Source organism: Juglans regia, chromosome 13 (genome assembly GCF_001411555.2).
Source record: "Juglans regia cultivar Chandler chromosome 13, Walnut 2.0, whole genome shotgun sequence".
NCBI classification, from domain to species: domain Eukaryota; kingdom Viridiplantae; phylum Streptophyta; class Magnoliopsida; order Fagales; family Juglandaceae; genus Juglans; species Juglans regia.
The window spans coordinates 35,251,385-35,323,473 of NC_049913.1; the positions used below are offsets into that span (position 1 = coordinate 35,251,385).

Consider the following 72,089-nt stretch of genomic DNA (forward strand, 5'->3'; position numbering starts at 1 on the left):
AAATAGATAAGTGTTTATGTGGGGTAGATCATGTCTAAAAAAAAAAAGGAATTTGAGGAAATAAAAAAAATGAGAAATACTTTAGCTACAAAAAAGATTATATAAAAGTAAATCTACAAACTAACATGGCTTAATACAGTACATCAGATTGTAAAACTATTTTTATTATAAAGTAGATCTAACGAATCAGGTAAATACTCGTCAGTTTGTGGGTTTATTTTTATGTAATCTCTTTGTATCTGTAGCAGTTCTAAAAAAAAAAAGAATCAAAACTAATTGAGACCATTGGCTGCTTCATTAATTCCATAATTGATAGCTTAATTAATTGAACACCCGCGTTAACAAAGCCCAATCAGATTTAAACATGGCTAGCTAGTTAGTAATTATTAAGTAGTTTCGAAATAAATACGAATATGTAGTACTCTTATTCTATCAAAAAAATCATGGCATATTATTTAAAAAATAAAGTTTATATTATAAGTAATTTTAATCATGAGATTTTTTTTAATTTTTTTTTTAAATTAGAGATTTTGTGGTGGCCGCAGATAATGAGCAATGGGAAATACAAGAGTGTGCTGCACAGAACTACAGTTGACAAAGAGAAAACAAGAATTTCGTGGCCCGTATTCTTGGAACCTCCATCGGAGTTTGAGGTAGGGCCTCACCCCAAGCTCCTGAACGAAGACAATCCTCCTAAATACAAGACCAAGAAATACAGTGATTACGTTTACTGTAAGCTTAACAAGCTTCCCCAGTAGGAGTTTGTGTGTATATATAAATATATATATATATTAATCCACCAAGGAAGTAGAATAATCTCAAAACTTTTATATTATTAATTGAGAATTAATGCTATAAACTGTCCTTTTGTTATTCATATCTTTTATCATTCTTTTTTTTTTATATATAAGTATTCTTTTATCATATGTCTGACGTGATATTAAATGATTGTAAAATTATTTATTATTCAGTATTTATTGTTCAATCATTGGATGCCAAATAAGATTATGGTGACGAGATGATAGTTAAGAGAATGGTGGATAAAATTTTTCCTACTAATTAGTCTCTTTCAAATAATTTAAGTGATATTTAATTTTATCTGAATTAATTCCTTTAACTTGTAAGCTTTTAAATAAGTTTTCTTAGCAAAATTTCTTTATATATATACACATATATAGATGATCTATAGTTTCGATCGGCTTTGCAATTGAATCGATCTGAAAGGATTAAAGGTTTGGAATTGAGATGATTTATAAATAATAATGAGATTATTAATTATAATTAGATGAAATGAGATCTTATCTCTGTGTCTAAACGGGCCCTTAATCCTTACGTACGTTTCGCTTTTTCTGTCGTTTTGGTTTTTTCAATAAACGTTTTTTATTTCAAGTACGTACGCCAATTGTCGCCATGCAAACCATTCATATACGTACGAAATAAAATATCCACCGCAGATGAAAGAAATACTTTTTGCAATGGCCTTGTTCTCCGGGGAAAGCTCGTAATTCGTATAGCCCATTAATGTTAAAATCGAATTAATTAATTTTATGGTTAATTAATAGCGAGTTTGAAAACTCGGAATCAGGTAAGTAGAGATTTAATAAATCGGGTGATTTATGATAATTTTGAATCAGATATTTCAATATTAATAAAAAATATTAAAAATCAATGCAATTCGAGCATTTTATAATATGAATAAATGAGTATAAAATATATATTTATTGACTAGTTTCAATAAAAATGTTATATAAATCTAAATAGTTTTAATAAATATCTAATTTATGTATTTAATCTTAATAGTCTAGATTTTTTTACCTTATATACAAAAAATATAAAGATCATTAAGTTATAAACACATGGTAAATGTATTAATCTCCTTAATTTTTTATTCAACTAAAAAAAATAAAAAATTACATATTTTATCTTTTAATTTTTCAACAATTCTTATTGAAAACAATGATAAAAACATTAATATATGTTTAGTTCAATCATATTTTTATACAAAAAATTAAAAGCAAAACTCGGTGGTTAGACAACTTAAAAATAAATATAGTTTGAAATCGATTCAAATCAGTCGATAAACAATTTAAAATATTCACTAAAATTGGTTTAGTTTCTTACTGATTCAATTTGAATTAGCTGAATGGGACCTAAGCCAAATCGTTTTTCAGCCTTAAATATTAGTAGTGTTGGACTCACTATTTCCATTGTGAATTAATTTAGGCGTGACCAAAAGTAAGTAGTAAGTACTGGATAATGAGGGGATTAATGGGGGGATGTACTTTAACATCGTACCATTTGTTGGCCATCCTTAATTAAAAAGCCTTAATTTCTAATGTTAGGTACGTATCTCACTTATTCGTATAAATGCAATATTAACCGAGGGAAATAAATCATATTAATGTTAAGCCGCCGGCCTATAAAAATTATTCATTAATGACTACATGATTCGGTCGTCAGCCAAATTAAGAGCAATCTCAATAGATTACTTTGTTCTACCCTGTGCATTGCATTTCTTTTCTTGGTGGAATATGATTAACCATGTATTTAATTAGAATATGATTACTAATTAACATATAATTGGTAGAATGGTAAAATATGATTAAAATAAATGAATTAACAATATTATTTTATTTTTATATAAACAATAAATAGATTATCTAATGTGAATATTGGATGTGAATGGAATGTAAAGGCATTTTAATGTCACAAAAGCTAAAACTTGGGTTGGCTAATCCATTGAGATTGCTCTAAGTGTCATATCTCGATCTAAATGATCATCGAGTTAACTATTAATGGTCCTTGCAAAAGTAAAAAAAAAAAAAAAGACTCTAGCCTGTTTGGGATTGAGTTTGAAAGCTTAAAAAGTACTTTTAACTATTTAAAAACTGTTTTAAAAAAAATTATATGTTTCACAAATTTATAAAAAGTTATTTCAGTACCTTAAAAAGTTGAAAGTCTACTTTTTTAAAAAGTACCAAATTGAAACTTTTATAGAAAAGTTCCTGCAAATATCTATATATTTTTAAAAAAAATTAATGTAACTAACTTTAAAAGTACTTTAGATGCATGTTTATCAAATAGTAAATAACTTTTGAAATATAAAGCTTATTATTTAAGTTATAAACTATAAACCTTAAAGTTATAAGTTATATTTCTTATCACAATTCTAAATATGCTCTTAAAAAAGAAAAAGATCACTAGAAGAGGTCGACGTACAGCCAAAACCTAAAAAAGTAATGAAAAAAATGGAATTTCTATTGGGATTTTGTAAACAAAATAACACATATATCATGTAGATTATAAAACTTAACTTGCCTCTAAATTTTGTGTATTTATATATAATATATATGAGATCTTTCTATTTATTAGGAATTGGACAGTAATTTGTCTTAATTGGAAAACAAAAGTTTGTGCAATCACCTTCAAGAATCAAGGCATGACTAAAAATCAAGTTTTTTTTTTTTTTTTTTAAATTTATATATTTTACTGATTTATTTATAAAACGTTAAGCAACAAAAAATCTTGTCTAAAAAATTGTTATTGGACCGATTATTTTGTAGTTTTTCAAAATTTTCGTTTTCAAATTAAAAAATGAGAGTCTTCCTCAAAAGAAACAAATAATTCAAAACATCTGAACACAATAATTATGATAAAATAGAGAAAAACAAACAGAAGTTGAACTGATATCATTTCAAGAAAACAAAAACAGGTCAGCACAATTTTTTCCATTGCCCAGTGACTAGTGATGAGTACTCTCCCATCATAACTCAATCGAGGTTCAAGGTTCTCCGTATTGGCCAAAGAGGCTCAATGTGTGTGTGATATATATATACATACACTAGGCGGTAGCAACGTGCAAGTTTGTCTAGTTTTATGAAATGGTTATTTGTAAAAATAATATATATTTTATAAAAATTATTTATTTCACTTAATAATTTAAGGCATAGTGGAGAAAATAAAAACATTAGTTCAAAAACTCATTCAATCAAATACATGTTTATAACATCTATAATTTTAGCAAAGCTTCCTGGAATAAGTTTCATTTTGTGTCATCTTGTACAGGATCAATAAAGACGACATTGAAATTCATGTACTGTTGTTAGTTGAGTCGGTCAGTGTCAACATAAAGTTGAATCATCTATTTTTTTTATGAAGCTTGTGCTGCAATATTTTCTATATATGATAAATGTTCTCATAAAATAAAACAAATTTTGTAATGCAATATTTATAATGAAATTAGTATTCATGATATAAATAAAAGTCAATTTGAATATGAAAGTCATTTTACTTATAGATAATATAGTAAGTGTGTGAAAAATTTTAAGATAGACTTTTTTACTCACATCAATAAAGCAATGGAAAATAAGGAAACATATCTCGCCAGTATAATTCATAAGATCAACTACGGAACAACCGAATGCTTATTCTACAACTTCACCAAACATAACAGTAGACAGTCTTCCTGTACCATCGTCGAGTTCGACATATGCTCGAGAACTATAAATTTGATTGAAATATAATTTTAAGTTTGAGTCAATAAAGACTATACATTAAATCTGTTACATAACTTATAAAAAAAAATTTTGAAAGATACATACAGTGGTTGGGAAATGCTTTGGTTTTTGCAATAGTAACAAAGGAAATTATCATTGTAATCATACCCAATTACTTTTTTACAGCCAATACATGACATATAAAAAAATAATTGACGCATGTCAAGCACCATTATCTTTGCCTTTATCCAAGATTTTGTTTTCTACATTATATTAGAAACACAATTTTAGATGAAGTGATTGTATAAATATTTTAATTTGTTAGTAAGAATAGGATTTTATCTCCATTAGTTGCAAACTTTTTATCAACTCAACGATATCAAAATTCTTGATTATTTCTCGAATAGCAACAGAAGATATAGATGCAAATGGGTATTGCAAGGATTTTGCAATAATACTTTAATCAATAATCAAACAAATATCTGATTTCCATGAGAAGATCAGTCATAAAAGGCAGAGATCAGAGTAAATGAAGTTTTTTTCTATTGCATAAAACTTGGAAAAGCAAGACATGAATCCAATCCTCAAAGATTTATCTTTGAGGAAGCTAGAAGAGAACTTACAGAACCTTGAGAGCAAGGAAAAAGGCAGAGATCAGAGTTATAAAAATCTACATGAGAAGATCAACAAACTTGAAGCCCAGATTGAAATATAATTTTTCCCAATGAATAACTTAAGGCTTTCACAAGTTTGGGTAATAATCCTCACCTCCAGAACCATTTGGACTCACCCCAGGAGAGTAAACTCAAGAGTAATCCAGCATAATAGTGCATCAAGTAATCTAGCAGAACCATTATAATCTTTATGAATACGACAAACCCCTCAATAAGGCACCTTAGAAAAGCAAAAGGCAACAAACAAATTTGTAGAACTATCCGTTCATAATATCTAGTTTCTTTTCCGGTTTCATTACCTTCTCTCCCTTCTTCCAACTCTTATTTTATCTATTTTGAAGTTTCAAATGTATTGTAATAGAAGACATGATACAAATTTTCATTCAACGATGACTTTTATGTTGACTAACAAATTCACGAAGTAAAGATCAATCAAAGGTCATTTGTAGGTACTTTGTTTAGTGGCAGTCACTTAAAACAAACACAATCAGGAGACACAGATGAGGGCAACATATATTCTAGGGGAAGTTATTCCTTGCACCCCTGAATTACCACTACATTTTCAATTTGTACAATAAACTACTAACTAAATTACCAACTTTTGGAATTTGCACCTCCAACTAAGATTTGAATGGATTTCATGCCACATGTCCTATTTTTCATCAATCTTAATAGTTGAATCTTGATTCAGTTTACAAATCAACAGAATTTAGCAGTTTAGATGCAAATTGCCATTTTTGGGACTTTAGGATGCAAATTGAACAAACTATGGTAATTATATTCGTTACAATTTTCATTAATGTTCACTTCACCATTCATCTCATCTTATGAATGGAACGGAACAAGGATCCTTATGAATGCCAATCCTTATACATAGTTGAGATGAATAAATGATACAATAGTTGCTTTTCAACAAGTTTCCAAAGAGACAATACTGCATCTGTGAAAAATAGAAATAGCCAAGTACGTTTTACTTCAAACTAATTCAATGCCCTATAAAGTCGAGAAACTAAACCTATCCTCAATTATACAGTAAATCGTCAGTCACACAATACAACTACAATCAACTATACAAATCAAACATTTCCCAAATTATGTCATTTCTGGACAACTAAACAATAATTACTATCCAGAAAAATTCTTTTTTTTTTTTTTTACAATTGAAGATCAAGAAAAATTCTACTATTAAAACATCCATTGCCGCACCAAAACCCACTTCCCTAAGTTCCTTATTTCCATGAGTTACCTTCACTTTCCATATATTACGGATCAAAAACTAAAAAACCCCCATGAAAGACTTTCCTGAATAGTGATAAATATACAATATACATAAATGGAAAAAGTTAAAAGACGTCGAAGCTGCTATCTCACCTCGAATCGAATGTTCTTATAGAGGAGCTCTTCGACGTTGTTCCCAACAGTAGGTACGTAGTGCAGTGCCAGCCGCCTTTGATTTATCAGCATCCACGACAGCTCCACCTAAATCCACCACCAACCCCAGAACAAAAAATAAAACCACCTAAATACACAACTCAAACAAAAACCCAGATTTCAAACACACTCAAGAGCACATGCAAAAGCTAAAGCCTCGAAATTATTTTATCCAAAGACAGCGATGACACCAGGCCTTGCCTTCGACAACGAAACTAGCACATTTATCCGCATCGCAGGCATCAGTGGGCTTTGGCGAACCAGCGTTCAGCAGAACAAGGGATTGCAGCTCTAGGTTTCCAGTTTGGGATTGCTGATTTCCGTGAAGATGAAAAGAAAAAGAGAAGATGAAGAGACAATGAAGGAAAGGAGTTTGGTTTTGGAGAGTTGTTTGTGTACGTTTGTATTCATATTATGCAGAAAAATGGCCACAAATGGGGTCTTAACTAGGACTTAAACGAGAAACAAGAAATCTAATGGCAAAATAAGAAAAAATTATTGTTTACAGTTAGATAGACACTTATTATAATAGAGTAGATATATATTAAAGAAAAATTCTATTAAACAATCCTTTGGAGAGTTGTTTGTGTACATTTGTATTCATATTATGCAGAAAAATGGCCACAAACGGGGTCTTAACTGGGACTTAACGAGAAACAAGAAATCTAATGGTAAAATAAAATAAAAAAAAAATTATTGTTTAGAGTTAGATAAACACTTATTATAATATAGTAGATATATACTAAAGAAAAATTCTATTAAACAATTCTACACCTGCTTTTATTTTTTATATTTTTATTTTTTGAGTTATAGGTTCCACTTATAATATATATATATATATATATATATATATATCATGTAATTTTTCTCTTGAGTTTTTCAATTTCTTTAATTAATATGTGCTAGGTCAAGTACTGATGGCCAACTATATTTTAAAAGAAACAAAGAAACAAAGAAACCAAAGCCAAAATTCAACTAATGGCCACCCCTCAGATTTTAATTTCATTTAACTTCATTAATTAAAGAAGAAATTTTTAACGCCCAGACCCCGGATATCTAGGGAGTTAACTCTCGCATTTTGTGATTTTTTTTTTTTTTTTTTACCCGTTTTCATTTCTTTTCAAGCTTTAGGTATGCTTGAAAGTGACTAAAAATTGGTGATTTCACTAACTAACCTAGCACCTTGAGCATTATTGTTATCTTCATTGAATTTAGGATGCATCAAGTCTTAAGCTGATCTCCGGCCCTCAGTTTTGAGGTTTTTGCGTCTACTACTTACAATTAAATTCTCATCCATTTGGATTATCATTCTACAACATGATGTAAAAGAAAAAAAATCATATTTCATATTTCAATAAATTAATGAAACAAAATTAAAAAATATTAAAAATAAATTATGAAACAATGAGAATAATATACAGTACTATCTTATTTTTTTTATATATATCTTTGATCTTTTTGAACCTCCGATTTTCTTGTTAATTACATGTGAAATAAGAAATGAAACGAAAATAAGAGAGAATGAAATTCACAAGTATTTGTGTCGAGGAGATGAAAATCACTTTTTTTGGGTGAGTATTTTATTTTAATAACTTAATTTCTGTAATTTTTTTGGAGCAGAGAATATGTATTGAATTAACCAAAAATAAATAAATAGTGAATTATCAGAACTCATTTTCAAGAGATGAAAATACCGTTTAAAATTTTCCCACTAGGAGTATATATATAGTTGAAGGAACTAAAAAATCACAAAAATGAAAATTAAATTTTTAAATACACCACTATATATAGCCTATAGGTAATCCTTCTTTAATTAAAATAGGGTGAGTTAATGATTGACTTCTTAGATTTTGATCTTGTCACCGTGCTACTACTCTAGTGACTTAAATTAAGGATCAGTTTGGATTGAGAAATACTATTAATCTATCTTATATCATCTCATCATTATAGCTTTTATAAATTCTTATATAAAATACAATAAATAATTCATCTTTTTTAAATTTCAAGACAATAATAATATTTTATTCAATTTTTTTACTTTCATCTCTTCTCAACTCACTATTCAAACCTAACTTAAAGGTCTTGGATTTCTCGATTTCATAAATGCTCATCCTAGAAGTCGATCCTTTGTTAAAATTTTGACAAAACTCGCGTCACATATTTCATAAGCCATTTCAAAAAGCTGAAATTATTGACCCATTGACAAGTGATCGACTTATGAATAGCAATGCTCTTTCCTTAATAGTATGTTATATTGGAAAAAAACAAAAACAAAAAATAAAAGAAAAAGATAGGGATTTTAGGGTGGATTCGATACAATGACTAGGTGAGGGATCTATCTATTGCCTTCGTCGCGACCAAAGAGTGGATCCTTCACTTAGGGCGTTGCGGTAAGAGTTTTAACAAATATGTAAATAGTCTTAAAAACTCTTTAATATAAAAGTTAGGTTATTTGAGTATTACATATGAAAGCATTTTTAATCTTAAATAAGCTAAAACGTACGTTTGAGAAAATTATTATTTTGATGTTTTTCCTTAAACGTGTTTTTCTAGATAATGCAAAATGTAATTCGAATTTTAAAATGACTATCAATTGACAAAAATTACAATTTTTAAACTTTCAATAATATAGTTATAATATTTGAAAATTCAAATAATCTTCATTTATTTTTTTTTTAATTTGTTTAGAAACAAGTGTAATATATTTAGAAATGCTTTAAATATATGATTATCAAACAATAAATAATTTTATAATAATAAAATTTATTACTTAAATTATAAACTATAAATTATAAAATTATAAACTATATTTTTTACCGTAATCTCGAACATGCATTTAGTCAGGCTTAAGCATAACCTACACTACACCCCTTGCGCGGATTGAGGGACACACCTTCCGACGCCAAAGAGAGTGATTCTCCCCTCCGCTATAATCAATGTGGCATGGAAGCCCTCTACCGCTCAACCACTATCTATTGTTTTATTTTCTTCCTTATTTTTATATTTCATTTCAAAATTTGTTTTAATTTTTATAATTTTTTGTTAATGAAGATGCTGACATGGCTATTTTTGTATATGTATAAATTTGTTTTCTAGTTCAAGTCATTGGATGACTTTTGGGCCTTGTTTCCCAAGATTTTACCCCTTTTTTTAGCAATGCTATATACAATTTTAGAGAATGTCATTCTCACCCACTTTCTTAAAAAAATAAATAAATAAATAAATCTATCATAAAAAGTTAAATTTTGTATGTGATACATCTTATTTGATTACGCAATTCAGATGAGATAAAATAAGATATTTTATTGAAAATTAAATAAAATATTATTTTTATTTTAGAATTTAAAAAAATTAAATTATTTATAATATTTTGTGTAAGAGTTTAAAAAAATTATAATAATTATATAAGATGAGATAAGATAGTTTAGTTTTGTGTACCTAAACCAGCTCTAATTTACCCGGCTTTTTACAAAAGGAGAGAGTGACTTGCATACATTGTGATTGTACACCATTTCTTTTCTTTTCTTTTCTTTTCTTTTCTTTTCTTTTTTCCTGTGCGCATTTCTCATTATCTGGTAGCAAGTAAAACCATCATTTCTCATCTAGTCATTTTGGGTATTTATTATAATGAATCTTTCTGTTTTAAGGACTTTTTAAAATTAATCTGCATGAAAAGTTGAAAACTTTCATAGAGATTCCAACAGGGCAATTTACAAACTGGATCAGCTCGCCGGCTCCACTATTTCCAGCCCTGTCTCAGACTCTCAGGTCTTTTGTCCAGATAGATGTGTAAACTGTAAAGGCCTGCCAGCAAAGGCTACCCTTAACATTGCTATCCATACCCCTTTGTCCAAACGGGTACAGAGTATATCAATGTCCCCAAGCTGAATGACAAGCAAATGGTAATGAAGGCATATGCATATGCCCTCCAAGGCTTCTTGCTTTCTCTCATTGCATTGAACTCAGCAATGAAGGTAGAGACAGTACTCAGACATCCCAAGAATCCAAGTTGTATCCCCACTGCTACAGTATCAAAAGTCTGGCTACTTGCCTGCACCAGATATAAATCAAGATTTTAAAAACTTTCAGACTTGTTAATTGGACATGATTTGAGAAAATCTCCTTTCTGTCATGTCTAAATGCTCGCCATTTTGAAGGTTTCTGCATGTGAACGAGTGTTCTGTTCCAGATTGCAAAGAAGCTTACCGCTTTCTTCCCAATGGCAAGCGCTGCCATGATACAAGCTGCAGAAACATTGGCAATCAGAGTTCCAAATGGCATCCATTTCAACAACCCTGCCCTTCCTAATCCACGTCCATTGAGTCGGGCTAAGAACCACCTGATCCACACACCAGGAGGTCCAACAATGCAAGCCAACCACAGCTGAGCGCCACTGCTGCCACTGCTAAACTCTTCCCTCAAAAGGGCTCCACTTACACCCCATAACAAGGCTAGCATCAAAATCAGCACCACCATGACCGCCAAGTGACGCCTGCAGCTGTTCACTCTCCAGTTGCTGCTAGAGCTACGGGTATCATTTCCTGAACTTCCATTTTGCCTTGTTAGAAGCCACCTGAAACCCTTGGCTGTCTCCACCCCAAAAATAATGGAGTAGGCCGCAAGAAACAATCCTGCAAATAATCACAACATTATGAACGATCATCTTACTTTTTAAGTTCACAGAACCAGAGTGGGGACTGATCGTTGTTGGGTTTGAATAGACCCAAGCAAGGGACCTGCCTCAATTGAAATTCAAACTACACACTGCTATTATAACATTGTTCTTACAGTGCAGTTTTTACCTACAAGAAAACCAAGCACAACGAATACCCAGTGGCCATCAACACTAAGATCAAGCATTTTCTGATTCCAACCACTGAAAGTTGTCAGACTTCCCAAGTAACCAGTCGTCAATCCGATGGCTAGATAGTCTGACACGCTGCATATGTCTGCTTTGAAAATGACACCCCACCATCCCATCAAGAATGAACCAACCTAGACATGCAAAAAAATCTTGATTTGAATGAGAATATCTTCGGATCAAGTCTTTCTGATTTGAATGCAAAATATAATATGGGAGGACTTTCAAGTCTTAAGGAGCTGCTACAAAATTATATCATTTATCAAGGCAAAACATGAATTTGAAGTTCTAATTTCTAAATCTTTCCCGTCCTGTCATCTGACAGACCCCATTAGAGATGCCGGGATAGTTGCGATTGGGATACAAAATAAGTATTTTTTAAGGGCTAGGCAAAACTAACTTCGTTTAAACTCTCATAATTTCTCACCCAGTACTATAATTTGATTATGGAGTGTGACATATACAAAAGTCACTCCTTTAGAGGATGTTTGTTTAACCGCAATGGGTGAGAAAGTAGCTCCTCAAAGTTGCATCTAATACCTAGTGATTGATTTCCTGGGATTCTTTTCTCGGTAACTCAATTTTTAGTCAATGAAATAATATTGAAACGAGACACGTCTTGAATTTCAAATGTACAGCTGTCCACATGAACTTTTCTCTGGTGCATCCATAAGAGGTGCCTTCTGTGTGCATGCACGTCTCTCTGAGAGAGAGAGAGAGAGAGAGAGAGAGACCATATTAGATGGAAGGTCAAGGTACACGATGTTTTTGTCACTTGTCAAGCCAATAACTCCAGGGCCAAATAACTTTTGCAGTAAATACCTTGTCAAAATCTGCACAATGCATAATGTTCATATCAGAATCTTGTTGATTATATTTACTTACTGGAAATCTACAATTAATGAAACGTAAAAGTGGCAGTTCTGTCTAGTTCAGAGTATACAGAAATTCCAAGCAGCCCCAGGTAAAGAAACCTAAAATTTACAATGTACAATAATTTTCATCACAAAACAGAGCTAGTAGTCCAACTTATTAGACTTGAATTTGAAACCTCTCAAACTGTCTAACAAAATTAATATCTTACAACTGAAGTAAAGAATTCTTTAAAATGAAGAAAACTATTTAATTGCTTCCGTGAGTTTGGGCTGCTCAGAACTCTTATCCTCTGGTCTTCATCTGGTTGCATCAGACTTCAATAATTAACATTATTATTGACAACTATATTCTAAGGGGACAACTTTTTGAGGGATATTATAGCGTTTGCTCTTGATACATTATGTTTGAAGAAGTTAGTTTCTGAATATATCTCATCAGGCAACAGAGCCAAGCATCCGTATCAAAATTACTCTAGAAAGAATACCAAACAATAGGCTTGAAAAAAGAAACAAACACAAGGGCATCGTAACTCCAAAGCATATTGCATAAATCAAAAACCAAAACTAAAACGTGTACGTGCATACATATATGTACGTATCAGGTGAAAAGTAAAAGGAAATTCTCATTTCTGATAGATAAGTAGTGGCATATTACCCCAAGAATCCCAAAAACAGCTAAATGAATGAGACATAAAATATAATCCAACAGCTTTGGCAACTCTTTCTTATCGTCCTGCATATAGACAAATGAAACATGAATGTTGCTTGCTTGATCAGATCCTGGGAAAATAAACGTGGTTAAAGAATTAGTGATAAACAAATGACAAACTGTTTAATGAAGGCTCACTAGCGTTTTGTCTTTGGAGCACACTATTGCATCCGTGGAAAGGGGAGAGATGATTTCCTCTGGCAATGGCGAAACTGGGGAGATTGTATTCAAGGAAACAGGATCACGAACCAAATAACCATAAGGATCTAACAGAGTATCCCCAGAAGTGGAAGGAGCTACTCCATTCTGTAATGCATGATCAACAGAAAAACAGAGGCTGCTGCTCTGATCACTGTGCCTGTTGCTGTGAAGAGCCCGATCCCCAATATCTCCCACCTCCGAAACACTTTCATTTTCATTGTCATCGTCATCTATATTAGCATGTACAGCTGATGAAAAACTTATAGAACGCCTTCTTAACGAAGAAGTGGCACTGCTTGCACGACTATATGACTCACTTCTACTGTGTTCAAAGTCAGTAGTCCCATGATTCATGACTCTACCAACAGAACCACAAAGATTGATTCCTCCTCAAATAAATTCGAAAGCCACTGCAACAAATTTTGATGCTGATTCAAAGATCAAATTATTTGAAAGTAACAATAATCCAGCTGCTGCCGACAAATATTAAAACATCATTACTGCTAATTCCTGTAGGCAGTTCACAACTACAGTATGTGCACATACGAAAAAGTGATGCGACCAATTTGGTTCCTCCTACAAAAAGTAAAGTTTGAAAATATTTTTTTAAGAGTTGATAAACTCTTACCTTTTTGCATCTAAGTTTTGCTAGTGATGACATAAGAGAGACAAAGACAGAATAAATAATCACATACGGTTGTCCAAGCATTTCAATATGCTGGATATTATATGTTTACCTTCAAGAAATCCACTTAGATGAACATCTCAACACTTGTTGAGAACATGCACATGATGAATGACGTCTATGGTTTTAATTTTAAATAATTTGGAACACGTATATTGTCAGCTCATCCACCAAGTTGTTGAGCATGATTGCCATAAGTTTAAGACATTCGAATGTTCAAGCACTGGCCATTACATGTACCAACTAGGATGATTTTATAGTCCCTCGCAAGAGCAGGAGTCCCCAAATAATGGAAGGGTACCAGTAGTAGTTCTAGGAACATTGAATTGAACATAAAGCCTGAAAAGGTTCAAACCCAAACCAGTTGGTGTTTAAAAGTCTTCTCAAAACTTCATTATCAACACGCCATCACAGGTGAACCCCAGAGGAAATTAGACCAGGAAAGATTTGCGAAATGATAATGACAGAAGATAGATCATAGAAAAAATAGGACTTTTTTTATCACTAGGCTGGGAAATGTAAATAGAATTCTGGGTTTTAAGTACAGAACGCATAAGAACAAGTGATCCCACCTACTCTAGATCTTATGTGACAAAAGGTCAAGTTTAAAAACTTCACGCAAATGATATTACTTTGCATATGGGGTCGGCAAAATAGATTCTTTGCACATTTAATTTTCTAATGGTGTCACGTACTACCTCACCTCAATATAATCCACTCAACTCACGTAGGAATAGTGGAGCTGTAGGAGGTCGTCATCATGAAGAGTATTGACAGTATTTTTACTTTTTTTATAAGTCCCGTTCCGTCGTTAAACTCATCTGAATTTAACTTAACTCATCTGAAGTAAGCAAGCAGGCGTTGCCCAAGTAATTGACGGTATTACTTATTTCTTAACTCAGTGTTGCACATAAGATAATAGCTATTTTGCTCTCGCTAAACCAATGGTAGACTTATCTTAAATATGTAGAAAATAACTAGTATATTAAATACAACGGTCAGGATTGTAAATATGTAGAAAATAAGGTATGTCAACTGAGAATTTCTTTTAACTTCTTTCAATATTTATTTTCACTTGTATTCCACAAGTATTTACACCAAAAAAATCTTCAAATAATTTTCATCAAAACATCTTACCTTGTTTTATGTAATAAACAAAACTTAGGCAGTTTGAAAACAGAAATACTCTCAACTCATCTTATCTTATTATTATAATTTTTTTAAATTCTCAAACAAAATATAATAAACAATTTAAATTTTTTAAATTTCAAAATAATAATAATATCTAAAAAATAATATTTTATTCAACTCATCTAAAATCATTTCATCTCGCTATCCAAATCCGTACAAAAATAATTTTTCCAAATTAGAAAAAAAAAATAATAATAACTCCCACAAAAATTGTCTTCTCATCACTTTTCCAAAATCGGATAAAAATATATCTCAAAAACTCTTTTTTTTATAGGTAAAAATATATCTTTTTTTTTATAAGTAAGGTAAAAATATATCTCAAAAACTTTTCACCATCCAAACATATTTTAATTAAAAATCCAAAGTGAACCTTTTTGGAGTCTTTTCCGTTTGATAAAATATGAATCTAAAGCAATTGGATAAATAATTTAAAGAAACAACCTGAAAAGCTTAATTGTATTGATTAAAAAATAAAAAATTTTAAACATAAGGTTGATTGATATCTGTACATCCATTTAAAAATATATTATTTTATTTTTTTATCTATATAATGAGAATAATTTTTTATGTATTTATAAATAAAATAGAATAAAATAATAAAATAATATATTTTTAAATAAGTATACAAAATATGAAATTTATGAGTATCACTGCTCTTCAAAAAAATCATATTACACCGTGAAAAGCTGAGTAAAAACTTTTACAGTTTACTATAGTAATATATTTAATTTAATACGTGATTGCGAAGAAACAGAATAATTAATGAGAGACGGAGAGAGATGAAATACCAGGAAAGCCGCGAAGGCCGAATAGAGTCAAACACGAACAACCGATCAAAAAATCTCGAGTTTTTCATTCAACGCCCAGAGATGTTCCGGAAGAAGGTAATGGTGAAGATATTAGAGAGAACAATGAAAGAGAAGCGAATGTTTGAATCTCGGAGCTATGAAAATGAAATCGAAGCGCCCGTTGCTAGACGTCGGGCCCTTCTCGGAAAACCGGGTCCTTCGAAACAGCAGGCGGCGATGGGCTTTAGGCGATTGGACGTCAAGGTTATTTTGGAGAAAATGAAAATAAGAGAGAGAGAAGATGAGCTTGACAAAGATGGCGCCTTGGCTGCTACGGCGGTTTGAGGGTGCCGCTGCCAGCTATCAAATCGTAATGGTTTTTCGAAGACCGGCTCCTCACCTGTATCCTCCCGTTTCACTTAAAGAACTAATCTAGCGGCTAAAGCTCTGCCATGTCAGTGGGATGAGGTGTAAGCATTAATACGAAAATAGATTTGAATTTTTTTAATCTGGTATTTTTTACAATTTTTTTACGCAACACATTTATACAATTTATAATTTTTTTAATAATAATAATAATAATGGTACGAATTTTGAAAAATTTGGTATAATAAAAGGCTCATGTTTAGATACATAAATGATTTTATCTCATCTCAATTTATCTGATCATTATAATTTTTTCAAAATCTCATGTAAAATATAATAAAAAATTTAATTTTTTTAAATCTTAAAATAATAATAATATTAAAAAATAATATTTTATTCAACTTTCAATTTTCATTTAAAATTATCGCATCTTATCTCATTATCCAAATTATACCTGAGTGCTTTATTTTTTATTTTATTTTATTTTATTTTTATAATAAGACTAACTTTATTCATCTAAAAAAAACTACAAGGCATCATGCTCAATGATATGTGAAACCACTTCAGGGAATGAGTTCCACCACACCATTAAGTCATGAAGATGCCATGAATATTTAGCCAAACAATCAGCTGCAGCATTGGCCATACGACCTCTATGCTGTATTACAACTTTAGGAAACCTTAGTAACAGATTTCTAATCTCAAGAACTAGACTTCCCCAAATAGACATAGACTCCTCCCCTTTTGTAAGCTCTTGCACAACCAAAAGAGCATCACTTTCCACTTGAAGGTCATGAATTCCTAAAGGCAAACATAATTGTAGGCCCCTTAGTACTGCCAGCAATTCCACTTCCATATGATCAATAATCTCATGCTCGGGTTTAGTAGTTGTAAAAAGCACATTCCCAGTTTCATCTTGTAGTATCATCCCCACACTAGATCTACCTTGATCATGAAATAGAGCCCCATCAATATTTAGCTTTAGACTACCAACAGGTAGGTGGAGCCAGCCACAATGAGGTTTAGAACCCATCTGTTGTTCTGCTACTGCACACTCATATTCCTTTGCAACTAAAAGAGCATGATCTATTGCTTGTTCTAGACTTATCCGTTTATTTTCAAAAATTAATTGGTTTCTGCTATACCAAATACCCCAAGCACATAAGAATAGCTTTTCTAATTCCCCAGCTTTGTTCCTTCGAACTACTCTCTTCACAATATGTATAAAATCTGTTTGAACAACATTTTCTTTTAAGAAAGTTAGCTCAGAAAGCAGAACATCTTGAAGTCTAAAACAATACAGTATGACATGATTTATATCCTCTTCCTCCATGTAACACCATCCACACCTTGCATCTGTCAACACTTTCCTTACTTGTAAGTTTTTTAAAGTTGGCAAACCATTATGACAAACTCTCCATGCAAAAATCTTGACTCTATTTGGTACCTGCAATGACCAAATTCTTCTCCACATCTTCCTTTACTCCTCTCCATATGATACCTCCCCTAACTGTCTCTCTTCTTGAGATGCTAAAAGTAACATGTATGCACTTCGAACACTAAACAACCCATTCTTCTCAAGCTCCCATATTATAGTATCAGGTCTATTATTAGCAGGAAGTGGTAATTTGAAGACTTCATATGCTTTTACTGGGGGTAAAAATCTAGTAATCTTTTCCATTTCCCATCTCTTAGTGTTATCATCAATAAGCTCAGAAACTGTCCAATCCATTTGTGCTTGTGAGACAGATCCTGGGACTGGGATAAGTTGGTGATGAGGCAGCCAGCAATCTGTCCAAATGTTGATGGCCTTACCATCACCTACCCTCCATCGACATCCTTGTAAAAGTAAGCTTTTTGCCTCCCATATACCCCTCCATACATGGGAAGGTGTTACACCTATCTTAGCATATTTAAAACTTCTTGTTGGAAAATACTTGGCTTTAAAGATGTTATGCAGCAGTGAGTTTTCCTCTTTTAAAATCCTCCATCCCTGTTTGGCTAGAAGAGCCATGTTGAAATTGTGTAAGTCTTTAAAACCCATACCACCGTGGCCTTTTGACTTGCATAGTTTTCTCCAACTTACCCATCTAATTTTATTTTCTTCATTCCTTTGACCCCACTAGAACTTAGCAATCAAATTCTCTAGCTCAGAACACAAAGATATAGGAAGCTAAAGCAGCTCATAGAGTAAGTGGGAATAGATAGTGCAACAGCTTTAATAAGTACCTCTTTCCCTCCTTGTGATAAGAGTTTTTCTTTCCACCCTTTTAATTTCTGCCAAACATTTTCCGTTATCTCAGAAAAAGCATGGTTTTTTCTTCTACCAACCAAAGATGGAAGCCCCAAATATATGTCATAGTGTTGGTGTCTTCCAAATAAAAGGAAGACACGTGTCATGTATAAGGTTGTTAAGTAATGAAATTTTTTTCTTATTTTTCAAAAATTAAAAAATAAAATCATAGCACTTTAAAATTTAAAAAAAAAATTGGGTGAATAGGAAATCAAAAGCTAGCCGAATCTAAGCATCCTGTGGTGGCCGAGATGTTGGTGGTCCTATTCAGGTGACCCATGAGGGCGGAACAACGCGGGTATTATGAATATAAAGTTTAATTTCTAATGTAAATGCAAATTTATAAGATGTCTTACAAATATAAAGAAATGATATTTGCAGTCATAAAGTACACAAGCTCTATATTTTTCTTTTTAAAAAAATGTGTAAATATAGGATCTTTATTTTTTTAATAGTAAAAAAGAGTTCTTAACGCTTGCACAACCCATAATTATAACTAACAATACTCTTAATATAAACTTATGGACAATAATCAACGAAAAAGGCAAAAGTGTTGGAAATTGGCGACGTGTGGCTAATAAGGAGACAGAAATGTTTTAGCCACTAAAAGAATGTATAAAAGTAAATTTACAAACTAACGTGTTTGGATATGATACGTTAAATTGTAAAATTATTTTTATTGTAAAGTAAATCTAATATATCATATGAAGTGTTTGTGAAATACACAATAATATAATAAAAAATTATTACGAAATTAGCATTCAAACGAAATTAATTTGGACTTAGCCATGGAAATCTCGCTCTCCTTAAGAAAATTCAAGACTTTTATGATGTACAAAATCTCAAATTAACTGGTGCAGCAGAACTCTTCTTGACTTGACTCTTCCAGAATACAACAACTCAATTGATCGTCGTATAACCCAAATCAACTTTACACAAGTGATTAAACTTAAAGCTCCATTATTATAACACATTTCTTTTATTTGAAAAGATTCTTAAAAATGTCTACATACATTTTTATTATTATTATTGTCTAAAAGTATCACCCACAACCCGTACCAAAGAAAGAACTCACCTTATAAAGGAAGTTGCCTTTCTTTTCTAGCCTCAATTGAATTGAAGAACAAATGAAAAAAAAATAACCGTTTGTTTTTCCAAGAGATCCGACCACTAGTAATTCAAGAGAATTAATGCAGACTAAATCATGTTCAAACGATCAACTCATAGCATCTAATGACTTAAAAGTTTATAACCGTAGATTTTTCAAAAGGCTCGGCTTAAGCAATTGAATAACAAGACAAATATAATGAATAGTAAATGTGGATGCTTTTTATAACCGAAAGGCAATAAGTATCAAAGGCAGACAACGTCAATCTTAAAATGTTTTGAAATTCTTTTTCTATTACCCACTTGAATGCCAAAGATAACAGAAAGAAATCAACGGTTAAGACCTCTTAAAAGAAATGTTATTAATAAATATTATTTATTTAAAAATACCAATATGAAGTGATATCAACTTATGAATTTATTTTTATAGAATATTTTTATAAGTAAGGTTGCATATAATCGTGAAATGTACAAGCCTCGTATAGTTGTTTTGAAAAAGAGTGAAGTCTATTATTAAAAAATTAGTTTTTTTATATGAATCTCGTATTTATTTATTTTTTTAAGAGTAATACTACACAACCTCTCCAACCTCTACACACTATATTTTTTTAAAATTTTTTTTGAGTTTATTTTTTTTAAATTAATTTAATTTTTCTATTTATTATTCATATATTAAATATTTGATAAAAGAAAAAAATAATAAAAATTAAAAAATGTATAATATGTAAAAGTTATATGAATAATAAAAAATTATATAAATTTTTTTTAAAAAAAAATAATTACACGACGCTCGTATACTTTCTATCACTATCATTTTTTTATTTTTATAGTTTAGCGGTTCTGACGAGGCAAAGGGATAGCCCATGAAGATAGATACTCCGTGGATGGCATAGAAAAGAAAGGCCTTTGATTCCGCTCCAATTCTTTGATTTCCTCCGCTACTTTTTAGCCTTTTGGTTGGATATGAAAGGGCCATCTATCTACGTGGGTGGAGGAGGGACTGGGGAATCTTTTTTTAACTTGGTTTCATGTCATGCATTGCACGACATTGACCCCGTGAAAAAAGGCTGTTTTCTTAAATGTTTCAAGTTTCTCTTGTTCACATCAGGACCATTCATTCCACGTGTTAGTTTGAATTTAAAATTTAGTTAAAAATAATTTTAGATGAGTTGAATAAAATATTATTATAATATTATTTTGTAATATTATTATTATTTTAAAATTTAAAAAGTTGAAATTATTTATTAAATTTTGTGAAAAAATTTTAAAAAAATTATAATAATAAAATGAGATGAATTGAGTTGAATTGATATGACTTCAATCCAAACCGGCGCTAAGCTATCTTAAACCAAGCTATTTGCTGGACCTGATATTCCCCTGTTTGCATTATACTTTCTTTAGTGCAAGAGCATTTGTTTTCTTTTGATCTAACTTAATATTCAAAATACTATACCAGCACGTGTGTTTGTTTGAGAGTGAAAAACACAATTATTCTTTAAAATAATTTATGATCTTTAAGAGTGCGTTTGGATATTGAATTGAGTTGAGTTGAGTTGAGTTGAGATAATAAAATATTATTACAATATTATTATTTATTATTATTATTTTGAGATTTGAAAAAATTGAATTGTTTATTATATTTTATGTTTGGATTTGAAAAAGTTGTAATGATGAGTTGATATGAGTTTAGCTTCCAAACGAAGCCTACTAAAAAATCACAAACAAAATGCATATTTGGTCTTTTTGATTGATACCTATATAGCTTATTCTATATTGTAAGAGCATGGGCATTAACTTAGCCATATGTCTAAGTTATCTTAAATTTGTCTAAGATGTGGAAAAATTGGTTTATATGAGAATAGTCAAATATAAGTCATCTGAACTATGAGTTAGAGTAGTTGTCTATATATGTAAGTAAATAGTAACATTAGCCATCTAAATCTTTTACATTATTTTTTTTATGTTAAGTAACATTTTCACTTCACCTCTTTTCACAATTTCTAGGTTTTAGGATATAAGTATGAACATATATTTGATGCTTTATATTTGAGAATGAAATTAATTTAAGTTGTTGTACAAACTTTATTATGTTTTGATATATATATATATATATATATAGGTTGTTGGAATTATGAAAATGAAGATTAAACAAAAATATTTAACAAAACAAATAACAAAATATGCATTTAAAAAGTAGAAGGAAATTATTAAAAAAATATTATTATATAGAGTAAGATTTTTTTTTCTAATTAAGCATATTAAAGATATATAAAACAGTTACAGGATACAAAAGATAATAAAGTGAGAAGCATCGACATTCATCCCAAACCAATTAGTACAACACATGAAAAAGAAAAAAAAAAGATTTGGGGCCAAGGACTTGACCCCACCCATTTCCGACAAGGGGAAGCCGTCTAAAGCAGTTTTGATACAGTCTGATAAACGAATTATAATACTATGATCGGAAGCTATAGTGAATGGATCTATGCTACATCTCACTAGTCTGGACTAACTGAAGAAGACTTTCACTATATTTTTTCCACGATCTTTGATTAGGATGAGCAATAACATAAGAAGATAGAAGGCTGGAGAAACATCGTCAACAAGAGACCGCCAGGAACTGTAGTGGTGCGTGAGAACCATGCGCCACATTAGGAGACTGAACGTTGATCGGATCTAAGAGATCTGAGGTTGCTGACCCCAAAAAAGTCGCGCATGTTGGCGATGGTGTAACGGTGCATGAGATTCACGTTTTGGATCGCGCGTGAGGACCATGCTCCACTCTTTCGACGTTTTTCTTCTACCATTCAAAAGATCGACGGCTAGCGAGTCTTGTGGTGTAGCACGTGGCGGTCTTGGGTGGCTAGAAAGTAATAGATCGATACTTCTCTGTGCTATGGTCAGAAAATTTAGAAAAAATCAGAAAAAATACAGGAGAACAATATCTAGATTATATAGACGAGAGGAGGGTGACCACCTTTTTTTTTTTTTTTTACCTCTCTGGAGAGCGTTTTTACTGGAGAGAGAAAATTATAGAGAAGGCACGAGTGGACCAGTTCTTTTATTATATAGAGTAAGATGATTAAGATAATGTAAGGTTTAACTTTTGAATGGTATTCAAAAGTCAAAAAATGACATATTAGCTAAACCTTACCTAATAATTTAGCTAAATCAATACTAATGCTCTAATAATTCAAGTTTAGCCAATAGTTATTTCTAAACCATAGCTTTTGTTTTTTTTGTTTTTTTTTTAATATTTTGTAGATAACAAGTTAATTCATATTATGGTATAGTATATGAAGGTTCGAGCATTAGGAAACATCCTCAAAGGATTCTAAATTTTGAGAAATAAAGACAAGCTATGAGAATAGGTGTGGTTTCCCCAATGTTTTAGGTGTGCAACGAAAACTAAAGAAGAAAGTTTCAAGATTGGAAAACCGTGCATTTCTCTGATTTTAGAATAATATAAGATGTTAAATAAAAAATATTTTTGGCCAATCAAATCATGGTTCATTGCTTAGATGGAAATATGAAAAAAAAAAATGAAATGAGGCAAAATAACTTTTAGAAAGTGGGATGAGACACAAAATTTTCATCTCATATTATCTCATTATTACTACATTTTTAAATTTTCACACAAAATATAATAAATAATTCAATTTTTTCAAATCTTAATTCAACTTTTTCAAATCTCACAACAACAATAATATTAAAAAATAATATTTTAAACGTTCATCTAAAACAAAAAATTATCATCTCACTATCCAAACATTAATTTCTGGCATCGGTTTTCATTTTTTATTACATTTTTTTTCAATTAAAACAACTCAAACATAGACTTGATTTATTATTTGAATTAGAAAGACTTATAAATTGTTAAATAATTTATGGTGATAAACTTTAATTTACCTTTATTTTCTTAGGTGATGGCAATATATACAAAGATCATAATATTTGAGGAGTTGGATTTAGTTCCTTAAATAATGGATAAAAGAGATCTGTTTATTTTTTAATTTTTTCTTCGCGAATTGGGAAGCAGGGGCGACCAGCGTAGCAATCCTCTCTAGGTGTGACCATAGAAGCCCCTCTTTACCTTGAAATGTTCGATCTAAGCCACACATACTGCCCCAAGGGTGAGTTCGTCAGCATAACACCTCCAAAATATTTAACTAGTCCAAATCTCATTCCAAAGCCCAAAAGTCAACCTTTACTATCACAAGTGGTTTCAACTTATGTCCTGACTCGAATTCCTGACCGTGAAGCCATGAAATATTAGCTCGTACCAACTAAGCTACCACCTTAGTGGTAAGAGATCTGTATATTTATTTGTTTATCACAATTTATCTCGTACATTAATATATCTAACACAATATATTTAATAATGTTTTTATTGCATGGGAACACATTTTTACATGTGTTGGGCCGGATCACCCCTCCTTGGGCCTCAATGCATATATCTTACAAAGAAGTCCAAAGCAAATTGAGGAAGCCCGAGACAAACTGTAAAACGACCGGCCCACGTCTTAGCAAGCCCACCACGCCATCATACTGGTAATTGGCATAAGATTACCTTATAGTTTGGAAATTTTAAGTGGAGATCAATGTGAATTTCACTCTCAAAAAGAGAATTTAGAATATGATAAAACAAAGAACAAAAATACAAACCAAAACAAAGAAGCGGTTCATCCCAAAAAAGAAAAAAACAAGAGAAGATATTTATAATTTATTCCCTCAATTAATATTTATAATCTTTAGGTCTAATTTGACTTGCATGCTGATAAGCTTTCTCAAATTATAAACAAATTGTTAAAAACTGATAAATAACAAGATTCAATTTTGTTTTCAAGATAAATGAAAAGGAGAAATGTTTTAGCACAAAAAGATTTCACAAAAATAAATCAACAAACTTATATAACTTAATATGATACGTTAGATTGTATAACTAATTTTATTACAGAGTAAATTTAACATATCGTATGAAGACATGTTAGTTTGTAAGTTTACTTTTATAATATCTCTTTGTGACTGCAACACTTTTCGATGAAAAATAAATCACGTGACACAATATTAATTGAATGTGCAAAATTATATTTTTTTTTAGTGATTTTTAATTTGGAGTACAAAAGGCAAAACTAATGCAAATTTTTTATTCTGAAACCAAAGATACTTATAAGAAAATGGTACAGACAATTATTTTACGACTCCACGATATTTTTTTTAATTCAATTATACTAAATTGCAATAGTCAACAAAATTTATATATATATATATATCTACTTATATATAAAGTGCGAATTGCCTATGAACAGTATTTTCGTTTAATAATTTTGTTTCCAATTTTACCCCTACTTCTATTCCCAAATTTTGGTTTTGCCATTGAGATTCTTCCCATTTTGCCCCTGATTTCTCTCGCGCGAGAGGCCCTCCTCCCCTCTCCCTCGTCCGTTTCTTCATCTCTTGCAGTGCTCCGCCGCACGCCGTTGTGCTCGATACCGCCACTCTCATTCTCTTCCCCTCTGATCGGCGTCCATTCATTTCCAATCTCAGCCGCTCTCGTGCCGCCATTGACTGCCACCAGCGATTCCAAGCCGCGGCTCGTCCGATTCTTCGTACCCTCTAGTGCGCCGCCGCACGCTGGCGTGGCTAACACCGCCCCACCCATTCTCTTCCCCTCCGTCCGGCGTTCCTCCCCTTCCAATATCAGCCCCTATCGTGCCGCCGTTGACCGCCACGAGCGAATCCAAGCCGCGGCCCGTCCAATTCTTCGTCGCCTCCAGTGCGCCGCCGCACGCCGGCGTGGCTAACACCGCCCCACCAATTCTCTTCCCCTTCGTCCAGCGTTCCTCCCCTTCCAATATCAGCCCCTATCGTGCCGTCATTGACCGCCACGAGCGAATTCAAGGCCCAGCTCTTTTTTTTTTTTTAATTTTTTTTTATAAGAGCGGCTATGACTTTTATTGTGTTTTATTTCCTTTAATTTTGAATTATGTAAATATTGAATTCAATTGTTCTATTTCAGTATAAATTTAATTTTTTCCTTATTAATGATTTTTGTTTAATGATTTATTAAGAAATAAACTTAAATATATTTTTTTTATTTCTGGATAAACTGAATAGTTTATTAATTAACCAGAAATTAATTACATTATTTGAGGTAGATCTATAGTTTCTAATGTAGTATAGTTTATTTAATTTTTTTTAAAGGAAAATGATAGGGTTACTATTCTCCTACTACTCATCTACTACTCTTTTATATTTGATTTTTTTAAAAAAATTTTTATTTTACTTAATGGTTAAGGAAGTGATTATTAATAAAATTATATATTTTTTTAATTTTTTTGATTAAGGATGTTAAAAAAATACTTCAAAGAAAATGATAAAAAAAATAAAAAAACTTGAAATTAACTATAAGTAGTAATTGGGTAGTAATACGGTAGTAACCCTATCATTACCTTTTTTTAAAGGTAAAGGATGAGACTTTATAAAATATATGATTAAATTATTTAATACTTACCATTGTAGTTTTGAATTTTAAAACTGACACATTATATATTTATTTTGGAAATAACAAATATACAACATGCGCATCCAACTATAATTATTAAGAGTAATAATAATAGGTTGGTTAGTATAATTACAAATTTTCATAAGGAAATAAATTATAACTTCTTAATAATTTAAAAATATAATATGTCATTATTATTATTTTATTTAGCCAAGTGTGAAAATGTTAAATAAATTAATGTTTTTCATTGTTATTATTTCTTATAATGTTTCTGTTTTAATAATATTAAAAAGAGTTATGAAAACTTTTGAAGTTAATTAAGATGATGTGGTTTACATTCTTAAATTAAGAACTAAACTACCTTTAAACTAACGCAATAATTTAACATTATTTGTAGTGTTAAGTAATATGGTCTAGAATATGTTAATATATATTTGAACATTTTTAATTTTTTCCTTCTCTAAAAATTTATATAATGTTGGAGAGAGTTAGATGAGATGAAATTTTATAAAAAATAATTGAAATAGAGAAAGAGTTAAATAAAAAATATTATAAAATTAAAATATTATAAGACACTTAGATTATAATTTTATAATATTATTTTTGTTTTGAAATTTAAAAAGATAAATTATATTTTATTTGAAATTTGAAATTTTGAGAAAGTTGTAATGATTATTTTAAAAGTTTTGTATTTCAGTTATGTTTAAAAATGAGATGAGATAAGATATGAAAATTTTGGAATAAAATCTATTTTCAAATAGACTTTTATTTGAAAATAAGTAAAGAATGAACAATGTTCTTATCAATTTCTCTCTCTTTTTTTTTCTGTTTTTCTCATCAAATCCAGTTCTCTTATGTTTTTGCTCTTTTGCCGATTAGGTGAGTTTGGATACTGATGTTTTTTTTTTTTTTTTGATAGGTTAGATCTTAATTGAGATGAGATTAGTTGAAATGAAAATTAAAAGTTGAATAAAATATTGTTAGAATATTATTTTTTAATATTATAGAAACATTAGCCTTTTAAACAAGAGATTTTGGTAAGTTTAACCAAACAATATTTTATTTTTAGTAAAAGAAATAATCTTAATTTGCTTATGGATGTTACATTTCATTTAAGTGTATTCAATTCTTGAGTTTGCTGCTTAACAAGTTCTAAGATTCTCATTATATGTTATTTTATCTGAAACTCGTAAAAATATTATTGGATATAATCATTGATATTAGAGTTTATAATATGAGATAAAAAGGAAAATGATTTAGTCAAAAATCCTTACGCATATATTGCTTGTGATAATATAATGATTTGCTTTACACGATGATTCTATCTGAAATTGATCATATTTTACTATCTATTATACATCTCGTAGCATTTAATAGTGCTGCACGTATACTCTTACTAGTATATATATATATATATATATATATATATATATATGTATATATATTTATATATATAGTTGTGCACTAATTATTCCTTACCATTTATTTACCCACTGCCATAACATGTCTCTCCACTTTTTTCTTTGAATCTATCAACACCTTTGTGTCGAGTATTTTTATTTTTTAAGAAAAATGATAATTCAAACGTGGTATAATCATTTCAATAAAAATAAAAAAATATTAGATTTATATAAAAATAATAATTTTTTAATAATAAATTTTATTTTTTTTTAAAACGACTACACATTCTACGATTATATTTAATATTTTTTATCCTAGTGCTACATGAATCCACGTGGCCCTCCATGCTACCATGCTGGCTGTCCTTCAACTATTTGTCATTACAACTATTTGTGCTCATTGAATGTCAACGATGTCGTATTGTGCAACTCATACCATCCTTCGACTGGTCTACCTAATAAGCTCGTCTACAATAGATACTCCCTTGGAGCAAATAGCTAAAATTTATATAATTGATGGAAAAAATACTACATATTGAATTAGTCAAATCTAAAATAAGATAGATGAAAAATCATAATTGATTTATCAAATATTAAAATACTAATTTTTCACTCAAAGTAAACTTTAAAATATTAGTTTCTCATTCTAAGCAAAAATATTATTTGGTTTGTAATTAAGAAATTTAGATAGAAATTTAGATGAGTTTAATCAAATATTTTTTGTTATTAGCATAAAATAACTTTTGAAAATATAATTTTTTTTAATATTAATTTAATTAGAATATAAAAATTATTAATATTAAATTATTAGAATTATAAAATGTGATACAAATAAATTTAATAAAAATTATTAATTTAATAAAATTTTATTATTTTATAGAGAGTGAATGATTAATTCAATGTGGAGATTGAATTTAAATAAAATAGGAAAATGTAAAAAAGTGTGATATTGGCTAAATTTTAAAAATACATTTGACTAAACCAATGAAGATGCTCTAAGATACCATATTATGGAACGAAAATCTCCCTCTACCACTACAACTCATCTAGAATTGTTGTATTTCTATACATAATTGTTGGGACAATGTTAGGGATCGAGAATGGTGTTCTCGCATTGTATCGATAAATATAAATATATTTTTAATTTTTTAAAAAAATATCAATTCACTAATTATCATTTCTTTAATTATTAAGTTAAAAAAAAATCAGTCAAAATGGAGTACCATTCTTGATCCTCCTATCATTTTCCTAATTGTTGTCACTTGCAACCAAACTGCCAACTCAAACGACAAACCACTCTTTTTAATCCACGTAGCAATCCAATGGTCAAGAGAAAATGAGATTAAAATTGCTTCATCAGTTTAAACATTCTCTCACTCATCTTCTTTTTATATTTGTACGTATATTGTAACCCCAAAGCTCTTCAGTTTTGTAAAAGATATTTCTTCGTCGAGAAAGAGAATTATAAATAAATTAAAATTAGTTCAGTCCCTCTCCTTAAATATATATATATATATATATTACTGTTGGAGATTTGGATATAAATATTCATTGAATGATTATAAAAAAGAAAATTTTATATACTATAGTACTACCATCTCATTTTCATCCTACTGAGTATGATGTGACATATTTATCACCATTAAATGATAATTTATTACATGCTTATTTATCATCTAATGGTAATGAATGTATCACATACTACTTAGTATGATTAAAATAAGATGAAAGTGTAGTGTATAACATTACTTCTTTATCAACCTCATTCCTTATATTTTAAAATACCATAATAATATTACTTGCGTACTAAACAAATAAAGATAGCCGACTTTTCTAATTATTTCTTAGGATATTTGAAAATATAAAAAACTCTATGGATAAAATAACTTGATTTACACCTGCGAATGAATAGTTGACATGTATAGATTGTAGCAAACTAAACAAGAAAATCGCACGTAGAGAATCACATTAATGTCTTCATATGAAATACCCAGCCCCTCTCTCTCTCTCTCTCTCTCTCTTTCCCTCCCTCATTTGAAGTTTGAAAGACTCTCTCCTTCAAAGCCCCCCCTCTCCCTCTCCTCTGATTGTTGCCCCAAAAACAATCTGCCATTGCAAAACTTGAGTAGCATTACAAGGGGAAAAAAACAAATAGAAAGTAACAAATTCAAACTTTGAGCTATCATCATTGAATTTTTTAAATTAATTGAATTTTTTATGATGTGTAATGTATGAGAATGAAAAACAAAATTTTTTATCTAGATATCATCATTGTTGGATTTATGAAAGATGCAGCTATGTAATTAGTTTTTTTATTTTTTGAAAGAGCTATGTAATTAGTTTTGATTCTAAGAGACTGTTATGATAAATAATATAGAAAAATATTAGTACACGTGCTTGAGTTTGTCATCTCTTTTTAATCGTTTATATATTTATTTATTTTTATTTAATAATTAAGAAAGTGACTTTTAGTATACTATTATATTTTTTATTTTTTAAAAATATTTAAACATGTTTAAAAAATATAAAAAAATAAAAAGTCAAATTTGTGCTAGGTGGGCAGCATCACTCAGGATGAGTTTAGATAGACACTTCAGATAAAATGAGATATTTTGTTAAAAGTTAAATAAAATATTGTTAAAATATAATTTTTATTTAAAAATTTTAAAAAAATATAATAAAAAAATAAAATAAGATATTATGTGAATCCGAACCTACCCAGCAATGATATATGTCCTTTTACCCAAAAAATAAATAAAAACAAAACGAAACAAAGGTAGCCTGCAATAAATATGACGTGGCCCGAATGGATAAGCCAGCGAATAAAATTTTGTTCTATGTACCGTAGAAATACGATCCAAATTGCTAGCCTCAACTCAACCGTCCGATCCCTCGTTAATGGGTCCCCACCCCATTTATTCTATCGCAACTTTGACGCAACCGTAAAGCCGAGGCCAAAGTAAAACAAGAAGAGAAACAACCTTTCCTCCATGGCCAACTGCTGCTGACGAAGAATCTTCTGGAACGTTCGGGATCGTTTTAGCTTAGCAATGGCCGAGACCCAGAGATCCACGGGCACGGTAAAGTGGTTCAGCGCGCAAAAGGGGTTCGGGTTCATTGCTCCGGACGAAGGTGGTGAGGATCTCTTCGTCCACCAGACCTCGATCCGGTCCGACGGGTTCCGCACCCTCTTGGAGGGTCAGCCGGTCGAGTTTTCCATTGACTACGGCGAAGATGGCCGCACCAAGGCCGTGGATGTGACTGACCTCGCCAGATCTCGCCGCCCGGGCGTTGGTCGCGGAGGTGGCAGGGGAAGAGCCGGTAATTTCAGTAGATATGGTGGCGGAGGCTTCGCTAGTGGTGGTTACGGTAGGGGCGGTGGTCAGAGAGGTGGAAGGAGTAGCGGAGGCTATGGTCTTGCTACTGGTGTTGGCGGTGGTGGTGTTGAGTGTTACAATTGTGGGCGAATCGGTCATTTGGCTCGGGAATGTTATCAAGAAGGTAGTGGAGGGGGCTTTGGCGGTGGCGGTGGCGGTGGGAGCCGGAGATACGGGGGTGGCCACGGATACTCTGGTGGTGGCGGTGGTGGTGGTGGTGGTGGAGTGTGCTATAATTGTGGGGAGGAAGGGCATTTTGCGAGGGATTGCCCTAACATTTAGAATACTCGAACTTGGGTGTGCAAGGGGCTTATAGATTTTTCTGGGTTTGTTACAGATTTTATTTTATTTGATTTCATTTGTTGCTTGGAGATTGTTCTTATCTTCTTGGGGATGGAATGCTCGGTGAAGATGAATCAGAAGCGCTGTCTTCTTTTTTCTCACCAGTTGTTTCTCGTTGTTGGGTTTTTGGGTGTAAGCTTGATTACCAAATACCGATATTTCGTAATAGATTCTTCTTCTTCTTCTTCTTCTTCTTCTTCTTCATCGTTCTCATAACCTTCACAATTTGTTCAGTATGGGATTTGAATTTATGAAGTCGTATATTTGTTGATACTTCTGAATTCTGATTGCGAGCTCTTTTCCTTCCTATTATTTGTTTTTTTTTCTATTTCATTATTATTTTTTCTCTTTTATTGATGCCTTGAATGTTGAACAGCCATGGTCGTCCTCGTAGTTGTAGATTTTATGAATTTTGCTTTTAAGAGCCCAAAAAATTATTTTCGTACATTATGATAAACAGTTGAGTGAGTCCTACGTTATTCTCCAAAACATGATTGCAAAATTGAGTCAGCTCCACGTCGGCGGTGCCGCATGCCGGCATCTTTTGCCCATCCTGAGGTGGTGCCCGACCACCATGGCCGGCATGGGGAGAGGGCACGGGGAAGGAGAGAAAGAAAGAGAAAAACAAAATAGGGGAGGTGCCACATCAATGTTTGGAATTTTTTGTAGAATTTTTTTGTGTTTATAGTATTTTTGAAATTTTTATGAAGTTTTTGGACATCTAAGTTTTCTGGATCAATATGTGGATGGAATAGATGGTTCTAGCAATCTTTATCCCGAAAGGATTTCCTTCTTTTGGTGATAGTTGTTGAACATAATTTTCGTTGTTTTTTTGTTCTTTTTCTGGTCCATGGATGTGGGTTATCTACATGCTCTGTTCACTGCCTTCCAAAACTCACGTCCAACACATTTATTTGTATATTATACACGAAAGAAGGCTGGTCCTGGGCCATGGCAAACTGTTATTTTCCGATGTTATTAATTAATATGCGTAGGGGGAGCTGAGCTTGCGATCTCATACACCTTATCCTTGTTTGTGGCCGCTGAGAGGTTTAAGATTGCATCCCAACCTTTTGGCCTCTGATTTTTGTGAAAGGTCTTTAGAACTTGTTCTTGTATTTTTAGGAGTGGTTTGGATTTAGAAATAGGTTGAGATGGTTTGTGAATAGTAGAATAAAAATTTTTTTTTTTTTTATATTTTTTGTAAAAATTTAAAAAAATTATTTTAAAATTTGAAAAAGTTGAATTGTTTATTATATATATATATATTTTTTAAATAACTGTTTGTATCTTAATTGTCACTGTTCCTACCTTCTTGTTTTTGGGAAAATTTTGATGCAAGTTGTTGAGAAATAAATATAGACACATGAGAGTCGATTAATTTCATTTATGCTCATACGATCACTCACAATGGCTTATCTATTTTGCATTTTTATGTAAAATAACTATCAATATTTTAAAATAAGGTTTCCATTGGATTATGTAAAATCAATGCAAAATACATATGAGCTAGAGTGATTCTCTCTCTACATTTAACATGTGTTATTCATTTATGTAAATATTTTTTACTATTTCTTTCTTTTTCTTTATTCTTTTTTTATATTTCTCACATATATACTTTTATTTATAAAACATGAAAAAATTAGAATATTTTTAAAATACTTTATTTTATTACAAAAAATTATTATCATGATGAAAACTTTGCTAAACATAGAAAATGATAAAGAATTCACAAAAAAATGGATAATGGGTTTTTTTCTTTTTTCTCTTTTTTATTGGACTATTAATGTCATTTTAACAATGGGGAGATACTACAATTATAGTAATATATTAGAAATGTTAAAAGACCTAAAAATATTATAAACTTAATATTAATTAGAGAAAATATTTAAAAGTAATAAAAAAATAAAGAATATTTAAATGATACGGAGAAATAATAGATAAAGTGATATGATGTATTGTAAAAGTAGTTAGCTAAAATAGAAAAAATAGATTATGGTTAGTTATTTATATGAAAATTTAGATGAGCGAATGCTTTAGGTAATCCGACAAGTGCGATGGTTTAGTTTTAGTTAAACGGAGCATTAACTTATTTAATACAGTCATTGTATTTGCATGCTGGCCTGGGTAAAACCTGGGCCGATAACCACCCCAGGAACTCGAATAATTAGGTTTCGAACTAGGTCAAGAAAAAAAAGGCCAAATGAAAGTGCTAAATAATTGTTTGAATATTAAATAAGCAAAATTTATATAAACTCGGTTCAATTTGATTTAGACTTGTGAACAAAACTTGTATAATCTCAACTTGGCTCGTTTGGGCATGTTTAGGCTTCGTTTGAAAACTAAACTCATCTCAACTCATCATTATAATTTTTTTAAATCCCAACACAAAATATAATAAACAATTCAATTTTTTTAAATTCTTAAATAATAATAATAATAAACAATAATATTCTAACAATATTTTATCATCTCAACTCAACTCAACTCAATTCAAGTCAGTTCAATGTCCAAACGTATCCTTAAAGCTTGTAGTATGTGTTATAAATGTATAAGCTATATTTATTACATGTTAGTTGTATTTTATATACTTAATTATATATTATTAATTTATTTATAGTTTACCTTATTTAATATATTTATTATATCCCCAAAGCGTGTATAAGATACTTTATCTAATTCTTTTTATAGAAGATATTTATGTATTTAGTTATCTATACTCAATTGTGTATTTCATTACAAGTTATATGATATATCAAGCTATCTAGGGCATGTTTGGCAAACATGAAAGCATTTTAAAATTCACAATATTTCTTATAACTTCATTCTCAAATATCACTCAAACATAAAGTACTTCTCAATTTCAAATTTTTAATTTTTTCATCTAATTATTAACTAATAACTACTTAAACATAAAAACCAATATAACTTTTACAAATTTCAAAATAAAAAGAATATTAAAAAATTATATTCAAACAACTTTTTAACTTTATCTATTAATTTTCACAAACTCCAATATAATATTTATTTTAAAATATATTCTTATTCGACATTTTCTCTCTCATTTTTCAAAACTCAGTAAGACATATTCACTCAAACCATTTTATTAATATTTACAAAATTTTAAGATATTCTAAGCATCCAAACACACCCGTGATGTTAATTTTTTTTAATTTATAAGTATAAATTGACTTATTTTATAAAAATTTATATCATAAGAATTTTTTAATTAAAACTATTTGGTTGAATAGATAAATGGTTAAATTTTTTTGTAAAATTAATTCTTTTTTATATTAATCAAAAGATTAGAGTAAAAAAACAAAGTTCGAATTCGAGCAACTCAAATTCGACTCGATAGTTTATTTTTAATCACGAATATATATATATATATATATATAATACTCTGAACTTTTTTATTCAAACGAGATTATATATTAATCGAGCTTGGGCATCTTTATTTTAATTAGGCTTGATTTGGTTCGTTTAGAGCATTCTCATTGGCTTGGCCAAATGAAAAAATTATCTAAAATTTAGATAACTTGTATAAAAAAACTCTACATTGGATTGGCCATTTTCAAAATAATTTACATTTTTGCTACAGTTATTGGCCAAATATAGATAACCATAATTGATTCTCCAAATATTAAAATACTAATTTCTCACTCCAAACAAACAAATTAAATTAATTAGAATATAATTAACATTTAACATTTAGAATATAATTATTATTAACATTTGATAATACTTTTTTAATATTAATTTAATTAGAATATAATTATTATTAACATTTAATAAAACTTTTTTGATATTAATTTAATTAGAATAAATTATTATTAACATTTAATAATACTTTTTTTAATATTAATTTAATTACAATATAATTATTATTAACATTTAATAAAACTTTTTTTAATATTAATTTAACTTTTTTTAATATTAATTTAACTAGAATATAATTATTATTAACATTTAATTGGTAGAACTATAAAATATGATAAAAATAAATTTAATTAATTAATTATTAAAATAATAATATTTTAGTATTATATAGAATGTGAATGGCTAATCTAATGTGGGGATTGAATTTAAATAGAATAGATAAATATAAAAAGTATGATATTAATTAAATTTTAAATATACATTTACCCAAACCAATGAGAATGTTCTTACAGCCGCTGTGCGGTGCATAACTCTCATAACTCATGAGAAAACTTCCGTTGTCTCTTTGTTTGGAATCAAAAGTTACTTGAACAAACCAGTCTGACATTACAAAAACATTGCAGGTATTTTTTTATTTTTATTTTGAGTGAGTTAATTTTCGTTAACTAAAATGAAAACGGCAGGTACAAGAAAATGTGAAATGAGTAATTCAACATGTACTTAGAATTATATTTACGATAAATTCTCAAGACTCATTTGTTCAGTTTTCTTTTAAAATTTAAAATTTAAAATTTTTTAACATATCAATAACTGATATATGAAGAAATAAATTTTTTATAAATTTTTCTTAAATACAATTAACACTTCTCTTTTGTATGAGTAATTCCATATATACTAATTACAATGACTATATATATATATATACTATTGTGTGTGCATATATTAGTGATTATGTACATAAGAGTCTAAACGCATTGTCAAGTTTGACTAGGTGTGGTTTGGACAGTGAGATGAGATTAAATGGTTTTAGATAAAAATTAAAAGTTGAATAAAATATTGTTAAAATATTATTTTTTAATATTATTATTATTTTGAGATTTGAAAAAGTTGAATTGTTTATTATATTTTATATGAAAATTTAATAAAGTTGTAATAATGAGATGAGATGAGATGAAATACGTTCACTATCCAAATAGAACCAAGCAACTGTCATATAATTTCAATTTACCTAAGCTAACGTTGATCATGAATATTTAAACATACAAAACAGGCATATATATGAAGCTAGCTTGATATAATACTCAGGTTCTTCTGATGATCTCTAAGGTTGTACCACTCTATATATTATGATTAATCAGGTTCTTCCCTAGGAAGCTGGTTTCTATGACATGCATGATCTCAAATTTATCAATTATATATAAAGTTTAAAAGAACATCTAAAAGTACTCTTGAAAAAACCAATCATGGATGAATATATATAATTAATTTTAAAAAATTAAGATGTTCCTCTCCATTTATTTAGAAAAATAAATGCCAAAAGGAAAAATAATGTATTAATGTTCTTTGCTGGAACGCCAACATACACAGGAGGATACGAAATCAGTTGCTGGAACAACAAAATTAAGATGCTTCTCGCCATTAGTGAATCTCCCAATAGGCCATTCCCAGATAATGAAAGTGTTTGAGAATGTTTGTAAATAGTAGTGAAAAAGTAATAATAAAATATTAAATAATAGTAAAAAATAGATAAAATAATAAATTGTAATAAAAGTAAGTGAAATATAACAATAAAGTAAAGAATATTAGTAAGAGCGTTTGAGAGTACTCTCGTTAACTCATCTAAAAAATAATCAGAACACCGAAATCCAAGATTCCCCACCACCCAAAAAACAGATCTCAATGTAACATTAATTATAAATCTACAAGGAGAGGAGGAGACAGGCTCACTTGATGTTCGAACACCCAGGAGGATAAGAAACACGGGTCACTCTATGGTAGAATCACTGGAGGGAGGGAAGGAAGTTAGATTTGATAATTTGAGCTCTAGGGACCTTTTTGACATTTCATTGCAATTTGAAGAGTAAATTATTATAAAGTCCAGTAGTCCGCATACATGCTCTTATTCGAGACTGTAACTAACAATTCTCTTTATATGTTGTCATACTTACAATGTCTTATTTCTCTCTTTCCTAAGAAATGAGGAAGGCATTTCCTTGGGACAACAATGATGTTCTCTCTCAAAAGAAAACTTTAAACCATAATTAACGGCCATATGTTTTCCAAACCATGCATACTTTTTCCCAAACCATCTTAAGTGTTAACTTCAGTCTTCAGTCAAAAGCAATAACTATAAGGGACACCCGATCTTAGTGGGCCATTCCGGCCTAGTAATCTTACAATAGCCAATCTTATTCAGCAAGTAATGGGCTAGCCCAAAGCTAGCCCATAACCGATGTTCTTTTTCTGTTGGACATAGCCCGCAGCCATACAGATACAACACAAACCCCTTTTATCCTTTTGCCTGCTTCTTCTATTCTATCCAAGCATTTAAGCAAGCATGTCGGTTTTCCCCTTTTTAGAACTGCTTAATCTAGCTAATTAAGTCAGTATTATTGTGCAGTACAGTGCAGGCATGTCTAATAAGGCATTTGTGAAGATTTTTGAGAAAGACAGGACCTGAAGAAGCAATATTTATCAGAATCAGTACACTTTAGAAATATCAGCCAGCCTTTATGCTTTTAGAAGAAACTTCTATGGACCATATGATCAGTTTTGAGTCTTTTTGACCAAACACCCCCATCCCAACCCCACTCCTTAAGGTCACAGCTCCTTTTCTCCATCCTCCAGTACTCTTGATTGAAACCATTCCAGCAACTGGAAAAAGAAAAAGAGGCTATGATCAGCATTGCCTTAGGGTCATGTCTTTTTGAGAGTTGAAGGCTCCTTTTTACTTGCAAATATATATATATATATATACATACACTCAGATTGCACATGATGTCACTTTTGTTTTTGGCCAGTTAGTGTATCTGTCACTTCATGGGTTGCAGTAAGGTTGTTGTTTAACTAGTGATTTGGCCGAATTAAGCTTTGAGGTAAGGTGGGTCAGTTAAATAATTTGACAAGTTCTTGCCAGAGAAAAAGAGAGATCAGATCTCAATAATTTGTTCTGTGGTCCAAGTTTACAAATCTTCATAGAGAAGAAGATCTTGTATGCTTTTTTGTTTTCTCTGTAGAAGTATTTTATGTTCATAGTTTAGTGTATTTTAACATTTATATTTGTATTCTTTTATCCTGTTATATGTATATGTGTGTGTGTGTGTGTGTGACTCTGAGTAATTAAATTTCATATATAGGAAAATACCCACAGAATTAAATGAAGAATTATATTAGGACAAATTCACAGGGATACAGTTGGAACATACAAAATAAATGATGAGATTTACCAAAAAAAAATTTTTTTTTTCCCTTGTAAATTGCCATTTGCAATGATATCTTAGCAAAGGAAATAAGAATATTCAAAATATTTGGGCAATTGGGAAATTTGGTCACTTGACATATAAGCTCATGGGTGACATCAAGACGACAATCCAAGGAAAAAGCCAACCATGTGAGGACACATAATAGCCTCACATCACACGGATTGTGACTGACAGATCAAGGACCCACACACGTGTGGCTTATCCAGACTGTTGATTAGGAAGACCTTGGTCAAGATATTGAAATTTGATTCCTGTCTCACAAGCTTACAACATGAATGGGTACAAAGGATTACAGTCTTGGAAATGTCAGTATGGAGCTGTTGTCTCTCTGATATCTTAAGATCAGTAGAGCCATTTCCAGGTTATATACAGATATATACATATTGTCCAAATTGCAGAATCCATGTGAGTTTCATTTTGATCCTATAAACTGCAAAATATATGGTGGGAATACATAATTCTGTCAAATGGATGGCAACTGATCAGTATATCAAGTTCTATCTAAAAATAAATAAATAAGAAAATCAATTGCTGGTCAAAAGCATTTCTGTAAAAGTTGATTTGGGTCCTAGAAATCTTAGAAACTCAATAGCTGGTCAAAAGAATTTTCTCTTTTATGATTATGCAGATTCATTGATCTGGAAAAAGCACAAGAAAAATAATTGAAACGTTCCTTATAATTGAAAGTTTCTTAGAGAATGTAGTGACCCCCCACCCAAGAAAACTTGTCATGTGTGCTAAGACCCCACCACCTACCCTGTTAATGACCTGAGAAATCTTTGGCCAAACTTATATCACACAGAACTTTTTTCTGTCACTGTTCACACCCAATTCCCTTTTCCTTTCTTCTTGCCATCTCTTTAATTTCTAGGGTTAGGTGTAGGGAAGGCAATGCTTTTTTGAGTTTCACAGGTGTAATGGGCATCAAGGTTGCTTTCTTTCCAAGCCTCTCTTTCTCTCTCCATCTTCGTGACCATTTGTTCTTATCAGAAAGAAAGTCACTTCAATCCATGAAGAACGGTGTTAAAATGGAAGCCCATCAAGCCCATATTATTGGACCCCAATTCCATGCACCATACTTAAATTAAATATTTTTATTAGTTTCCATAAAAAATATTTTTTTTTTATTAGTTAATGATTAATTTTGAGCTTTTATATATAAATAATGTTATATATAGTCGTGGAGTGAATAAATTTCGTGCAGTCACTTTAAAAAACAGTGGAGTCCATTATTAAAAAATTAACTTTCTTTTCATGTGAATTCCATATTTATTCATTTTTTTAAAATAATTACGTAATATTTACACATTCATAATTACAACTATCATTTCTCTTTATAAATTACTCTTTTTATGGGTTATTCATTCTCAATCAAATAAGGTTGCTCAAAAAAAAGGAGTATTCCAAGTGTTTGTATGTGAAATGTTTTAGATGCTCTGGGTCCTACAAAGTTGCTTTAATACTGATCTGTCTTCTCTAACACAAACACATGTACACCGGCGTAGGGAACGCCACTAATTAATGATGTTCCATCCAGCTACTTCAGCCAATAGCTAAATGACTGAATACACAATTAAGCTTTTGCTCATTTTGTTTGTCGTTTAGGACATGTCTAAAAAAAGCACATCAAATTAGGCAGAGAGTCCAATTTGAGTAATGTGATAGGAGCCAAAAGAGAAAGTACTACTTCAAAGTTCAAATGGCCCTGTATATGTTTAGATCAGCCACCCAAATAAATTAGTCCCTTACATCATTTGGTTCAAACATATACCATCAACCTTTATAGCTAACTTTAAAAGCTGTCCAATATCACACATTATTATATATGCAGGGTTCTGGCACGAGTACTCTGATCTGATCGGCCTTACCGACTCCAGTGACCTTTCACCCCCAGATTGATCTTTTTAATTGCTTAAAACACAGAATGTGAAGTGTTTGGTAGTGCTGATATGATAAGAACCTAACCAATACTTGGAAAATTGAGCCACAAGTTGTCGTTTAGAACTCCATGCACGGCACTATCAGTTAGGCGTCTGTAGCATTTCATGCAACTGTCCAAATCAGGTTGGCGAGAATGGATTTAGATGGTTTCAGAGAGAGTACCATTACCGTAGCTAGTGGCTAGACTGTTTAACCGAGAGAAGTTTCTGAATAAAGCAGCCAGGGAAAGAATTGTGTATATAAACGGATGGAAAAAGTACTACTGCCTTTCCCAGTTGGGTCTAGGTTCTTATTCAGAAAAACAGTGAGATCAATGCATGTTACTCTTATATATCCAGTTGATTTGGACAGTGTACGTACATATCTTCTTCAAGAATTCGGAATGATAGAACAATTTGAGCAAGTTTTATCATACACATGGATATATATAGGAGTACTAAAGTCAATCCCATAAAAGAACCAAGCTAGGGAGTTGCATTTAGAAAAATAGAACAAGATCAAGATTAATCGATCGGCACACAAAGTTACAATTGTAGGTCCGTACGTATAAGGGTGGCCATGATGCATGATGGCCTTCACACCTTTTCTGAAAATCATCAACATACCAGCTTCTACAAGGACACAGAGAAAAAGAGAGGAAAAAAAAGAAAACTTCAAATGCCAATCTCTTTACACGCTTACATATATGTAATTTTTTTTTTTTTTTTTAGAAAAAAAAGTAGGTGATTGATCTGGTACTCATCAAGCCTTGTGTGGGGGACACTGATAGCACTTTGTGAATAGACCAAATGTATCAACTTGGCGTACGAAATTGAGCATGCTTGCCCATCCTCCAAATCCAAACCCTACAATCAATACCCACACCACAACAAAGGAGTTCATGCTGTATAATCCAGCCCAACCTCCTACCAATGATGGTGGTCTCTCTACTGCATTCTGTCAATTAAGAACAAAAGTAGAAGATAAGTTTTAGTTTTTTCCCCCAATACTTTCTCCAAATTTGTCATGCAAGTAATAAATGGCTTATCCTAATACAGAAACGAAGTTAATTTAACAGATCAAAACCAAACCTCTCTAGCTGCTGCAGAAGCAAAGGTCACCATGTGTGCTAGGGCTGGAATTATGTAAACGGTGAAGCTGACCAGAAGAGATCCAACAGTTGAGTTAATGGGGCCAAAGAATGGGAAAATGATTGCAAGGAACCATATTGGGATCACCACTGGAAGCCTAGTTAGAGCTCTCTTGAACACACTCTTTGTGTCATGCACCCCAATGAATTTCTCCCACACAAAGTACAGTGGGGTGCAAGCAAATCCAAACGTAATAAACTGCAAAGAATATCAAACATTTACATCCCAAAAAAATATCATTTAGATTTCCAAGATTCTAAATCATGAACTAAAATCCCATTAGTCTAATTAAGCGTTTAGGAATTATATGCATGCATGATAGTAATTAACCTGGTGAATAAGCATAAGGACGACAGCAGCGTCTCTAAATCCAGTCCTTGGTAGCAAAGAGAGAGCATTGGCATGGGTGAGAAGCGTGTCTCCAAAAGCCCAATAAACAGCAGAAGCTGATGGTAAAGTTAGGGTGAGCACATAGAGTGTTGCTATCAAGTATATTAGCTTGAATTTCTGCGGCTTCCACATTGCGTGCATAATCTCCCTGCATTAATATTGTAAATTAAATTTACCCTAAATCAAAACAGTTCACATTCACATGAGCGTACCAGATATATATTCAATTAATCATACACTAATTAGTGTTTGTCCCGTTGTCCGTGCTCAATATGGTCAACTTATCCATCCAATTTGGAGAAATCTGACATGTTTCGTACGAGCTTTCCAGGAAAAATGTTCTCTTTTATGGTTAACAGTTTCCTAGCTATGATCATGGGCCGGCATGTGAAATGTATATTACTCGACATCCAAAGTTATATATTGTATGGTGCTTGTGTTGAATTTGTATAAAGAATTCTCACACTGTAACAGCATGTCCGCCAAAGGTGTAGAGAATGTTGGTTGCCCCGGTGAAGTAGAGAACCATTGTTGTTGGACCTGAGTGCTTCACTCCCTCTACCTTCAAATACAAAAGAAAGAGAGAGAGAAATAACTTAAAAGGTGAATGAATGAATGAATGATAAAAAGAAAATTATATATGCTAGTATATATTATTTGCATTGGTTTCTGGTACTTCTGTTATTACCTGCCCATGGATAAGGGAAGCAATGGTGAGATACCATGCAGTGTAAGTGGTCATGATAAGACCCAAGAATGACCAAATTCTGTAATTATGGAATGATGGGATGAAGACAGTTGTTGCACAACATGCGCCAAAGATATAAGTCCAAGTTCTCTTGTCAAGATTGTCGTTTATGTAGTATATATTACTGCAGCAAATTAATGTATAAGGTGAATAACATGAATCAAGCTAGATGTAAGCAAAATGTATGGCAAATCATGAATAATTCTGCAATTCACCTTGCACATGCAATTAGTTGAATTACAGATCCAAATAGAAGAAAAGTGCAGTTGAAAAAGAGGCCTAGATTCCTCCAGTGTTTCCCCAACAGCCCATCAAGAACTTCAAACCACTGCAAACAATTAAAAGTGAGAAAAGCTGGAAATTACATGAGAAAGGAAGATTTTGGTCTGCTGGCATTAGAAGAAACAGCAAATGATATGATCATGTGTTCTTAATTTCACATCTGGCTAGCTAGCTACCTGCATGCATAATAATTAAGGGGGAGAGATATATAATTTACCTGAATAACATGATTCCTGAAATCAACCTTTTCTCTTTCCTTTCTAGTTCTGTACTCAACATAAAGTACACTGATAAGGTAGGCAGTCCAGCTTCCCATCAACCCATAGAAAAGCTGAAAAATGATTCCAGATACCATTCCCAGTTGTGAAAATGAGTAAGGTAGTGTGAGGAGCACTTGTGCAACCTGCGTTGAACGAGAGATTAATTAAAAACACATGTAAATGAACATATAGTACTGAAGTTTTCCATTACAATCCGAGTTCAAAAAAAAAAAAAAAAGAAGGAAATCTAGAATCTTGATGAACAAGTGCATGCCTGGTTTGAAGCACAACTAAACCACGCATCATAGACGGAGCCACCATGCCAAAACATCCGTGAGAATTTGCTCTTACCCAACTTGGGATCGTCTTCTTCCCTCTCCATTTCGACATAGTTTCCAGCTATAACAGTCTCAACCTTCTCAGAAGCCATTGTTATAGACTTTGTTTGTGATGTTAGGGAAGCAATGGACTAATTTAGCTCCCTATAAATAGAGATAGAGAAAGTTCTTTTTCACTTTGCTCCTGCTGCCACTTCTTATGCTGCTTCTCTTTCCCCTGTAAAAAACTCAAAAAACTTTTACAAACAATAATTAATAAAATCACCCAGATGGCAACCATAACTGGGTCACCCATTTAGGAGTGTGAATGCAAATTCCGTGCATGTAACATGCGGCTCTGCTCTACTCTACTCTACTCAGCTAATTAGTACTCTACTTATCCTTGCTTCATTTGCAGGTGATAGAGTTATGTCCCCTACAGGTGACATGCAATATTCACTTTCTCTTGAGCATTTTTCATTTTTTCCATTAAAAAAAAAATGCAAAGTTCCATTTATGGGCTTGAATGGGCCCAGAGTTGCATGCACTGCACGAGCGGGATGGCCCACCATATGTGAAAGAGCCCATGTAAAAAGGACTGAACATGAATGTGTATATGGAAAGTTAAAGGCAAAAAAAAGAGAAACTTTTAATAGTCAGAAGGAGATTGTGGGGGGATAGGGAAGAAAAAAAAAGAAAAGAAAAGGTTTCATTGGTGTGAGTGTGAGTGCTTGTGTGTGGGCGAGTCATGAAGAAGATGGAGTGAATGATTACACTTGGTTTGAGGTGGGCGGGCTGTGGTGCTAAACATGATTAGTAACACACGTGTGCCAACTGGCTTCTCAGAAAAGATCCAATAATAAACATATATCCTCTTCTCAAAGTTAGGTCTTTGGGCCATGGATTTAGCACCCACTAATCATGATCTTAAGTGCGCCTACTAAACTCACATTTCGTTTGCAATTTCTTTTTTATTATTGGACCAACGTGTCTAATTAATCCTGTAATTAATTATAAATTGATCAGATCTAACCCCAGAAAATATAATGACTTTTTTTAAAACACATTTTATCTCCGAGGGCTGTTTGGATACAAAGGTGACACCTTATCTCATTTAATTTCAATTAATAATTCTACTATTATTTATAAATAATCTCAATTCATATCATCTCATCTCACCATCTCAATTACAAGATCAATTACGGATGTCTCATCGGTAAAAAGTCAATAATTTAGTTATTTTATATGATGCGGACGCAATATTACACATATCCATAATTTAATTAATTAGATAAAAAAAAAAGAGTTGTGCTATACAGAAATCTCACACTCTGCACACCACTTAAAAAATAATGTGATTTTACTATTTTATCCTCATATTTCATATTTCATGAAATATGAGGGTAAAAGAATAAATTCACATATTTTTAAGTGGTGTGCATGAATGTAAGACTTATGTATAGAATTTTTCAAAAAAAATATATGTTGTATTTGCATGATCTCCAAATTTTCTTGTCATAAAAAATAATAATAAATATCTTTCATCCATCTTAACGATCAAGACCGAATGATGATACCATTTGTCATGAATCTTTTGTAGATGAGATGCTGTCATGTGTCATTGATCATAGGTATACTGTTACTTTTATAATATTATTGGTTTTTCTTTAATATATATATATATATATATATGAATAATTAAATACTAATTTGATAAAATGTTGACCATTTAACTTGAAAATATTATGTTAGATTTAACAACGACCATACAGAATAAAATTCTTTGAAAAGTTTAGTGGATCTAATCCAAATGATCATGCAAATATTCGGATGAAATAACTAATCAGCCCCTTTAAACAAAAATAATTAGGAGGAAGAGGAAATTGAAAACAAAATAGGGCATTGAAAAGAAGAGTACTTGCACTGCTATTCTAAAACCTCTACATACTGCTTATATAACATAATTTACACGCCATCCACATCACTTAATTAAATAGTAAGATTTGATTTGGTGACTATGTATTTGATTTGTTTTATGAATGAAATTGGATTTATTTAAAAAAAAAAAAAAAGTGTTATTTGATTTGTAAGATTTAAGTTTAGAAAAATTTTACTTATCATTCTCACAGCACACACTACACACCACACACCACACATAATTTTTTTTTCTTATTAAATATGTAGTATATATATGATAAGTAGAAGAACTGAATTAGTTTAAGAATAATAAAATCAAAATAAATTAAAAAATAAAAAACTTAAAAATAAAAATAAATGTGGTACTGTATGTATGGAGATGATGAGTATCAAAACTCTTTAAAATTTATCTTTTAAATTAAATTATGTCACGTAAGTAATATTTTGTGGTGTAAAAGCATTAGAATAACAGTACTCCTAAAAACAATATAATATCTGCAGGTACAATTAATTTGCCTAAGATAAGGCTTAAAGGTGGTCATAATATGAGCTTTAACTAATTCAGTTTAGTTTATAAGACTAACATCATCAAATTTATAATTATGCTCTTAAATTATCAATTTCGGCAATCACTCCTTGAACTACTAAAAAATCTCAACATATATAACCTCTATGTAAAGATACAAGTATCCTTCATTAAAAGTTATAATTTTATTTTAAAAAAAAAAAAAGAAAATACACGTATTTCTTTTTCTTTTTTCTTATGGTACTTTTCTTTTTTAAAATATTATCGAGTATACCTTTGATCTTTTAAAGAGAAAATGGGGTACGGTACATTGAGATTTTTTGGTAGTTTGGAGCGTAGTGATTGTCCAGATTAATAATTGAGTAATATTACAGTTGCAAAGAGATTTTATTTTGTAAAATTATAAATTGATGTGATACATATATTAGATCTATTTTATAATAAAATTGATAATTTTATGATTTAACGTACCACATGAAATCGTATTTGTTTATAAGTTTATTTTTCTAAAATCTTTTTATAACTAAATTATTTCTCTTAATAATTTGGTAGAGGTGAGTGCAAATCATGGTGGGGGTTATGTATTTTTCCCCAAAATCTTGTTTTTCAGTCATTACATATTAGCAAATAATTAGAAAAAAAATTATTTAAAACACTTGCTAAACATCTTGTTCTTTACAATTTTTTTCTCGAAAAAAAATATTGTACTTAAAGTTGTGTTTGAGTGCTGAGTTGATATGTGAATAATAGTATTTTCTGGTTCTCATTGAGATATATTTAAATGCATGTATAAAATAAGTTGAAATATATTTATTTTTTTATGAAAAGTTGAAAAAATAATGAGTCTCATCAATGATTGATTTGAGATAGATTAAGATGTGTTTGACACCTATACATAGCCACTTATCTTTGAGAAGTGAGAAGTGAGAGCTAGACTCGTTTAAATGGTGAGATGAGATGAGATGGTTTTAGATGAGTTGAATAAAATAATGTTATAATATTATTTTTTAATATTATTATTATTTTGAGATTTGAAAAAGTTGAAATGTTTATTATATTTTGTGTGACAATTTTAAAAAGTTATAATGATAAGATGAGATGAGATAAGATGATTTATCTATCCAACCGAGTCCTGAGTTTCCCGATATCTTGAAGTTGAAGCACTTTAATGAGTAACAATATCTCTATAATTCATTGGGTTTTCCTACATTTGGGTAATGCTTCCTAGAATTCATGATGAACAATATTTAATTTTCATTTGATTGTACCGAGTAAAATAATTGACCAACATTTACATTTCGATTATTCCACCAATCATAAATTAAAAATCATGAAAGCATTAATACCTTTTCTTTCTAGAAAGTCGAAGTGACGTACGATAAACGTTCACCCTCCATCCCATATGGAAATGCCCTTCCATTTATAGGTTATTGGAAGTACAAATTTATATTATTTAGTGTCATGTGTAAACTGAGAAGTATAGTATTTTGATGAATTTGGTGTATTACATATAGAAAAATAATAATAAAATTAAAAAAAATTAAAAAAGAAAAGAAAAGAAGAAGATATGTTTTCCTTAAAGTTTGAGATTAGCTTTTTCAAATAATTTTCAATAAATTTGAACTTATATACAATATAGTATCATTCATGTTGCCGACATGATGAGACTTAACTTACAAAAGTTTGATCTAGCTCGACAAATCAATCTATTGATCTAGATGGGATGAGTTCGATCTCAACAAATTATTCTGTCTAAACTAGTCGTCTTGATTTCATAATTCACGATCTTAAAAGGTTGCATAATTTATTGAGGTCAATTTATTGGGAGAACCCATCAAATTTATACATATGTAATTGCTTTCTAACATGATAGATAGTTACAAGAGATGCAAGGTCATATCTAAAGAAAGGTGGCATAAAGCATCGAAAAATCAAAGTCCTTTTCTTTTCAATGGAGCATTAATGATTTTGATGTTGATGATACTTGATAACCCAATTGTTACATTGTCCAAATCGGTAGGTCCAAACACACCTTGCATGTGCAAGTATGGACCTAATAAGAAACCCATATACGCATGCAATAGTAGCTACTAGCTAGCAAAGGGGGACCAAAAGAAACCAGCCGATCGAATATCCCCCCCGCCCCGCGCCCACTTTGACTTGGTATTCTTCTTTTAAGCACATCGTTTTCTCAACTTCCTAATGAACAGTTAATGATTTTTGGGATGTTTGGATGGGGAGCAATGCTAGCTGCATGTTCGATTCTCATTAATGAGGATCATATGCACAAGCTAATTACAAGTACTAAATAGCATGAAACTTGAATGGATTTACCCGTTCGTTTTGGGCCTTAACTTCACCCAGCCGAGCGGCCTCAAGGGCTTCCCAAATTCTTTCTCTGCTTGGTGCTTCTCCCGGCCCTTTAACGTCTTATCCCAAAAAGAATTCAGCCTTTCAGCCAAGCATTTTAGCGGAGGAGTGTTACAGTTATAAGGAGATTACGTAAAAATCAGCGGTATCGATCTTGATATGATATTTTATTGAAAAAAATATAAAAGAAGAAAAATTTTAAGAGAAGAATAAGGTTTTTTATCTTATAAAAATTATTTTTATTTTCAATTCGTACCGTTTTATTAAATAGATGCATTATATGTCAGTATTGAGTTGCGGTTAAGCACGTAAACTTACTTGTAAGAAGACTTTTCTTATAAAAATAATTATATAAATTGAGTGGTTTTATGTAATTGATCAGTGATCTATTTTATAATATAAATAATTACATCAAATTACGTGATTATTGTAATTAGAGTATTTCTCTTTGGTCAAACATATAGACTTGCTAAATGTTGCTGGAATACGAGGTAGATCGACCTTGTCGTTCCACGTACGTCCGGTTACAAAAGCAGAAAAGTTCACGCGAGGAAAAGAATGGAACCAGAACAAACTTGCATTCATGGATCAGGTAAAGCATCAAACAGTCCATAATGGGAAGTTTTCCCCGAAGAATAGAGTAATTAAATATATGATTTTGATAATCCGCTACATGATGCATATACCTCACTCCACAAGTTATTCTTCCTCCCCCGCCCCGCCATGCCCTATCTACGTTTGTATAAAGTGCTGCAGCCCCACGATCTCTTCCTGTGTCTTAGTTAATTTTCTAATTAGCCCCCCGCCATAATAAGAAATCAAGGAGACATGGCGTTTCATGATATTAAGGTGCTTTTACCCGTTCTCTGCGTTATTCTACTTATACTTTCATCAGGTAAACCTGTTTAATTTCTCGGCCTTCTTGTTGCCTTCTGCATGCTTGATTCTCGATCTCTTTTATCTATGGATTTCTCTTTACGTACAGTTATGGCTTAGGTTGTTCCTTACATTTTAAACATTAATGATGGGCATGCATGGATATCATGGATGCAGGAACCAAACTTTCTGAGTCCGCAAGAGTCTTCACCATAATAAACAACTGCAAAGAGACAATCTGGCCTGCAGTTACACCAGGGGAGAACTTTAATGGCGGTGGTTTTGAGCTTAAACCAGGCCAATCCATAGTTTTAACCGCTCCGGTGAGTTGGTCCGGGCGGATATGGGGTCGAACCGGCTGTAAATTTGACAGCAACGGCAGCGGCAAATGCCAGACCGGTGCCTGCGGTTCTTCCCTCAAGTGCGGAGCCTCCGGGGATCCCCCGGCTTCACTCGCCGAGTTCACCCTCGCAGCACTTGACTTCTACGATGTCAGCCTTGTCGACGGCTTTAACTTGCCAATGAGTGTTACACCCATCAATGGAAAGGGAAACTGCAGCGTTGCCGGATGCGACGGCGACTTGAGGACCTTCTGCCCGTCGGAGCTATCCTTGAAAGCCAACGGGAAGGTAATTGCATGCCGAAGCGCATGCGATGTTTTCAACACGGATGAGTATTGTTGCAGAGGAGTTCATGGGAATCCACTTACATGTCAGCCAACATTTTATTCGAAGAAGTTTAAGGAGGCTTGCCCTACCGCTTATAGTTATGCGTACGATGATCCCACCAGTATATTTACGTGCTCCGGGACCGACTATGTCGTCAGCTTCTGCTCATCCAGGTACGTAGTTTATAATATCATCACCAACTTTTGTTGTTTTTAATTAACGTTTGATCCCGCTTTGAAATATGTTTTAATAAAATGGGAATAGACTAATATAAACATTTAATTTATCAGATTTCTCGTAATAGATGAACCAACACGAAATATTTATAATTAAAAAAAACAAATGGTAGTGTACCAAAATTTAACAGTTAGTCTATAATTTATTTAAGAGTAATACTACAAACAGTCGTAGTACATAAGTATCATACAATCGTTTTGAAAAAGAGTGGTGTCTACTATTAAAAAATTAATTTTTTTCATGTGAGTCCCGTATTTGTTCATTTTTTTTAAAGTGATTATGCGGCGCTTGCACATTCTCAACTGTAACTATCATTTCTCTTTATTTAAAAGTCAGTACGGATAACATTCTTTTCACCATCATTGTTGATATGATAATATTTAATTAATTTATAGGAATGTAAATTTAATTTTGATTATATAGTTAGGTTTGTTATTAAAAAAATAATTTTTTTTATATAGATCTCATATTTATTCACAGTTTTAAAAATAATGCAAGACACTTGCATACTCTATAATTATAAATATCATTTCTCTAATTTCCCTCCCTAGCCTCTAGCAGGCAGCTCCTGCATACATGACATTTAATCAATCATGTTCTTGCATATATATAAATATATATATATATATATTAATTACATCCGACTTTGATCGTGTTCATAAACAAATTAATTAATGATGTCCTGTATATAATTTGTGTATATATATACGTCATCAGGAGCCAACAAGTGTGCACGTATCATAACAAGAAGCTCGTCTGCAGCGGCGCTAGCGCGTCAAGAGGCTTAAAATCTTTGATTAATGGAAGATGGTCGGCTCTGATTATTCTTGCAGCGATGTTGATACTTAAATAATTTGTGGACTATGAGTTAATTAAAATAAATTCTATATCTTTCTTTTTTTTTTCTTTTTTTTTTTTTTGGGATGGTTGGAGCTTCTGTATATATATAGTACTCCACATCATGTGTGTACAATATTATTCTGTAAATTATATATAAGCTGGTATATATATAATTTATTAATTCATTTTATGTTATTAAAAATAATCGAATTAATGCTGATCATTTGGTTACTACCATTCCACACATAAATGGTTTTCTTATTTTATTTTGTAATATTAATCCTGCTGGTCACAACTATTTTGATCCAACGGCCTTTATTCAAAGATATTGAAAGTGAAACTCGTGTGAACTAGCAAATAAATTCTAAGTAAAATATCTAGTGTTGGGCCTTATACCGTCAGAGCCACAGCCCAAATCAATAATTTATTTTTTATTTTAATTTTTTTAAAATAAAAGTTATTGTGATAAATTTAAGAAAATACAAAAATTGAGAATAAAAAGCAAATAAATTTATTTAATTTGATTAAAAGGATTATCTTTAATCACTATCCTCCAAGAAGCAAAAAAAGATCTAATTAATTATTTTGAGTAGAGAAAAATCAAGACACCTATGTCCATATATGACTTCATCCATTCAAAATTATCATCAATTGAGAGTTTGTAGTCCAATTTTTGGCCCGGTTTAATATAAAAAGTGTTTCATCTCATATCATTTTATTATATCATAATAAATTTTTTAAATTCTCACACAAAATATTATAAATAATTTAATTTTTTTAAATTCTAAAATAATAATAATATTAAAATATAATATTTTAACTATATTTTATTTAACTTTTAACTTTCATCTCATTTCAACTCACTATCCAAACGACACTTTAATTAATTCAGTCTTTGAGATTTTGATTATTACTAGGGGTGTAAGTTGAAACCGGAAAACCGGTCCGGTTCGGTCCGGGACCGGTTCTTAGAATGTGAAAACCGGCCGGTTTCGGTCCGATTCTGGTTTTAGGATTTTTCGGACCGGACCGGACCGGTTGATAAAAAAATATATATAAAAAAAAATATTTATATTATTGTATATATAAGTTTTATACAAAATATTATATATATATTAATATATATAAGTTTTATATATTATGTATAATTATAATTTTTTATGTGAAAGTTTTATATATAATTATATATATTTATATATGAAATAACTTCTTATTATAATTTATAAATTATTACATAAAATGTTAATATTAAATCTCTAAAAGTTTATAACTAATACTAATATTAAATATATAGTTTATAACTAATACTAATATATAACTTATAATAAAAGTATAAAACAATATTTTTTAAATTAATTTTTTTTTTATAAACAAATTTATAATAACAAATTGTGAAACTTACATTTAAAAAAAACAAGAAAACCGGACCGGACCGGACCGGAAACCGGTAAAACCGGAAGTACCGGTTTAGGAGGATAACCGGTGCGTAATCGGTTTTGAAAAATACAAAACCGGTACATACCGGTTCGATCCTAGATTTTGTCAAAAACCGGATCGGACCGGACCGGTTACACCCCTAATTATTACACATTCTGATTTTTAGTATTTAAATTCTATTGATTTTTCTAAAGCATAAATTTAATTGATTTAAATCAACTTGTCTCTACATTTTTTTTTTTAAGAACTCTCTACATTATTTATCTGTGAATATAAATTCCTTTTGAAAATCAAGCTTGAAATTACATTTTTAAATATTTAATATAGAACCTGTTGCGTTATAAATACGCGAAATTGGCTGTTGAATAAATGGGCGTATGGTAATTTCTGAACGCCAAATGTGGCCGCCGCGACATACAAGAACGAATTACGAAAGTCCGTAATTGGAAGTTGATTGAATTCCTTGATTAAGGTCGGAGAAATGGCGAGTGATGGTGGCGGTGGAAAGGTCTCCTTCAAAGTGACTCTCACCTCTGATCCGAAGCTCCCTTTTAAAGTGTTCGTGAATTCAAACCCTTCGTATTATTTTTTCCTTCCTCCTTTGTCCGTGATTATTATTCACAGGTCATCGCAATTTTCTCTTAAATCTCTCAGGTTTAGCGTACCAGAGGCAGCCCCTTTCACGGCTGTTCTGAAATTCGCCGCTGAGGAGTTCAAAGTGCCTCCCCAGACCAGCGCCATCATCACCAACGGTTATTCTTAATTACCTCTTTATCTAGGGCATGCCTTGCATGTTGTTCGTCGTCTTAATCTCCTATTTTGTTCTCGACATATTTTTGGCAATTACTGATCAGATTGTAATTTACGCGAGGGAATTATAGCGTAATCCAATCGACATGGGACACCTTCGAGATATCGATTAGAGTACTCTAGATATATTATTCCTCGCAGACACACAGAAAGCGAGCCATTTCTGTAAAAAGACTCGTCTAAGCCAGGAGTGTTTTGGCTAGCCAGTCACAGGTGGTCTTCTAATTGCAAGAGATTTGACATGATCTAGGGGAAAGAAACAAGAGAACTCTAAGTCAATATCTTTTATTAGGAAACTACATCTTTTTTATTAGTTGAGACTCGTATTGTATCCCTAGTAAACTTGTACAATCTATGAAAAGATGCTACACTCATATTCCTGGGAACAATGTCATTATATGGTGTTAAAGTTGGATGTCTCAAAATGCAAACTTTTGCGGATTGTTATCATTTCACATGTTTTGCAGTAGTTCTTTTCTAAGTAATCCCGGGACTGAATTTCTTAAGGGAGTGATTAATTGGATGTGAATGCCTAAATATTTGATGCTAGTTACTATGATTGTTTCCTAACACAGTGTGAAGATCCATGGAAGGCTCAAGACACATCTAAGCCCATACTCCAAAAGGACCAGTCAAGGTTACAGTTGGAGCCCCGTACAATCATTATAAAGGGCTTGAACTTCTCCCTCCCAAATAATGTGGGATCCCATTCAAAACTTTCCTATACACCAATCACACAATCTAAGATATTACAATCGCCCCTCTAAATCCCTGACTCCCTTGTCAAGTTAAGTCCATCATAGGTGGCATGGCTCAAGTACCACACTTCTGGTTGGGTTAGCTTTGATTCTATTTGTAACAATCCAAGGAAGAAAAGCGGCACACCAATCCTAGCCAATCTTTGATACCTCCAATGTCTATTTTGCAATTCTGAAGAGTAGTTGAATTTGTAAGGATGGGGGATTCATTTTGCATAGAAAGCAACACTGGGAATAGCAAAGTAGAGATTGCTCGGATTTTTGAATCCTGCATAGTTGCATCTATTTGGTTTCTCATTGCTTTTTGGCTTTGGTGGTTCTAGAAAATTTAAGTAGTTCCACAAAACATCATGTATGGTTATGGTTCAGTTTAAGCTAAGCCACAATCTATGAAGATAATTTAGAGAGAATATATATATATATATATATATATATATGTATAATATGTGAATCTCACTACGTTAAATAATTAGAGCATGTTTGGACACTTGGAGTATCTCAAAATGTTGTGAATAGTAGTGAAATGGTTTGAGTGAAAATGTTTTATTGGGTTTTGGGAAAGGAGAGAGAAAAAATTGATAAAAAATTATAAAATTAAAAAATTGTTTGAATACATTTTTTTAATATTAATTTTTTTTTTTTTTATTTTGTAAAAGTTGTATTGATTTTTGTGTTTGAATAATGATTTGGTATTGATTAGATGAAAAACATTATCTTAATGCACGTACGAGATCATGCATCTTTTAAGATGAAAAACATTAAAGAATTATAAGTGGCTCCTTTTCAAGTTATGTTCACTTTTAGCATATTAATGCCTGGTTATTAATCTTTCTCGTTACTTCTTCAGCAACTATAAATCTACTCTTTTCAACTTTTGAAGCCTCAATTAACAAGATATTAGCAGCCTTAGAGACAGTCTTAGATATATTTGCCTGTTCATCCTGTGTCTTTAATTATCTCTCACTTTCTGTTCTTTGCATGTTTGCTTCATTCATGCAGATGGTGTTGGAATTAATCCTCAGCAAAGTGCAGGTATTGCCATGTTCTATTGCTTAGTTTTGGTTCTTCCTTTCAATTTCTGTTCTTGAGTTGTTCATCTATGTCTATTGAAGTCTTAAGCAAAGTTATATGAGACGACATTTTTATGGTTCCCAGCTGAGAATTTCTATTTTTGATTTGTTGATATATGTAATTTTAGATGGAAAGTGATTGATGTATTCATAGAAGTTGTCTAGTTTCATACCAGTGTTTTTTTACTTCTTTTTTAGCTGATTGAGTTTGGAGCATGCATCATTAGAATTATCAACTCAATCCGTGTCATGCTCAATCTTTTAAGTTTTGATGTAGAGCAGTCCTAAGGCTGAATAATGTAGGACAGTTGCAGTAGGTTGATGGCCATTGTTGTTTATTAGTCAGATCCGTTAAATATGAATCTTTATAGAAGCAAGTTGGGCTTTGTAATGGGTTATGGATAGGGTGGAATAATGAAAAAAGATTTACCGGTTTAGATTCACAACCCATCTCAACTAATCTCACTACTATTCACTACTATTCATCAACTTTAACTCACAAATTTCACTACTATTTACAACTCATCTCACTACTATTCACAACTCATCTCAACTCACATTCGAATCCAAACGAGGCGTTAATGTGGAAACCCCCAATTACAGCAATTAAGGATCTAATGATTGCTTTCGTAATGTAACACGAAGCACCCCTTTATACGTTTTCTAGCCATTATATTTTTAAAGTGTTTAAATTCTTACTTATCAAAAAAAAAAAAAGAAGTTAAAGTGTATTTTATATCTTGCAACATTTGGAATGTAGAACAGAGACTCTACACAGCCATTTATTCCTTCTCCAATTTGTCTTCTCTTTAAAACCCTTTGTTTGAAACTAAAATCTCCATGGTATCAGAGCTGGGTTGCTAGGTTCTTTACAGCATTGATTTCCTTTTTCCCTCCTCTTTGCTCCTCTCCTTCCTCTCGGATTGCTCTTCTATGATCCGCTCGATCCAAATCAAATGAGACTAATAGATTGAACTTGTTCGACTCAGGTCAAGCCAACCCAAACTAGTCTAACCTGATTAACTCTGGCCATTCAAGCCCACCCTATCTTGCACGTTCAACAAGTCAATTCGGCCAATATAGTCTGATCTGGTTGAAATAGGTTTGATCCAGCATCTCGGCCTGATTCAAGGCTCGCAACCACTACTTCAGCTTGGTTTAGGTCGGTACAGCCAGGTTCAGGTTTGGTTCAAGCCAATTTTGTGCATTTAATATGATTTTTTATTACCTATCAAAAAAAAAAAGTTAAATCTGATTTTTCACATTTGTCATCCTGTTCGGTTTTGAGTCAATCTAATGTCTTTTATTTTCATCCACATTCAATGTGTATTGATTGTTATTAATTGGGTTGGTTTGAGTGTTATTTTGGCTCTCACGGGTTCCAAATATGAAATATTGCCAGTTGCATCTGGCTTTGATGCACCTATGAGTCTATGACCCCTGTGGAATTGAATGGTAAGAATTATGTATTTTGGGCCAAATGTGTTGAAGTGTTTTTGAAGGGCGAGGGACTTCATAGCCTCTTAACTGAAGAGAAGCCTCTTTCAAAAAAAAAAAAAAAACTAAAGAGAAGCCTGAAGAAACTGATAATGGTCATTGGGAACAGGAAGCAAATCTTATTCTTCTTGTAGACTAACATTGAACTTAGTATCAGTTCTAATCTAATTCACTTTAACACGACTATGGGGATGCTTAGGGAATGATATGAGATGAGAATTTTGTAAATAGTAGTAAGATAGTTTGAGTTAAGTATTTATTGGATTTTGGGAAAGGAGAGAGAAAAAGTTGAATAAAAAATATTATAAAGTTAAAATATTATTAAAATATTATTTTTGTTTTGGGATTTGAAAAAAGTTGAATTGTTTTTTATTTGAAAATTTGGGAAAGTTGTAATGATTATTATGAAAAAATTGTGATGATTAGTTTGAAAGTGTTTGTGTTTGAATGATGTTTGGGAAGAAGAGATGAGATGAGATGGGATGAGATATGTTTCCAAACATCCCCTAAAGAAGTATGGGAGCATCTTGAACACGTATATTCTATTACTGGGAATGTTCATATCTATGTTGCTTAAACATTACTTGAGGCTAAAACACACTACTCAGAGTTTAGAGGAATACTTCTCCCTATTTATGTGTATATGTGACGGGCTGAACACACATCAACATGGTAGTTCTGATGTTCCTCATATGCAGCAACAATGTGAAGACTTAAATGTTGTTTACTTCCTTATCAGCTTAAGGTCAGAATATGAGCCTATTCCTGCTCAGATTTTGGATAGTTTGAAGCTTCCATTGCATTCTGATGTGTTCTTCAGACATCAGTGCCACATTGTCTTGGAATAATTCTCAATTGAGTTCTGAAGACTATGGTGACAGGTCTCCCTTTGTTACCTCTCATGGGAGTTTAACTTCCCGTGAAGGCCGTGGTGGTGGCGAGGTACCTGTGGGGACCATGGCACTCGGAGTAGTCTGACTCGACCTCAAGGCTGTGAACCTTGTAAATGCACTCACTGTGGTCATGGTAATCATTTTGTGGATAATTGTTGGGGGTTGCATGGAAAATCATCTGGGTTAGCCAATAGGGTCTATCAGGATAATGCATCTCTCGATTCTAGATGTTCTTCTAATTCTTACCAGCCACCAGATTCAGAACTAATATTACTATATCGAGAGATGAGTGTGCTCAGCTTTTGGGTGTGTTTGGATGTTGAAGTGAGTTGAGTTGAGATAATAAAATATTATTAAAATATTATTTTTTAATATTATTATTATTTTAGGATTTGAAAAAGTTGAATTGTTTATTATATTTTGTATTGGGATTTGAAAAAATTGTAATGATGAGTTGAGATGAAACTCACCCATCTCACAAACAAAAGCCACTTCCTCTTCCACAACTACTTTTGCTCGATCAGATACCTCATCCAACTGTCCCCTTTTATTCACCTACAATCCACGAAGCATTGATTCTAGAGTTGAACATTTGACAAAGTTTGTTTAGTACCTTGTCCAATTTGCATCTTGTAGAATCTCTATGAAGTGTTACTCTTGTGAATGGTTTCCTAGCTAAGGTTGTAGGCTCTGAGTCTGCCTGGCTTTGTATTCTGTCATCTGTTTTATATATTCCATAAAAATCAACCTTCCACCTTGAACTACCACTTCCTTTCGTAACGTGCCCTCTAAACTTTCAATTTCATCACATGGTACCTATAAAATGCTAAAATGGTGCAATGTACACCTGTTGTTAGTTGAGATGTTAAGTTGGACGAAAAGCTATCACATACCCCACACTTGTTCTTCATGAAATGACCAAGGTGCCCTTTCATTATCATTACATGGTAAATGTTATAACATGGTTATGAGGATGAATTGAACACTTAGATATGGATTGGTCATTTACAATTGATGTTTCTTTTGCTTTTTCTTTAGCAAGAAAAAGCTCAAGTTGAAACGCACCATATCATATGACTGCTGGTGTGCACCACTATTTGCATATGTCGTTTGCAATATAGACCATGGTTTCTCAGGAGAACAAATTTGTTGTGCTTTGCAGGTAATGTCTTCCTGAAACATGGTTCGGAGCTACGCCTCATTCCCCGTGATAGGGTTGGAGCATCTGGGATGTGAAAATCTGCATTATTATCAGAACAAAAAGACTGGCCTTTCTTCGCTGGTTAAGTTGTGTTTTTGAGTTGGTTTCCTTTATAATTAATTGGAGGGGAATTTTAAACTTTCTGCGCATCAACTTGGTGTAACTGTTTTATGTTAAGAGATGGAAGTTGTCTAGAATAAATTACTCAAATGATAGTAGAGGGTTTAAAAGATACTTGGGATAAATTAATTTCAAGGCCCGGGCTCACCAATGGAACTGGGCTGAGCACATATATATAGGCCTGGAGGCTTAGGCTTCGGTTCTCAAATTCAATTGAATTAAATCTAACTTTAAACTGAGTCTAACATTCAAACAATCAATTTTTAAATTATTAAATTCATTACAATTCAAAATATTTCTACATGTGAGGTCTATAATTTTTTTCAATTTAAAACATCTTTATTCGTGAGATTTATAATTTTTTTTAATTTTTCATAAAAAGTATTAAACTCATCTTAATATTTAAATATACTTTAAACTTAGTTTAAATAAGTTTTACATAATTTCATTTATTACTCAATTCATTACTATTCATTCAAAATTCAATTCATTTGAACTGATCTTAAGGTCCAAACACCCTCTTATTCTTATTCGGTATTCCTAGCCTATACGGTTGGTGCTTGAAGTAGGTATCCATTTAGTGGAAAATGTAGAGTATTTTGGTCATTTCACATTATGTTGACCAGCGAAATGATTGAAATAAACTTCTGTTTCTTATTTCAAGGAAGAGAATCATTTATGGTGGTCTAGGTTGATGGACTGGGCTTGGATTGCATCGTGGACACTTTTGGAAAGCTCAGTTGCCCTATTTTGCTATTGTTGTGGATCATAGACTGTTTAAAAAATGCTTGTCCTTTCATCTCTCACCTCCAAAGAGAGATCGGCCTGGGCAAATTGCCCTTATGCCGTGAAATCTTAAATGGGAGGGAGTGAACTTGTTAAAACCATATTTATCAGGCTCGGTGCATACAACGGTATTAGTAGAAAACCAATTGATGAAAAAGTGGCAAAGTTATGGGATGGACAAGTCTCAGAGTTTCCTCCAATTCCACCATATTTCAGATGCCAGCCAAAACATTTTATCACTTATTTTGAACTCAGGAGCCCCATGCACACGAGGCACTGAGGGCAGTGATAAAAACTGGACAAAGTCACATTGAAACCTATCACAAGTTAGCAAGCTTAGCTTGGGGGGGTGTAATGAAGTTAGGTGCACCATACGTATGATCTGTTTATATTTTGGTGGGTTTGGGTTGGGGGCAAGTGAGGACAAATGCATTTAGACATTGTATCTAACAAAACTGCCAATTTAATGTACTCTTGAATTTGAATCTCTTTGCAGTGTCCCCATCTCATTAATTTTGTCTCCCTGACAACCTTTTCTTCTTCCATGGCTAACACAGGTGTGGCACCCCCCACCCATACTCTCCCAGCTACTTGGATCTCATTGCCCATATTTTCAAGTCCTCAATTATCCTAATCTCTTAGATGTGCATTCGTTAGAAAATTGCAACAAATACTAGTTTTGAGAGGCCAAGACATTTTGATCGAGACATTTGGAATTCCTAGGTATTCTATCATGTTGATTCCTTAAGAACTTGGTTTCTCTTATGGGTAGGGTTGTAAATGAACCAGTATGTTCGATAGCTTGTTCGGTTAAACTCGAATCGAACTTGACTCGTGAAAAAAAAAACTCGTTCGTGAAAACAGATACACGCTCAATTTGTAAATAACACATACCCGACAAAACTCGACTCGACTCGGCTACGACTCGTTAAGGCTCGCTCGTTTATGCTCAAGTCGACTCGTTAGCTCGACTCGATTAAAACGCATTCATATATTGATAATATATATACGTACACCTATGTATATATACATATATATATATATGTATTAGCTAATAACATAAGCATACTACTTTTATAACTAAATATATAATATGTAATTTAATTACTTATATCTATATAGTGAATATATTTCATAGGTATATTTTATAATTTGTATAATAATTAGTCGATAAAATTTAATAATTTCATATATTAGTATGTGAAAACCATATATGAAATAGATATATGCTATTATATTAAGAGTATATATTAATAATATATGTAGGCATATAATATATTGTTATTTTGGATAAATATCAACTAGTTAGATATTAATTATTTATAAATTTTTTAAAATTTTATAATTCAATAGAAGTTCTACTTGTTAGTTGTATAAATTTAATATTATATCTTTTATTTTTTATTATTTAATTTATTAATTATTAAATTTTATTCAAAAAATAAACAATTCGAGTTCGAGCTCGACTTAACTCGAACTTGTTTGTGGGACGAACTTGAGTTGAAAATTTAGTTTATCAAGTAGAGCTTGAACAAATTAAAAAAAAAAAAAATCTCGAGCTATTTTGAGTCAAGCCAAACTCAACAAGCCAAAGACTGGCTCGATTATAACCCTACAATTATGGGGCACCGTTTTGAAATTTGAATTCTATTTTCTATATATTGTACAAAGGTATATATTAAATATATTAAAATAAATATATGTGAAGTGTTAACTTTAAAATGTGGTTTAGATAGTGAGTTGAAATGAGATAAGTTGAGATGAAAGTTGAATAAAATATTTTTAGAATATTATTTTTTAATATTATTACTATTTTGAGATTTGAAAAAGTTGAATTATTTATTATATTTTATGTAAAAATTTAAAAAAATTATAATAATGAAACGAAATGAAATACTTTTACTATCCAAACAGACAAAACTTAAGTATTAGATTGGCAAAAGTGAAAAATTGTTGTCGTGGTAAAATCTAATTGTTTAAAGATTTCACGATATTAACCATTTGGTTAATATTTAAAGTGTTTATTTTTTTTTTTTATGTAATAAAAAATATCGAGAGAACTCTAGAATCTCCTGATCTCAAGTTTTGTGTCTTCTCCGCGGACCACACATATAAAAGTACGGTAAAATTGTGGGGATCTCCAAGTTGGTTTTCTTGAGACGTTTGGATTCGCAAGTCATCTCAGCTTATCTCAACTTATCTTAACTCATCTTACTACTATTCATTATTTTTCAGTAACTTTAACTCACAAATCTCACTACTATTCACAACTCATCTCATTACTATTCACAATCTATCTCAACTCATCTCAGCTCATCTCAAATCATCTCAAGTCATCTTCGAATCCAAACGTCTCCCAGTGTGCATTTCTTTCTATTTCTTTATTTATATTTTATATGTTTTATTTATTATCTATTTTATGAATGTACATTCGATTATCAGATCAACGTCCAGACAAAATATTAAATATTGCCTTTTTGTAACGTTTGAAGTATTAGATGGGCTATTCGATCGACTGGATTATTGGACTCTGATCTCATCAAAAAATCACATCAACCATAAGATAATGCGGTAACTATTTAGAAAATATTTTAATATCAAATTACATAGATTGATTGATATGTATTGTATTTGTGTACCATCACACCATTATAAATAATCAGTAAAAGACAAATATTAACATTTATTATATAAGTAAACCTTTTTTCTCTTCGAAATGCTATGTATCAGTCACTGTTCACTCATATACTTTATACCTATATTTTTTTATTTCATAAAATATGATGGTATTTTTTATGAAAAATGATACTTACAGTCGTGAGTGTGCAAGCGCCGTGCAGTCGCTTTATAAAAAATGAATAAATATAGGATCTATATAAAAAGAAATTAATTTTTTAATAATAGATCTTATTTTTTTTCAAAGCGACTATACGATATTTACGTAATTCACGATTATATGTAACATTACTTGTTTTTTATAAGATATGAGATATGAGATAATGAATAGTAACTGATGAGAATAATTTTTCTTTTTGCTAACTTATGTAAACAGTTGTTACTTGAAACAAAATTGGTCCCCCTGATCAATTATTTTCAGTCTTTTGCCATTGTTCGTATTTTTGTCTGTGGTCCTGGTGTTATGATTTGTTTTTGTTTTGATTCAAGGCTTTAAAAACATGTAGTCTATGAAATTAAGATTAGATTGTTGCCTATCGGATATATAGTCTTGAACCACATTAATTAAGCTTTTTCATGAGTCAATATAGTAGAAAGTTCTGGCCAAGTAATAAGTATTAAATAGTCTCAAATGTCCATCTGTTACTTTGTGGCCAATAACATTCTGAACAATATATTTGATTACATAAACATCCCATAGCATTTTATTTGTTGCAACTAGATAAGAAATGCTTAGATGGCGGAAAGTTGTAGGCAATCTCTCAAGTTAGGTTTGAGTCATAGATTATACCTCAGTCCTATTGAAAAGTCTTACATGGCTTAAGAACAAATTCATCTTGGGCTCTTTATAAGGAGTTACCTCACTCCTCATATCAGGCATTTTATAGGAAGAAATAAGTGTTTCTATATAGTATCAGAGTAGGTTCCTATGACTGATGATGAGCTACTGTGACCTAGCCACGATGATGGTACCGGAAATACCGGCTCACACATAAATATTTTTCTTTTTATATTTATGTACTGTATTTATTATCAGGTTGTCGACCCTTTCTTTTTATATTTTTCTCATTTTATACTTTGTTCATAAAAAGGCATTGAATCAAATAGATGGTTTCAGGATGAGAAATACTTAGGTATAAAGAGATTATCTAATAGTAAATTTATAAATTAACATGATTCAATGTTTTATGTTGGATTATAAAATTAATTTTATTATAAACTAAATCTAACGAATCACATAAACCTACGTCATATTATAAATTTAACTTCATATCATTTTTTTGTATGTGTATAATGTATATACTAAAAGAGTAGTGCTACATGTAATTATAGAGTGCATAAATATCACGAAATTGAATATAGCATTTCTGATAAGTATAACATTGAGGTTGATGGATGGCGGCGCACCATATGCAATTGAAGAGTAATACTATATTTAACAATGTGTATCGTTCATGCATGACAGATGCACTATATCATAGATAAAAGTCCTGAAAATTGAAGATATTAAGAAAATTATGCATTGAAGTGATTATGAGAAAGTTTAAATGTATCACTTCATTATTAGTTGAATTTTGATGTAATGTTTGAAATATTGGTTGAATTTGAGGTATTGTAGGAATATGTAAATTGCTCAAGTCATTGGGCAAGTTATTGTATTTTGTAAAATGGTCATGATGATGCAGACTGATGCTCCTGCTTTGGCATATTCCAAATTAATGGTGCAGATCAATGCTAATGAATTTGAATTTCAAATCCGTACTAATGAATACAAAGTATTCGTGAATCAGAATCATGATGTAACATATTTTGCTTCATAGTCTTTCGACGTGGATATAGATAAATGCTCATGTTTTGTTGCAGATGATCGTGAGGTAGCAACAGTAAAACACGTCCATAATATCAATGAATCATTAACGCCATAACAAACAAAATCTTATGAAAAATGATAGTATGCCCATCAAATGTGTCCACTCATATTTTTTATTTTTAATAATTAAATAAGTGATTATTAGTGAGTTTATATTTTTTTAAATGGTCAAGAATGTTTACAAAATAATTAAAGAAAAATAAAATAAAGTAATAAAAAAAAGTAAGAGAATTATCCAAATTTTAGAATTATCCAAATTTTATTCCATTATCCAAGTTCAATTGTACCATAAAAAGTAAGAGAATTACACCAAAACATCTAGTAATTATTGCTGTGCCGTTGGTATAAATTTATATTTTATTTTATTTTATTTTATATTTTTTAATATATTTAAATATTTTTAAAAAATAAAAATATATATCAATATATTAAAAATTATTTTTTTAATTATTAAATAAACAAATTTAAACAAAAATTAAATATATCGGTGAAAAATGAGAGAAACTCAGACTCACATTTCTCTATAATATTAGACCTTTCCTGTCCTATTATGAGTATGTATGGCTAGTTAGCTTCACGGTCGGCCATGCTCCTAGACCTATACAGTATATATAGCCTTATCGCTTAATAATTAGTTAAAATGGTACTTTTTAAATTCTACGTCAGGTGCACTCCGGGGCATTCCCTATACTTTTTCTATTTATTAACACGTGACATGGTGGCTGTCTTTAAATTACAATCATTTTAAGTACATGATTTAAATGTGTTAGTTTTACCACATAATATTTCACTTTTACCTGCTCAATTCATTAAATATTAAGTCCCGGTTTGGATATACGGATATTTTAAATAGTAGTAAAAATTTTTAAGTTAATATGAAATGAGATAATTTATAAAAAAAATATAAATTTAGATAGTAAGATAAGATAATTTTAACTTTTTAAAATTTGATAAAAAAAAAAATACTAAAACCATAACCAGGTATTCCCAACTGGGATCCCGATTGATTCTTTTTTACTTAATGATTAAGTTAGTATTTTTTATTAATGTTGTGAATTTTTTTAAAAAAATACATTTGAAAAGATAAAAAAAAAACATGAAAAAAAAGCAAAAAAAAAAAAGAAGAAGAAAGAAACACACTGACCTAGATCCCAATTGGAATCTCCCATGTGTGGGTATAGAAGCATTTTTTGATAAAGGGGTGGATCCTACTAATAATAGAGTAATAGTCATGAATATATTAATAAAAAATAATATTTATGAGTAATCAAAAAATCTATCATAAATAAATTTAAATCTCAAAATATATTGAGAAGTTGTTGGCTGAAATTACTCTATAATTCTAAAAAAATAATTTCTCTTTTTTAAAATATATTATTATTCGAAAAAATAATTTATATCCCAAAATATATTATGAAGTTGTTGGCAAAGTTTATAATTTCTTTTTTTTTTGAAAGATATTTTTATCTATTTATTTTTCTATATATATAAGAAATTGGTCATTTTTTATTCTAATTATAAATTATAATAATTTTGATTATTGTAATAAATAAGTATACAAATTATGTTGTAGATTTGTTTTAAATAATTTATTAATTTCAAATTTTCTAATAAAACCCCAAAATGCACCTCTATTCAATACTTACAAAATTATCAATTTCTTTGTAAAAATATATTATTCTAATAATGACTAATTAATTATTCTATTTTAATCACAAATGAATTTTTTGTTATTAAAATAAAGATGTGAAATTAACCGTTTAGATAGATGAGATTATCTCATCCTTACAGACCAGATGAGATAGTCTCATCTCATCTGGCAAACCAAACCGAGCATAAGCCCTGTTTGAGTTGAGAGTTGATCTTCTAATCTCATTTAATCATTATAATTTTTTTAAATTTTTATACAAAATATAATAAATAACTCAACATTTTTAAATCTCAAAACAATAATAATATTAAAAATTAATATTTTATTCAACTTTTAACTTTCATCCCATATAACTCACTATCCAAACCTCATCTAAAGTTTTTCTCTTTTTTTTTTTTTTTTTTCTAACTTTCAAAATGATAGACGTCCATATCGCAAAATTTCAATACTTTAATTTAGAAATAATAGCTTAGTCTTAATGACTATAGTTATAAAAGATGATATTTGAGGGTGCAATATTTCAAAATGTGAAGTTTATATCAAGAATGTTGTTGTGTCAAATTCATATCATGTCAAGTCGAATTTGTGTCGTATATGAGTTAATCTTAATTAGATAAATCTAATTAAAAGAGTTATATTTCTTAAAGTAATGTTATTTATCATCTATTTTACTATTATCTTTTTATCATTACATGATGTGATATATTAAATGATTTGAAACTTTTTATTTTATTTTATTTGTAAGCCTATCATTTAATGTCATTAAGAGGATGATGATAAATAAATTTTTCATGTAACAAAATGAGTTAGACCCCCTTATTTCTAACCAAAATAATAGGTACACGAGATCAGTGTACACATACCACATTACCTATCATCACTATTGTGAGGGGGTAAAATACACTAGGTCCAGCCCACCAGGCCACAACTAGGAGACATAATAGGAGAGAGGAAGAAGAGATAATAAGAGACAATAGGGTGAAGGTGTCATGAGATAAAAGGGGGAGGGTGTTAGAGAAAGTGGGAAAGGGAGAGGGGGTTAGACACGTAAAATGGACATCCATCATCACTGCCGAGGTGCACGCAGGAAGAGGATCAGATAAAAATGAGAGGTCCAGATGACTTCAAACGAAAATTTTTTTCAAGTCATTCTTCAACCACTCGAATGGGAGTTTCGCTGAAGGAATCTTCTCTAGTAAATATATTCAAGATCTTCATTGTACAGTGAGAAATAATAGGCTATCAAAAACTATAATAAGCATATTATAATGGATTTCTCCTTCTCAAACGCATGTGAACATAGACATTATGTCGAATCAAGTAATTTATGTGTCCATCTCTCTTTACTTTCTCTACATTTATTTTTGTCATAGATGTACGCACTGACACCATACAACTGTACCAGACTACTATCGAGGGCACCAGATCGCATCGATCAAGGCCTGAATTGTCATAAAGGGTCAGGAATAACTCTTTTTTCCATTCTAACCTGTTGTGCAATTTTTCATGCATCAACAACTCTAATCCTAATTCACTTCCGTTGCGTTGAATTTATGTGGATTCATTGAGTCGTGTCAACAATAGTCTATTCTAATTTATAAATCAAGTGATCATAAAAAGGGTTACCATATTGGAAAGCAATCCAATTTAGTATGAAAATAAAAGTAAATAAGAAATGATATTTATAGTTAGAGTGTATATATGAAAAAAATTAATTTTTTAATAATAAATTATATATTTTTTAAAACGATTATGCGATACTTACTTATTCTATGAATATATAACATTACTCGCATAAATTTAAATAGTTAGAAATTTTAATAAAATGAATTGATATATAAATAATTAAATATATCTCTTTCAATCAATTTAATCTTTTGATATAAATAAATAATTTTACATAACATCGTAATAGAAATATTGAATTGGATACTTGACTCTATATGTATTTTATATAATTAAATATTTTACCTTTTGACTTTTGAGCCAACAATAAACGGAATTTCACAATATTGATAATGAAATCATATATTTGAGCCGCCGGAAACACGAATGGCGCCAATTCTGACAAGGATAACAGCATATCGGTGATGTAATTAGCAACCGTGGCGTTAATAATATCCTTTAACGGAAACAAAAAAAGTAATGCTATAGATTGTGCAATTGTTAGGTACTTGATTTTTTATTAAAATTAATTTTGTTAGGTATTTAAGAAATTAATTTTTTATATAAATTTTTTATTTTTTTTATAAAAAATATACTCCACTTACATACTATGAAGTTAAATATTATTTTAAAAAAATAAGGTAAGAAAGAACTCCAACCGTCCGACGCCGACGCTAATTTCCTTTCCTAATAATCTCTTATTTATATCTTATGCCCACTAAAATTAAAGCTGCGTTTGCATGTTGAGTTGAACTCAATTCTTTATAAATGATAATGAGTTAAATAATAAAGAGAATTATATGAGATCATCTAAATTAAATTTAAAGTGTATTTAAATATTAAAACAAGTTTAATAATTTTTATAAAATATTAAAAAAGATTGTGTGTCTCATGTATAAAAATGAGTTAAATTAAAAAAGATTACGAGTCACGTGTAAGGAAGTTTTGAGTTGAGATGAGTTTAATAATTTAAGAGTTAGATGTTTAGATATTAAATTTAATTTAAAATTAGATTGAATTTAATTGAATCTTGTAAACAAATGCAGATTAAGAGTGGTTTGGATTCAGAGATGAATTGAAATGGGTTGAGATTGATTGAGATGATTTGTAAATAATAGAATAAAGAGTAATGCTACATACAGTCGTGAAATGCGCAAACGTTGTGTAGTCGCTTTAAAAAAGAGTGGGGTTCACTATTAAAAAATTAATTTCTTTTCATGTGGGTCCCATAGTTATTCACTTTTTTCAAAACGACTGCACGGTACTTGCATACTCACGATTGTAAATATCATTTCTCTATAATAAAAATTAAATTATTTATTATATTTTATGTGAAAATTTAAAAAAATTATTTTAAAATTTAAAAAAATTGAATTATTTATTATATTTTATTTAAAAATTTTAAAAATTATAATAATAAAACGAATTAAAATAAATTAAGGTGTATTTTAAATGCATATTAGGCCAAAGCACATATAGCATATACTTACCCACTGTCACTGTCATCGGCTCCATTCCAAGCCGGCCACTCTCCCCAGCCCCTCTCTCTCTCTCTCTCTCTCTCTGATTGTATCTTTGCGACTGAAACTGTGTGATTTTGTTCGATGAAAGAAAAAATATCTGCTCTGAGCGGAAGTACTCTCATATAAGTCCAAAACTGCTTCCTTTTCCGCGAAAGAGAGCCGACGACACACTGTCCTACATTGTCAGTGGAAGATGGCCATGAAACCCAAGAGTCACGCTCACAACGGCAATGGCTACGCCAGCGACGCCAGCGACGGGGGAAGTAGCTCGCCCAGTCCGCCTCCTTCGCCGCCCCGTCACTCCGGACTCTCCCACTGCCGTCGCCGAGTGCGGTCCAAGGTCCAGTATGTTCAGTCGCTGAAGGAGGGCTTCGGTGGCTCCATTCTGTTGCGCCGGAACCTGAGGTACCTGCTGCTTCTACCGCTGCTTTACGTGCCTGGCCTGCTCATGTGTGTGGGGTCCTTCTCGGCTCTCCTAGGACGGCCTACCCCTCCTGGCTCGGTGTATCGTAGCCATGAGATGTTTAGAAGGCTCTGGCGTGACATTGAAGCCGACAATTCCTCCGCGATTGAGGTTCGCTTTTACAATTAGTTTTTCTATTTATTTTGGGTTTATTTCTTTTTGGGTGCCGAGAAAATGCAGGAAAAGAATGATAAAAATATTGAACTTTACCTTTTAGTATACATTTATCTGCTTTTTTCCCCGCCTGTTTTTGCAAGATATATATGCTTGCTGATTGCTACATCTTTGGTTCGGAAAGTAAAGCATATTACTTGCTTTTGATCGTGGAATATATGCTGCTGTAGAACGCTATGTAGTATATACACGTGAACTTGTCGGCTGCGGTCTTTTTTATTTTATTTTTTTCAAAAATCACTGGTTGGTTTGTAAATAGCGGTCATATCATCTGGGTTTAATTTGATCAGAATAATTATCAGCCGGATTTGGCTGTTCGGCACTTGTCGCTAGCATCAGTTGTTCGTATTTTTGGTTTTCTTTTGATTCCTCTACTCTGATAAATTATAGTCTTTCTTTATGATATCTTGGAAGCCAAATAAGAAGTTACGGTATAACGGAAGAGAATACGTAATAAGAAAGCAAAGAAAAAGAAAATAAAGTAGTTTTTATTTACTTAATTGATGGCTGGAACTTTTTCTTGATATTCCAACTGGGGAAGTTATTGTTATTATGGTCGCCTTTGTGATTCATAATCATGAAAAGACACTCCCCACCAGGAAGAAGATCCTTCTCTAAAAAGTCTGGACATTTATGTTTGGGTTTTTCTTTATTTTACTCAGCTACGTTTAATCAGGACAGAGTTATCATTTCTGTTGAGGGAAAATGATATTTAGCACCCTATTTGACAACCATCAGTAAAAATCATTGTTTTATTTATTTTTTAATTCTGAACTTTTTAAATGAAAAGCCAATGAAAATTTCATTTAAGAAAATTAAAAAACATTTGAAAAAAAAGGATTTTTTTTAGTGATGGTTATCGAATGAGATGCCCTAGCATGATCCTTCTTATTCAAGGCATTGCTTTTTGTGGCTTATAACGTCAGCACGTTACAGTGCTATTAAATGTGACTGGTAGTGCAAATCAGTTGACATCTTACACCTTGCTTGTTTGATTGCTATTGCTTTGCATGGCATGCTACCTTTGGACTTATCTTTATTGTTGCTGTTTTTCATTTGACTAGAACTAAACTATAATTTTGCGTAGTGATTATTTTGTTTGCGATCTTTCAATGTACTATTTTTGAATTTGCTGTGATCAGCCAATATGAAAATGTTGTTTCTTCTCACAGCTGTCCTCAGTCTGGAAATTCAAAAGGAAGCTAAAAGAGCAGAGACCTTGTCCAAATTCAACTTCTGGACAACGTTTTGGTATTTATGAAGTTATCATATTTTACTTTTTAAGATGTATTCCGTAGTTTACTTTTGTAACTCTAGTTTTGCTACTTGTGACGTCATACAATAGATAGAACCTTAAATTTTAAGTGTTAACACTTCAATCTCTAAAATTTGTGTTCAGCAACTTGATTTTCTATCCATGCACTCTCATTTATTTCAATGTTAGTGATGAGAAACCTCATAAACTTTCTTGAGTGGAAAGACTAAAGAGATCAAGAACTGTTTATATAATGTTTCAAAATAACTCTGGTCATCAAGAGTCATAATGGATACACTCTTTAACTTATTTTAGAACTCAATATGAATCCATTGGTTATGAGATTAAATTGCATATGTAGAGAAAACTACAAAAAACGCATGTTGGGAAAACTAAAGTAGCAATTTTACATAAAAGATTAGTAATTTAAATAAATATATTATCTTTTAGTTAATAAGTTTATTTTTAAATGAACATTAGTAATTTAGTTAAATATATTGTTTTGTATTTAATAAATTTAACTCAATGACATATATTAGTTATTTTTCATTTAATAATAACACAATTGAGGATTGAATAATGTGGTTTTATAAGACTAGTTTTCATTTAGTGGGGTGGGAGATGGTGTGATATTATAGGAGTAAAGTCCTATGCTTTGAAAATTATATAATATACAGATATTAACACTCTTACTTTTACTACACATTCTTTTATTTTTTCTCATGATCAATGGTACTAATTGGTCTATTGACCTGACTACCTACATTCTGCCTTACTGCTTCTAATGCCTGTAGTCTCTCATTCTTTTACCTGTTAATGCATGACTGAAATGGAATTGCAGTAAGCTGATATTTCCCATTGAATTTCAGAGTCTTCTGGCCCTAGTGGTTACTTGATTGTTGAGGCTAATGGTGGTCTTAATCAACAACGCTCTGCGGTATATTATTATTCTCTTGTAGTTCTATTTCTGATTTTCTTGTTTCTGTAGATACTAAAAAGGGCTAACCCAAGAAATATAGAAACTAGAAAGGGCATCAACCAATGAAAATAAATATTAAATGGGGGCACTAAGGCCTACTAGATATCAATAGTGTGATATATTTGTACTTTTTTATCTTTCTTTATTCATGTATGAAGTTTGTTCGTAATGTTTAATCTTGTTTTTGATAGATCTGCAATGCAGTGGCGGTCGCTGGACTTTTGAATGCAATACTAGTTATCCCTCAATTTGATTTTCATAGTGTTTGGAGGGATCCAAGGTGAGGAACTGAATTACTTGCCTCATAACTTCTTGC

At 31.2% G+C, this 72,089-nt stretch overlaps 8 protein-coding genes across 11 annotated transcripts in view; 5 read left to right on the plus strand and 3 right to left on the minus strand.

The window, feature by feature from the left end:
- Window positions 1–795, plus strand: part of LOC108991214 (flavonol synthase/flavanone 3-hydroxylase-like) — a 5,376-nt gene extending 4,581 nt beyond the window's left edge. Inside the window, exon 3 of the mRNA XM_018965395.2 lies at window positions 546–795. Within this exon, the coding sequence (XP_018820940.2) occupies window positions 546–758 (213 nt within the window). The 3' untranslated portion in view covers window positions 759–795. The remainder of the gene's footprint in view (window positions 1–545) is intronic.
- Window positions 796–10,174: 9,379 nt separating this feature from the next.
- On the minus strand, window positions 10,175–16,330 carry LOC108988360. Of its 4 annotated transcripts, none has more exons than XM_018961606.2 (7): window positions 15,912–16,330; window positions 13,185–13,657; window positions 12,993–13,070; window positions 12,197–12,295; window positions 11,404–11,596; window positions 10,808–11,232; window positions 10,175–10,652 (listed from the first exon to the last, which is right to left on the minus strand). In XM_018961606.2, exons 2-7 carry the CDS (start codon window positions 13,599–13,601, stop codon window positions 10,434–10,436), a joined length of 1,431 nt encoding a protein of 476 aa, XP_018817151.2. In that variant the 5' UTR covers window positions 13,602–13,657; window positions 15,912–16,330; the 3' UTR covers window positions 10,175–10,433. The 4 variants fall into 4 exon arrangements, with proteins under 4 accessions (XP_018817151.2, XP_018817153.2, XP_035539824.1 ...); XM_018961608.2 differs by having other exon boundaries at window positions 10,196–10,652; window positions 13,185–13,675; XM_035683931.1 differs by having other exon boundaries at window positions 10,196–10,652; window positions 13,185–13,720.
- Window positions 16,331–16,803: 473 nt separating this feature from the next.
- LOC109013666 lies at window positions 16,804–17,610 on the minus strand. Its single transcript, XM_018995827.1, has one exon. It carries the CDS (start codon window positions 17,608–17,610, stop codon window positions 16,804–16,806), a length of 807 nt encoding a protein of 268 aa, XP_018851372.1.
- A 12,895-nt stretch (window positions 17,611–30,505) lies between these two features.
- LOC109013657 (glycine-rich protein 2-like) lies at window positions 30,506–31,582 on the plus strand. The gene has a single exon (XM_018995815.2). It carries the CDS (start codon window positions 30,633–30,635, stop codon window positions 31,239–31,241), a length of 609 nt encoding a protein of 202 aa, XP_018851360.1. The 5' UTR covers window positions 30,506–30,632; the 3' UTR covers window positions 31,242–31,582.
- Window positions 31,583–40,826: 9,244 nt separating this feature from the next.
- Window positions 40,827–43,787, minus strand: LOC109013658 (auxin transporter-like protein 3). Its single transcript, XM_018995816.2, has 8 exons — window positions 43,469–43,787; window positions 43,152–43,337; window positions 42,868–42,980; window positions 42,593–42,776; window positions 42,369–42,466; window positions 41,845–42,052; window positions 41,455–41,712; window positions 40,827–41,320 (listed from the first exon to the last, which is right to left on the minus strand). Exons 1-8 carry the CDS (start codon window positions 43,622–43,624, stop codon window positions 41,126–41,128), a joined length of 1,398 nt encoding a protein of 465 aa, XP_018851361.1. The 5' UTR covers window positions 43,625–43,787; the 3' UTR covers window positions 40,827–41,125.
- A 5,301-nt stretch (window positions 43,788–49,088) lies between these two features.
- LOC109013660 (pathogenesis-related thaumatin-like protein 3.5) lies at window positions 49,089–51,101 on the plus strand. The gene is made up of 3 exons (XM_018995817.2): window positions 49,089–49,219; window positions 49,378–50,041; window positions 50,823–51,101. The coding sequence occupies exons 1-3, from the start codon at window positions 49,153–49,155 to the stop codon at window positions 50,956–50,958; spliced, it is 867 nt and encodes a 288-aa protein (XP_018851362.1). The 5' UTR covers window positions 49,089–49,152; the 3' UTR covers window positions 50,959–51,101.
- A 1,657-nt stretch (window positions 51,102–52,758) lies between these two features.
- LOC109013661 (ubiquitin-fold modifier 1) lies at window positions 52,759–58,939 on the plus strand. The gene is made up of 4 exons (XM_018995818.2): window positions 52,759–52,940; window positions 53,037–53,134; window positions 54,950–54,982; window positions 58,573–58,939. Exons 1-4 carry the CDS (start codon window positions 52,864–52,866, stop codon window positions 58,644–58,646), a joined length of 282 nt encoding a protein of 93 aa, XP_018851363.1. The 5' UTR covers window positions 52,759–52,863; the 3' UTR covers window positions 58,647–58,939.
- A 9,976-nt stretch (window positions 58,940–68,915) lies between these two features.
- LOC109013662 (O-fucosyltransferase 10-like) overlaps window positions 68,916–72,089 on the plus strand; it is a 7,318-nt gene continuing 4,144 nt past the window's right edge. Inside the window, exons 1-4 of the mRNA XM_018995819.2 lie at window positions 68,916–69,476; window positions 70,712–70,790; window positions 71,664–71,731; window positions 71,965–72,053. Coding sequence (XP_018851364.1) covers window positions 69,096–69,476; window positions 70,712–70,790; window positions 71,664–71,731; window positions 71,965–72,053 — 617 coding nt within the window. The 5' untranslated portion in view covers window positions 68,916–69,095. The remainder of the gene's footprint in view (window positions 69,477–70,711; window positions 70,791–71,663; window positions 71,732–71,964; window positions 72,054–72,089) is intronic.

Excerpts from the sequence above, each read along its gene's own strand:
- LOC108988360 (XM_018961606.2), bottom strand. The coding sequence starts at position 13,601 with ATGAATCATGGGACTACTGACTTTGAACACAGTAGAAGTGAGTCATAT. Across the intron at positions 11,597-12,196 it reads TTGACCTTCCATCTAATATG|GTTGGTTCATTCTTGATGGG; the intron begins GTCTCTCTCTCT and ends TTGCATGTCTAG. Across the intron at positions 11,233-11,403 it reads TGTGCTTGGTTTTCTTGTAG|GATTGTTTCTTGCGGCCTAC; the intron begins GTAAAAACTGCA and ends GATTATTTGCAG.
- LOC109013666 (XM_018995827.1), bottom strand. The coding sequence starts at position 17,610 with ATGGAGGAAGAGGATATAAATCATGTCATACTGTATTGTTTTAGACTT.
- LOC109013657 (XM_018995815.2), top strand. The coding sequence starts at position 30,633 with ATGGCCGAGACCCAGAGATCCACGGGCACGGTAAAGTGGTTCAGCGCG.
- LOC109013658 (XM_018995816.2), bottom strand. The coding sequence starts at position 43,624 with ATGGCTTCTGAGAAGGTTGAGACTGTTATAGCTGGAAACTATGTCGAA. Across the intron at positions 43,338-43,468 it reads TTAGTTGTGCTTCAAACCAG|GTTGCACAAGTGCTCCTCAC; the intron begins GCATGCACTTGT and ends CGTTCAACGCAG. Across the intron at positions 41,713-41,844 it reads TCCTTATGCTTATTCACCAG|TTTATTACGTTTGGATTTGC; the intron begins GTTAATTACTAT and ends TATTCTTTGCAG.
- LOC109013660 (XM_018995817.2), top strand. The coding sequence starts at position 49,153 with ATGGCGTTTCATGATATTAAGGTGCTTTTACCCGTTCTCTGCGTTATT. Across the intron at positions 49,220-49,377 it reads TCTACTTATACTTTCATCAG|GAACCAAACTTTCTGAGTCC; the intron begins GTAAACCTGTTT and ends TCATGGATGCAG. Across the intron at positions 50,042-50,822 it reads GTCAGCTTCTGCTCATCCAG|GAGCCAACAAGTGTGCACGT; the intron begins GTACGTAGTTTA and ends ATACGTCATCAG.
- LOC109013661 (XM_018995818.2), top strand. The coding sequence starts at position 52,864 with ATGGCGAGTGATGGTGGCGGTGGAAAGGTCTCCTTCAAAGTGACTCTC. Across the intron at positions 52,941-53,036 it reads CCGAAGCTCCCTTTTAAAGT|GTTTAGCGTACCAGAGGCAG; the intron begins GTTCGTGAATTC and ends TAAATCTCTCAG. Across the intron at positions 53,135-54,949 it reads CAGCGCCATCATCACCAACG|ATGGTGTTGGAATTAATCCT; the intron begins GTTATTCTTAAT and ends TCATTCATGCAG.